General features: G+C 35.6%; 1 non-coding gene across 1 annotated transcript; it reads left to right on the top strand.

Annotated features, from left to right (window-relative positions):
* Nucleotides 1-26,786: 26,786 nt before the first annotated feature.
* Nucleotides 26,787-26,893, top strand: LOC122894900. The gene has a single exon (XR_006381900.1). It is a non-coding gene; the product is annotated as a U6 spliceosomal RNA (small nuclear RNA).
* The last annotated feature ends 45,196 nt before the right edge of the window (nt 26,894-72,089 follow it).

Here is a 72,089-nt window from a genome sequence, read left to right as displayed (position 1 = left end):
TCTTTCCCTTTAAAGAAAATAGTCCTCATAATGAGAAAGGTAAACTGAATACTTAAGGGGAAGTAAATCCCAGGATTAGAAAGATGTTTGTAAGAGAGCAACAGGTACATTTAATGAGTTCAAATTTCAAGGGCCAAGTACACACTAACATAATTTGTGGCTAGGATTACTGATACACTGTCAATATTTCAAGGCGTTATCAAATACCAGAGATAAGCAAATATGCCGAATTTTAATAAAGTAGTAAGAGATTAATTTTGAACCTCATAACCAGTAATCTTGTTGTCAGTATTTCAAGGATTCTTGAAAGACTCATTAAGTAGATGTTTGGGGAGTAGTTGGCAAAGAAAATAGAGATGTGGATGGGGTAACAGACATTTGCAATTCAGTTCAAACAACAGTTATAAAACATTCATTTAAAGGCATCGTTTTAGGAGCAGTGTAAGTGAAAAAGATATATAAATGAAAATAGTAATAACAAATTATGCTCCTTAAACCTCAATGCATTTTTTATAATATTTCATTTTAACCCACTGAGCCTAGGTACCCCATGATTTATTATAAAAATAAAATCATCAGTTATTTAACTAGTAAAAATGAGTTTATTTGGATAAAGCAAAGAGTTGAAATTTAGGAAAAGCAAGCTATGGCAAAACCATAGACACATCTGGAGAACAAAGAACAGGAATATTCTCTTATAGAGGCATTGGGAATGCTGTTATAATCAAAAACTCCATTGGAGTCAACCCAGAGAGCTTGAATTGGAGTGCCTTTTCATTGGTTGAGTTGTTATAGTCTCTCATTGGCTGGGCTGTTGCTGAGGGAGGAGAAAAACATTTCTTTCCTCATGTTGGTGTAGTAAAGTAGCTAAAATTGTATCATTTACAATGTATGTCTCTTCCAAGGTATGAGGTCTACAATTCCAGAATGGTAGAGCACAAGAGAACTACTGGCTTCCTCTTTTATTTTTTTTTTTGTCTTTAATTTTTTTTTAATTTTTTTATAAACATATAACGTATTATTAGCCCCAGGGGTACAGGTCTGTGAATTGCCAGGTTTACACACTTCACAGGACTCACCATAGCACATACCCTCCCCAGTGTCCATAACCACATCACCCTCTTCCTACACCCCTCCCCCCAGTCACCTTTAGTTTGTTTTGTGGCATTAAGACTCTCTTTTGGTTTGAGTTTTATGAAATAAAACATAAAAGGGCAGAAGGGTTTTGTTTTGGGTTTTTTTGCCCATCAGCCCATGAATGATAATGCTGTTGGCTAAAAATGCCAGGGGAGAGGCACTCCATGAGCTCCCCAGAGACATTTATTGTTATGTTCATTTAGCCAACATATAGTACATCTTTAGTTTTTGATGTAGTGTTCAAGGACGCTTTTTCCATAACAGTGACCAGATGGATCCTCACTAGTGGTTCTTACTATAAGATGCCCTTCAGTAACAATCATCAGGAAGCTTTGAAAAAATAAATATTTATTACTTATAAGACTTGGAAATTACATAGCACACCATAGACCACACAAGGAGTTTGTGAAGATTGAGGCAGGTTGGGGAGAGGCACAAAGGGGTCTGGGGTTCTGCTTTTATTGAGGTTGAGGATGGGGGCCTAGGGTTTCATGGACTCAGTCTGTATTGTTGAATTTAAAACAAAAGAGGTAATTTAAAGCCCAGGGAAGAGAAAAAACAAGTGGCCCAGATGGTCAGTTATCTAAATCAACCTTGATCTCTTAAACAAAGGGGCTTCAGTGGGGAGAGATGGCTGGCTGGCAAGGTGTTTATTGGGATGCCTTTTTAAAATGGGCCTGGCATCAAAACCTAAGTCAGGCACTTGCAGTACAAAAAGGAAAACAAAAACAAAAACCTGTTCAGGGTTTACACTATGGGAGTGGATTGGGAGGCCTTTCATTGTTGACTGAGTAAGGGAAGATGTTTTGAGGACATGTGGTTTGAAACAGGGAAATAGTAGACTGAAGTAATAACCAACTTTGGAGCTAATGACCATCTGCCTTGGATGATGGCAGAGGTAAGGGAAACAGGGGGCATCACTGAGATAGTTTGCAGAAAGGACAGAACATGCTAAATCATTAGAAATGTTCAAGTAAAAATACATTTGAGTAGATCTTTTTTGGACACCGTCATTTTTGATGATCATTGGCATAGAAACCTCTAGCATATTGATGAAACAAAGGTAATAAACTGTAAGCTGCTTTACTTAAAATAGGCTCATTTATGCTATAAGCTAACAGGAAAGAAAGAAAATTAAAAAAAGAGAGAGAGGAAAAAAGAAAAATAGTCACCAAATTTCAGTGATTTAATATAATAAATGTTTAGTTCTCACTCACATTGCATGCCCAGCATAGATCAGTGAGAGACCCTTCTCTGTCTGTGGCTCAAGGTCTTGTGCTGATAAAACTCCAATATCATACAACTTCACCGTTTAGAACACAGGACCTCCAACAGTCCTGTGACAAGGGAAGAGACAACTTAAGCATCTTAATTTCTTGCTTATGCTTTGCTGCAGAGATGAAATGTGTCATTTAAACTTCCAAGCCAATATTCAGAAGTAGTTGTATGGCTCTGCCTAATGGAAAGGAAGCCTGGAAATGTCAAGAAAGCACATGGATTCTCAGGGAACAAAACATAGCTCTACCACAAGAAATCAGGGTTAAAGAAATGAATTTATGAATGACTAACCCAACGTTGTTTCCGGGGCTGTGGAAATAAATGAGCTAACTTGTGATGAGACTGATGGTTAAGGAAAGAAGAATCACATTTACTACAGGAAAGAAAGCCAAGGAAGGGAATAGAAACAGACAAGTATGAAGTTGTGACCCTAGGAGGACGTTAAAATAAGAAAGTTTCTCACAGTGGGATGGTTTTGACTGTGTCAAATGCAGTTAAGGAATCAAATTGTAAAAAGACAGGAGGCCTTCAGATCTCACCTGGAAGATGAGGGGAAATATTTTTAAAATAAAAAAATTGAGAAGAGTCTTGAAGAGGACATATGTATTTCTGACCACGGAGAAATACATGGTGGCAAGGAAATGAAGATAATGAACATAATTTTCATTTTCTCTTGGAAACACCAACAACAGATCCCAACAATCTTAGTCCTTAATTAGATAAATGTCTTCACCTTTCTTGAATTCAATTGTGTGTTCTGTAAAATGAACAAGAGCTTAATTCTGTGCTTGCTCTCAACTCCCGAAGTAATAACTCTAATAATAGCAGTAGCAATGATAACAGCTACTACTAAATATTTATGGCCAACCACGTACGGGGAATTGTGCTGGATACTTTCCATGTACTACCTGATACATAATTACATTCATGATTTTTTTTTTTTTTTTTAGATTTTACTTATTTATCTGAGAGAAAGAGAGAGAGTGCTCAAGTAGAGGAGGGTCAGAGGAAGAGGGACAAAGGGACACCCTGCTGAGGACAGAGCCTGACATGGGACATGGGCCTATGTGGTCTGATCTCAGGATCCCAAGATCATGATCTGACCTGACACCCAACTGACTGAGCACTCAGGCACCCCACATTCTTAAAGAAGAGACTCATGAGATTTAGATTAAATGACTTGTCCAAAGTCACGTAATTATTATGTAAACAAGTTTGGATTAGAGCCCAAGTTTGCCTACTTCTAAGTCACACATGTCTTTACCCATGGTTGATGGCAGATTAGGTGCATGGCATAGATAAATTCTACCTCTATCTTGCTCATATATTTGAATTATTATAATATCCTTGTTTATAAGTTGTCAACATCTGGATGATCATATTAATAGAAGATTGAACAACTACTTATAAAACATGTTGGTTAGCAGATCAATGATAAACTTTACCATTTGACTCTGTCCCTTCCACAGTTTTAATTCATGACCTTGATCAGCACAGGTTAGCATTGATAAGCGGCTATTAAATCTAGTCACTCTGACTGTGAAGGGTATAATTTTGTTAAGTCTGGAACATATTGAGGCTGCATAAGTAAAAAGCAGAGTTGATTGACTTTACATTTCTACTGAAAAGACCCAGGGACTTAGTTGACTGCAAGCTCAGAGCAGCCAACACAATCAGACATTGCTCTTTATAATGATGTAACCTAATGATGCATGGGTAAAACTTAAAGTGTATCGACAATCCCATTAAATATAGTCTGAACTGAATAGAAAATACTTGGACTTAAAACACTAGCACCACATTTTAAGGGTGACACTCAAAACCTATGGATTTTTCCAAAGAGAATTGTCAAGATTATCTAGACATTGAAAGCCACATCACATGGAAAAAGATTAAAGACACTGAGGATATTTTGTTTGGAAAAGATAATCTTGAAGTGTTGAAAATATTAGAAAAGCAACTATAAGAAGATATTGCAAAAATTAGAAAATGTCTTCCTTTACTGAGCTTAAGAGGGCATTTTGTAACTTTCAATATCAGTCTTCCATCTGTCTTCTGGAGTTAGATAAAATAAATCAAATAGGTAAATTATAGCTACCCAGTAGAGATGAACTGCCATTAAAATAGCCAGTTTTTAGAGTGTTATATAAATAAGATGACTATTTTATTTCTCTTTCCAAACTAGGTTACTTTGGAGAGCAAAAAGGGTGTTATTAATAATTCTTCTGAAAACATATACCAGGACTTTCTCAGGAAAACAAGAATTCCCTGTCTCAATGAAATTTCCTAGCCATTATATATGGTGCATATGATTATAATTACTAGCTTCTCCCTTTAAAGATGAGAAATCTGAGGTATGAATTTACCCAAAATCACACTGTTATGTGTGTCCATTAGAATTCAAATCTGACTCCAATGTCTAGGTTGCTCCATGAGGCAGCTCAAATTTATAGCCTTTTTGGTTAATACATTCTTATTCTAGGGAATTATTCTCCTGAAGTCTGGAAATCACCCCGTTTAGAAAAAAAAAAAAAAAAAAAAGTGGAAGAAATGTTCACATTCTACAGAGGATTAGGTTTGAAAAATACCACATTTTATGAGTTATGTTTAAGATGGGATTGTGTTAACTTTAAGTACTTGGCTGGGCTATATTCCCCAGATAGTCAATCATATAGTAATCTAGGTTTTTCTGTAAAGGTATTCTATAGATGTGATTAAAGCCCATAATCGGTTGCCTTTAAGTAAGAGAGATTACTGTAGATAAACTGGGGGTTGGGGGGCTGATTCAAACAGTTGGAAGACCTTAGTACAGAACTGAGACTTTCCAGAAGAAATTGTACTTGTAGGCTGAAATTTCAGCTCATTCCAAGGCTTCCACACTGTAAGTCTTATCTTACAGATGTCAGACTTACCTAGTCAGCTCCCACTGTGACATAGTCACTTCATGGCAATAAATCTCTTTATATTTTCTATGGGTTCTCTTTCCCTGGTTGATACAGAGGCCATATACTCAAACTAGTGAAAGTGGTGAGGGGTGGAAACAAAAATTAACATTAGTGACGTGATCAAAGGCAAGACCGTCTGTGGTCAAAATTCAGTCACCAGTTAGGTGAAGGGACAGTCTCTAGTCTCCAAGGACAGAACTAATAGGAATAAGATTTAGATGGCAGCCCTCATGCTAGGGACTGAGAAAGATGCTCTCTTTCCCCACTAAAGTTCCTTGCCCTCATCAATAACATAGTCTAGACTTCATGCGCTCACCCTTCCTTCCTTCCTTCTTTCCTCCCTTCTTTCAATCCTTCCTTTCTTCCTTCCTTCCTCCCTCCCTCCCTCCCTCCCTCCCTTTCTTCTTCGGACTCTTTAAAGCTTCTAGATCCTATTTTGCTGCTTTGAGAGCAGGCCAGAAGTACAAGGGATTCAACATCCTTAAGGAGCTGCACCTAACCAAAATGTGCTGTCTCATTTGTCCCTCACTGCTTGAGAACGATAGCTCAGAAACTTGTGTTTTACACGGACTCATCCAAATTAGTTAATGTTAAGCATAATATACATAGGTGATACCTTGATGAATCTTTCATTTCATTTTTTGGAAGCTTTCAGTGAGGTTTCAGGGTCATGTCCTCTAAGATATAAAATCCTAGAGCTGCAAAGCATCTCAAAGGCCATTTCTGTTTTAGCCTCTAGTTTCTCCACTTGCCCACAGTAATGACTTGGTTACTCATGAATGCATTATTGGTCAATCACTTTCCCAGATATCTTCCCCATGCCTCTGCCAGTGCTTCCTTATTTTTCACTACAAAACAAACAAAATTATCTGTACTTGCATTCATAGCTCCCAATCTGTTTCTCATAAAACTCCAAACTAAGAAAAGATGGATTAGTAGAACAGAAACTTAGAATGAAAAGAGAATAGAAGTATTCTGGTACAAGGAAGTCACAGAGAAGAATTCAAGTCCATTAAGATGACACTGCTCTGAGGATTGGACGCTGGAAATTTTCCATCATATATTTCCTTACATAAGGTAGCAGGTACATATTCCATTTACCGATAGTGCTTAGTACTAATTCCATTTTCAGTTCTGAAGTGGGAAATCTGAAAGTCCTGTAACCCGATTCCATGAGTCAGCTCTGAGAGTGTTACTCTCTACTGAGAGTGCGTTACTCTCTACTGAGAGTGTAAACCGTAGGCTTGTCCCTTCTGTCAGGGTTTGGAAAAGAAGCCATCATTGACCAAGCATGACTTATGGTAGGAACAACACGAGGGATGCACTCTAAGGGTATGAAGCCTGGTCCTCGAGTAGTTTGTTTCTTTTCGAGAGAAAATATTGAAATACATCTATCAACATTGAGTACTTAAATAAATGCTACACTATTCAGAAATAAAATAGATTCACCAGCAGGTATAATTAAGGAAATCTCAATGGGGGAATCAGAAACTGAGGAAGACCTTAAAGGTGGACAGAATTTGGATTGACAGAGGAGAAGCTGGAGCATTTCAGTTTTCTGTAAATACAGAAACTTAAAGGCTGGCAGTCAAAGAAGTCAGTGATTTCCCTCATCTCCTCAACACTCAATATCTAGCCAGATCTATTCTTAATCCCACCATCAACCTCCAAAATGGAGCTGTTCTTACCCCAGAAGAGCATCTAATGAGACATATTTTAAGTGTTTGCTCTGTTTTAAACATAAGCATTGGTATAGAAACCAAACTCCAAAATTGTTATCTCAAAAAGGAATAAAATGAAATGTCAGTGGGGTAGCTTCCCACTGAAGGGTAGGTTTTCAATTTAATTTGACTAAAAGCCCATAGTTGCTCTTGACTTAGGGACCGGTTTGGAAATGAGAGATTTCTCTTCCAGCACTAGCTAACTGCTAATCCAGGAGAAATTTGTCTGATTTTTAACCTCTTACATAATCGTTAACAAATATGACTTGACCATTTATTTTATGGAATTAATTGTTGATACTTTTCATTTCTGTCTTTTACCTCCAGAATCTGCACTTTGGTGATCATATATTGTTTTATCTTGATCAACTATTGGCAAACTCTTTCTAGCTTAAATAATCAGATAAAGGGGAGGTTTGCTTTCCTGGGTAGCCCAAATTATGTTTCCATCTATACCCATAAAACCCAATTAATTGTTTTATTTTTATTAAACTACATTGAGCCAGAAGAGAATAAAAATGAATATAAAAGTATTTTATATTTTTTATAAATAAAAGTATTTATAATACTTTTCGATAGGAAAGCAAGGCATTTCTACATTACATATTTTTTACGAATATGAGCTGCTCTTATGAGGTTGTATCTATTCATTAATGTTTTCACTTTATTTTCCTTTAAGAGGCATCTTGGTGGAAATTAATCCCTGATGACAGGTCCCTGAAATTCAGCTAATGATTAATAATGATGAGAAACACTCCAGAGACCTTATATTGCTCATTCCATGAGGGGCTAAAATGAACTCAGGTCTCAGATGTCTGGCTAATAAGTTCATTCATAGATGGTTCTACGAACTACAGCTTATAGGTCAAATCCCACTTGCTGCCTATTTTGTTAGGATAAATAAACTATGAATTTTTTTTACAAAGTTAAGGGATAAAAAATTAAAGGAAGATGGTGCTTCATGACATAAGAGAATTATAAGACACTCTGACATCAGTGACTATAAATACATTTTTTTAAGAACACAGCAAAATTCATTGATTCATGTATGATCTATGACTGTTTTGGTTCTACACCAGCAAAGCTGAGTATTTGTGACACAGAACATAGGACTTGAAAAGCCTAAAATATTTACTCTGTGGCCCTTTACTGAAAAAGCCTGAAGACCTTGTTGGAGCATAAGACACACTGAATTTCAACTAAATGCATGAGATCTTAGGCCTAGTCCTTGATCTGTTACATGCTAGACATGTAACTTTTGGGAAAGTCTTTAATCCTAGTGAGACTTAGAATTCTTACTCATAAAGTGAGGAGAATAGGAATGTGGAATGTACAGAGAGTACAGTGAAATTGCATGTTAAACTGTACAACAATGTAAAATGGAGGATAAGATTCCATTAGGCACAGACATCCATTTGTGCCAAGTAATTCAAACAATGATCATTTGGCCCAGACTTTCCAAAAAATGTCTTTAACTTTAGGAAACAATTTGGGTACAAGGAAAAAAAAAATAGTAGAAGAGAAAATTTTACAGACTACAAATTCAATTCATTAATTCACCTAGCAGAAGCAAACTGGCTACTTTCTTGATCTTTTCAAAGAATTAGCCATCAAGTTGTGGAGTGAAATGTGTATAAAGCAGTGTTTCACCTTTTCACTTTGGAGAGGTCAGATATATGTGTGCATATAGACTGTGAGACTATGCATGTTTTACTATATGCAGATAAATGTACAAGAGAAAGAGTACCGGAGGGATCCACTTGTCCTTGATGCCTCAACTGGCCTTGTGAAATAGTGAATTTTTTCCAATTAATAAGACTGTCACTTCAAAAGCAACCAGGTTGGAAATAAATCACAGGAAGATTTCTTTTTCAGCAGAAGGCTGAGCACAGGTCTGGATGTCTTTAAGTGGGTACTAAATTCTTTGTGTAAAGACAATTGAAGGAAGCTCCAGGAAGCCTGGCTGCTGGACCCTCAGGCAGCCTGCTGGCAAGAGGCAGACAGACAGTCCAGGCGTTCCTCATACAATCACCGCCTTTCCGGTGACATTCCACTTTGCAGAATGATGCCACTTTTGTCAATGAGCCAAGTTCCCCACTCAAGAGCACCAATCTATTCTGAACAAAGGGAATCATCTGGGGCAGGTCTGTTTTGATAGCCTGCCTGGCTCCTGGGGTGGCTAGGGTCCAAGGGAGGATGTGGACCACAATGCCTTTGAGTTGGATCCTTGGAGGGTCATAAAGGTAAAAAAAAAAAAAAAAAAAAAAAAAAAAAAGATAAGAGACAGGAGGCTAAGTGTCTCTGAGGTTAGCTATAAACCTAAGGCAAAATTGCAGGATCAAGGACTCATCAGTGGGTCAGAGGTGACCCCTAGTGGGGTCTGCAGCTTTCTTCTGCTCAGTTAAAATAATCTTTATGGTAATATATCTCGGGTGCTGTTTGATGAAGGCAAAAACAAATTGGGAGGAGGAGGGAAGATACATAAATTTAGAAACCAATAAAGTAAGAGGGGGAAAAGGAAAAAAGAAAAAAAAAAAAAAGAAAAGAAAAACAATACAAAAGAGAAAGAAAGAACCCAAAGCAACAAAAAGAAAAGGAGTCTATAACTGTCTCTTTGAGTATTTTTTTTTTTTTCTATTTTCTACCTTGGTGAAGGAGCATTGGTTACTACCACTGAAATAAATAAAATGATTTCACTCTTTAAATTAAAATTCCCCAAGAGTCTGCCACTGAACTTCAAAGCAGAACTCACACCTTTGTGCAAAGCCTGCATAGCCTTTATGGCCCAGCCATTTCCCTCTCCAACCCTGTCTTTATCTGTGTCCTCCTTGGTTATCAACCACACCAACTACTTTCAGGCTCCTCTAACAAGTAAGCACTTTCCTTCCTGAGGGTCTTGGTATTCACCGTTCTCTGTCTGGAATCTTCCCACATTGGCTCCATGTTATCATTCTGTCTTGGGTTCAATGTCACCCACTCAGCAAGTGCTTCACCGTCCAATGAAGACAAAGCAGTGCTCCTTCCCCACCGCCGCCATCCCTACTCATTATATTATGTTACATTATATTATATATTAAATTAATTGCAACATGTTATTTTAATTGTAATGTATTATATCAAGTGTGACTTATTGTACCAATTATATTGTATCAATTATAACACATGATGAGTATATTATAAATATGAATATACGATTTATATTTTTCTAATCCTTTCACGTAAATGGATTAAATTTTAAGTTTATTATTTATCTTTTCCACTGGAAAGAAAACCTCATGAAGGCAGGGCCCCACAGCGTCCCCATCATATAGTGGGTGCTCAGCATTCATTTGTGGTCTGGAGGATTGAATGAATTGTTCATGTAGACATTTTTGAAAGCTGGAGGTAGAATAGAGGTATTTTGTTTCAAACTTTTCTATATATATTTTCCTCCTGGAGAAATTAAAACCTTAGGACTTAAATGGCTTATACAAGGTCATACAGTTTATTTGTAGCAAACATAGGCTTCTGAGTTTTCAGCTTCTGAAGTGACACTAGATGAGTCATTCTTTACAAAAAGAAATATGTTCAGTGTAAGGATAAAGTTCAAGAGAGCTATGATGCTGCTTTGTATCTTCTTTCTAGATAGGATATATAAGAAAAGAAGGGATGTTTAGCAAAAAAGGAATTAAGAATTCTATTTCTTTGTTATTTTAGACAGGATTTGCTAAATGAAGATGCCAGAAAATGATTGACAGCATGACTCTCAAATAAGTGTGTTTCCAGGGGACTGGGTTCTTCATTGTAGAGTCAGGAATGATTACCTTTACATCAACACATATAAGCGGATGGAAAGATAGTATTTTGTTCTGAAAATTCTGTCATCTCAGTAAGCTAAACTGTGGATAATGAATAAACCCTTCATTTATCAAGTTGGCAAAATACTGACTCATGTTTAGGAATTTAGAGCATCGAATGGCTGGGCTTCCCATTGACATTGAAGCTACCCATGGACAAGTAACTTACTTGTTCTCAAGATGTATTGAGAAGTGCTAATTAAATAACTATTTTAGATACAGAACTACATCAGCAAGTAGTTTAATTTTCTAAGATTGTGGTAACAAAGTGCCACAGATGAGGTGATTTAGAACAGAAATATATTGTGTCATGGTCCTGGAAACCAGAATTCCAAGATCAAGACATAGGTGGAGTTGGTTCCTTGTGAGAGCTGTGGAAAATCAACAACAACAAAACACCTGTTCCACGTCTCTCCTCTAGTTTCTGGTGGTCTGCTGGAAATTGTTGGCATTCCTTGGCTTATAGAAGCATAAACTTGATCTCTGCCTTCAGCGTCACATGGCATTCTTCCTGTGTGCCTGCCTGTCTCCAAATGTAGCCTTTATGTGAGATCACCAGTCATATTAGTTTCAGACACATCTTAATGGTCTCAAATTAACTAGTTATATCTTGAATAATGCTATTTCCAAAGAAGGTCACATTCTGAGGTATTAAGCGCTAGGATTTCAATATATAAATTTTTGGGAGACACAATTCTACTCATAAAACAAGGTTGTTTTCAACCACTCAGACTGACTAACACAGATAGACATCTCACTAGGAAGTTGCACTTAACCATGAAGGCGGAGGTAAGCTCAAAAACTCCCCTTAATAAACCATTGATTTTTTTTTAAAGATTTTATTTATTTATTTGACAGAGAAATCACAAGTAGGCAGAGAGGCAGGCAGAGAGAGAGAGGGGGAAGCAGGCTCCCCGCTGAGCAGAGAGCCCGATGCGGGACTCGATCCCAGGACTCTGAGATCATGACCTGAGCCGAAGGCAGCGGCTTAACCCACTGAGCCACCCAGGCACACCAACAAACCATTGATTTTAATCCCAACAAATTTTCTATTATACAAAATTGCCTTTATATTATAGACAACAATCCCAATAAATTTACTGAACCCCTGCTTTGGCCAGATACTGTATGTAGGCATGAGAAATCTAGCCAATGACCAAAAATAGTTTCTAATTTAGTAGGGTGTAGGGTGTCATCTGATTCCTTGCCTCTGACTAAATATATAAATATAATCCATATTTGGGGGAATTATGGGGATGCCTGGATGGCTCAGTTGATTAAGGATCTGATTCTTGATTTTGGCCCAGGTTAATGATTGCAGGGCTGTGGAACTAAGCCCCCTCTCAGACTCTGCACTCAGCATGGATTCTGCCTGTTCTTCACCCTCTCTTCCCCCGACTCCCTCCCTTTTTCTCTCTTCTCTCTCTCTGTCTCTAAAATAAATAAATAAAAATTTTAAAAAATATTTGGGGTCTATGATTACAACGAGGTTTCAAAGTGAAGTGTGTGTGAGAAAGCATCCAGACAAGAGGTAAAGCATGAGCTGAATATCTGAGCAATAGAATAAACTGTGTCATTTCTTCTGGAATTTTTAAATCTGTTGAGAAATACAATACAAATACAATACAGATACATTAAATGATAATTTTTAGTTTCCACCAAAAATACGAAGTCAAGTGATCTTTATGGTTTCAGCTCATTGTAGAGTACCTGTCAGAGTGACCTTGTATTTAAAAATCATGCATTACATTTGTACAGTCTCCAGTCTGAAATATCCAGTGTGTATGTCTCTGAAGCTGCTGCTGGCTAGGTTTTGTTATAGTATTAAACCTGTACTGCCCCTGTTCACTAAAAGTCTTTTCAACTCTTAATGTGCATTTATATCTAACATCTCCTCTTTCCCTTTAGTGGGAACAGTGGAGTACAATCCTGCAGGGAGACTGTGAAGGTTCAGCCTGTATCACAAACATGTTTTATCTGGTCTAGCACACACTGTAGAGCCTGAAATGCTCTGAGGCATTTGTTTCTGTAGGCTTTTTGGAGTATTGAAGTAATAAGCCACCACTGGGTCACAAAGCAACAAAGAACACACCTCATGGGGATTTGTAGATGTGTTTCAAAACCCTCAAGGTGCAAGCAAGTATAGCCTAGTTATATGAGATAACTCTGGAAGACCTATGGAATGTTTTATAAGTATTTCAGGGTTGAGTATGTATAACAAATAGCTCACACTGTGTTTCTTGAATCCTACAAAGGTAGCTGTGTGAACAAGGAAGAGTGCTGTTCTGGAGAAGGAAGACCTCAAGTTGCTCTTTGTTGCTTTGGCACACAAGGCCAGTCATGAAATAATTCCAGAGTCCACTGTTCTCATCAATGAATTGAAGAGTGTGAACTAGATCTGTTTTCCAAAAGTTTCCTCCAACAACTACATATGTTATTCTTACCTCCCGCCCAATAGGTACCAAAATTGGGGGAAAAAAAAATTAAGTTCTAAATATTCATTTATTTACTTATTGGGTTGTAAGTGATATATTCAAGTGTTATTTTATTTTTTAAAGATTTATTTATTTATTTATTTATTTAAGACGGTGAGGGGAAGAGCAGAGGGATAGGCACAAGCAAATGCTGCACTGAGCAGGGAGCCCAATGTGGGGCTGGATCCTTTAACCCTGAGATCATGACCTGAGAAGAAATCAAAACTCTGATGCTTAACCAACTGAGCCGTTCAAGTTTTATTTATGAATTTTAAAAAATGCATGGCTATCAAATCAGAACTTTTTACTGACCTCAAAACTGTTAGTACAAGGAGAATTACCAGGGAGTTCTATGATTTCAGGAAAAAGTAAAAACAACTTGTTAGCTTATATCATTGTCAGGGTTTTTGAAATACTGCAAAGTTCTATGGGCCCCATGGATTTTAAGAAACAGGTAGGGATTCCCTAGAATCAAATAATCTCTATAGTCCTTTCCTTTGTACCCAAAAGATTCTGAAGTTACTTACATGTTCCTGGTAAAGAAAATGAGAGGAAAAATAAAGGTGAACTATTGTCTTGAGAAGTGGATCATGTATAGCCCTACATATGTTGGCTAATATTATTTCTGGCCTTCTTGCTACTGGTAAAAGCTTTATATTTGGACATTAGGATGCCACCTTAATGGTATGATTGGAGAAATTATAGTCACATTATTCCATAATCAAGAAATCTTTATCCTTCAAAATGGTACAGGGAATTCACGATCCCTGTTTTTTTCTTCCCCAAAGACCAATGCTTTAGAGTGAAGCCACTAACATAGCCCTCCTAGATCATTTTTAAACACCAAAATATCTTAATTTTCATGAGACATTAACTATTCATCAATCTAAAGAGTAGTTATAAAACATCTCTTGGGCGCCATACTCTGCATTGGCACCAGAAACAGAATTGTCTTCATCTGTGCCTTCAGGGAGTTTACAATCTACCACTATCTGTGGATCAGCCAAGTGATGAGACGTTAAAGAACAGAAAGAAGGAGGATGTTGGGGGAGGAGGGGTTTGAGTTCCTAATAAAGAAGAGCTGTGATGGGAAGTCAACTAGGAATGGGCTAGAGGGAGAGGGGCAGGGAAGTCATTACCAAGGAAATAAAAGAGTCGAAAGTGAAGACAACAGAGGCCAAGGGCTGGAATTCAAACCAGGTGGACCCAGTAAGTCCAGAAGTGCTCACAATCAGTGCCTCTATGTGATTTCTGAAGGCATCTGAATATTACTTATTCTCTTGTTGAGACTGTCCTCTGGGATGCAGTGAGATTCTCACAGATCTGCTACCTGTTTGGAGCATACACTGCCAAGAGAGTGGTTCAATTAAGGAAATAACTTCAGGTGTTTAATGAAAAAAGCATCCCTTCTCTGTAAGTCATTCAATGCACGTTCATGGAATTGTGTCCCCTGGAAGTTTGATCCACCTTACAAATTCAACCATGGCATCTAGATGTTTATGTTATAAATCTAGAGAAGGCAAGCGACAAATTGCCTCATTTTCTCCTCCACTGGATATGTTCAGAATTAACTAGGACTTTAGAAAATGAAGAGGCAGCATGGTTAAGTGAGGGAAAAGGGTTTTGAATGAAAGTGAGGCTGTCTCTGTGTTCATCTTTCCCCTGCCAGCAGGTTATTGCCAAAGTTTTGAAAGAGTAAGTGAACATCTATGGTCCTTAGTTTCTCTTCTGAAAACTGAAAGCACTGACGTCAGATTTCTAAGGACACATTGAGCTCTATAACACTAGTTATCTGAACTCAGAATATTCCCAAGCATTTATGAAGGACCTCTCTGTGCATGCAAGTATGCTAAGAATTATATCAAAACAGTCATATAAAAAAATAAAAAATTTCTGCCTCTCTCAGTGCATTCTAGGAATTTATTCCACATTGTCACTGTCTATCAAAGTATATATATTGCAAGGTGTGACAGTTGCAGAGTCTACACTGATTAAATTCAGCTGACTATGAATCGTTACAATGCACATAATACAGCTTCAAAAATGTGTGTTAGGAAAGTGGAAATGTTCCCTGGAATGATGTGCTGGGACAAGGTGGCAGTTGAGAAAGTCATTCTCTTTAACCCCGTCACTCGGAGAGTAATGGTACTGAGGGATGAACATCCAAGAGCTGCTTTCACGAAGGTAAGACTTGGCAGTAAGAGAGGAGCTTTTATTAGGAGAGTATATGGTCCTTGGAAATGAACACAGAACATTCAGTCAAATGACATCAAGAAAGTTTTCCCAACAGGAATCGATGAGGCTGATATAAAGTAAAATAGAAACCATAATGGTTGCTTCCAATGTTACCATTGCCTTAGGAACTGGAATTGAGGAGCTAATTCTTGTTTTCAGATGACCCCCACATGGTCTTTAACGTCTGATTTAAAAGTGACTTGGATAAATTACAAGAGAAACCACTTACCAAAGAAATTTTTCAACATAACACCTGATCTATAATATAACAAATTAATAAAAAATATAATTAAACTAAAATAATACAGAATAGTAGAAAGATGAAAGCAACAATTTCTAAGCAAGTCTCTTTCTGAAATCACAAAAACTTCTCTATCTGAAATCAGCAAATGGAAAATAGAAAATCTAAAAATGTAACTCTGTGGTGCACAGCCTATAGTAACAGTGAAGTCTAACTCCTCTGCTTACGTGTTACAGAGAAGATGTGACTCTCTCTATATTTGTGTTTGTGTATAAATAGGTATGCATATGCATCTAAGTATATGCATATGTTGCATACACACACCTACTATCAGTATGCATAATCTATGTCATGGTCTTACAGATTTAATAGGAAACTGAATATTCTATGAAAAAGGTGTTCCATAAAGAAAGTAGAGAGAATCATAGTATAAGGACAATTTCATGGATTAAAAAAGTCCTAAAGAAAAAGAAAATACAGTTAGTCCTTGAATAACACCATTTGAACAGTGTCAGTTTACTTATATGCAGATTTTTTCCTGACAAATGCAATATAGTACTATGTATTTTCCTTATGTTTTTCTCAATATTTTCTCTTTTCTAACTGACTTCACTGAAAGAATATAGTATATAATACATACAACATACAGAATATGTGTTAACTGTTTACATTACAGGTAAGTCTTCTGGTCAACAGCAGGCCATTGGTAATTAAGTTTCTGGGAAACCAGAAGTTATACATGGACTTTTGACTACACAGGGGTAGTGCATCTAACCCCAACCTTGTTCAAGGGTCAACTGTATATGGTTTCCTAGAGATATCTTTTTTCTTCTAATTTAATAATTCAACTTGTTTTGGGGCACCTGGGTGGCTCAGTCATTAAGCATCTGCCTTCAGCTCAGGTCATGATCCCAGCATCCTGAGATTGAACCCCACATCAGGCTCCCTGCTGGGAGGGAAGCCTTCTTCTCCCCCTCCTACTCCTCTTGCTTCTGTTCTCTCTCTATCAAATAAATAAATCTAAAAAAATAATATAAAAATTAAAAAAGAAAACAACTTGTTTCAATAAATAATACCTCATGAATACAAACAAAATGACAAAGAAAGGATTTGAAGAAAGACCAGAGGAAAGTGTTCATTGAACTAAAATAAAGGATTTTGAACAGAGGAGTATTCTATAGTGAGCTCACTTCTTTCAAAAGCTGTAGTCTTCTCTTTCAGGCCATGGGGCAAGGGCACTTAGGGTTTCATCTGCTCAGAACTCTTCATTCCTTAGGGATTAGCAATCTCTTCACTTTGAGGAGGATCTTCCAGTTCTAAATATGTGACAGTTCTCACCCATACATGATGCCCCAGGCACTGAAGTGGACTTCTGAAAGAAAGTGGGCCAATCAGAATTGGTTTCAAGGATTTTCTTAGTTTGGGTTAAAGGAAGAAGCCAGTATCCTCTCTGCTGGTGACCATCGGAGGCTAACCATCAAAGGTTTAGGGTTAGGGGAGCCCTTCATGAGTTTACAAAGCCAATGTTTTGGACCAACAGTTCTGGCCTTGGTCACCATGACGAACGTACACCACAGGGGGCCTTATTTATTGTTTTATCATTGCCTTCAATGATTCTCTGCCTAATATTCATTGTCCTCCCCTTGAAAACACTATAGTCAGAACATAAATCCATGACTTTCTGCCAATTTTAATGAGTCTGCCTGAATCCTATTTGGAAGTTATTCTGTGTTCGTATTCTCTCTAGATTTTCTCTTTGCTCTTATGTCACATTTGACCCACAGCCTTTTCTTTTCCATCCCCTCAAGTTTTAGGACAGATGATAAAGGATTGTAGAAAGACACTAACGCCTTTTTCTTTAATTGGTGTCATTGTTATCTGCTCTTGGCTGGTAACAGTCTCTGGGGCACAAGCAAGGGTTGTGCTCGGGCCTCAACACAGGACAGGTCAAGCACTCCTCTAAGGTGAGATACCAGAAGCTTTGCTCTTTTGGCTTCAAAGACAGGCAGATCATGTATCTCTCTCCTGCTATACTGTAAGAGTGAAGGATACACTATCTTCACTTCTTTTCTAGCACAAGCTATTCTTCTCAGGTTCATATACAAAAGCTGCTACTTTGGGTCATATACCAAACTCCTGAAGACATATGTCATATTTTCCTAAAAATGCCACCTCTGAGCTCATGGTGGTGGCACTAATTAACTCTCCAGGCTTCTGAATTCAGCAAGCACACAGTTTGAGATGCACCAACACACAACTACTATAATTCTCCTGCTACTTGATACTACCAGTTTTATGGGCATGTGTGTGGTGACTTCAGTTTTCTGGCTTCAGCATAGAATCTATGCAAATGAAAGAAGCCAAACTACAGAGAAAATCAGGGGTGAGAGAAAGAGTGAAATCTGGCTTGAATTTTTATATCTCTTGTTCTGATTGCTTAGGACTAGCTTCACCTCCAATTTCCCAGGTGAGGTTGTATGAGGCAGAAAGTTTCCTTTCTGCTTCAGTAAATTTTCATCTTTTAAGATAATTTTGTATTCCTGGAATACCTGGGTGGCTCAGTCATTAAGCATCTGCCTTCTACTCAAGTCATGATCCCAGGTTCCTGGGATGGAGCCCCACATCAGGCTCCTTGCTCAGCAGGAAGCCTGCGTCTCCCCCTTCCACTTCCCTGGCTTATGTTCCTTCTCTCGCTGTCTAATAACTAAATAAAATCTTAGGGAAAAAAGATAATTTGGTGTTTCTTTCTGGAATATTGTTTAAGTATGATTCTATCCAGCATAGAACTAACATCAGATTCAAGAGAATGAGAGAGAGGACACCAATATTCCAAGGAAGTACAAATGGATTTTTGACATAATGATTTCAAGTTGGGACTAGGGCTTTGTATCTCTTCTTTTTAAAGCTTACCGGTTTTTCTGAAGTAGAGAAATACTCAAGTATACCCTATTTAAATAACTTACATTTCACATGAGTATGTTCAGAATATTAAATTATAACTCTCTTGGGGAGCCTGGCTGGCTTAGAGGGTGGAGCGTGCAACTCTTAGTCTTGAGTCATGAGTTTGAGTGGGACCCAGGTTGGGTGTGAGATTACCAAAAAACATTTTTAAATTAAAAATTTAAAAAATTGGGCGCCTTGGTGGTTCAGTTGTTTAAGTGACTGCCTTTGGCTCAGGTCATGATCCTGGAGTTCTGGAATGGAGTCCCACATTGGGCTCTCTGCTTGCCAGGGAGTCTGTTTCTCCTGCTGACCTCTATCCACTCATGCTCACTCTCTCTCATCCTCTCTCTCTCAAATAAATAAACAAAATCTCCTTTAAATGTTTTTTAAAAATTTAAATTTAAATTTAATTTTATTTTAAATTAAAATTTAAAAAATTAAATATTAAAAAAAATAGATAAGAGTGCTTGGGTGGCTCAGTTCGTTAGGTGTCTGCCTTCCACTCAGGTCATGATCCCAAGGTCCTGGGTTTGAGCCCCACGTTGGGGTCCCTGCTCAACAGGGAACCTGCTTCTCCCTCTCCCTCTGCTGTTCCCCCTGTTTGTGCTCTCTCTCAAATAAATAAATAAAATCTTTAAAAAAATATATAAATATATTTCATATTAATAGCTGAAGCTAATAAGTTATAAGGTTTCCATTTGTTTAACACACACATACACACACACACACAAATCAAATACATCCACTTAGAGGTCAGTAAGGATATTCTGGGTCATCAAAACCATCATTGGATAAAATATACTTGAACATTCTCAAAGCATTCGGGACAGTTAATTATGTAGCCTGGCGTAGGGGGTCTCCAGAGATCAGGCTCCTGTTGCCTTTTGTTCCATTAAATATATCAAAGAGTTTGCATTCATTCACATTGGTTATAGAAGGGTTAGTGCAGGAAAGAAGGAGGAAAAACATTTTTTACCCTTATAATGTGAAACATCACTTTGTTCTAATAAATACAGATAGTATTTTGAAAGCCTGACCCCATTACATTGTGTTTAGTTTCACACATTTCCCAGATTCCAGGCTGAGGTACAGAAGACTCCACTGTTAACCGATTGTTAGTTGTGAAAGCTCAAGTCCTAGAAGATTCTGTAGCACTCACATGGTAAAAGTGCCCACAGATATTTATCCCTGAGGTATGTATTCAAGTTTAAATCCAGTGAACTAATGGACTGAAAACAAATACTTTGAAAACAAAACAAAATATAGTTCTAAGTTAGAAGGACTACAAATCTGATGCCTGAAGCTGTAAGACCATGAGGAAATCCAGCAATAGCTTCGAAACTCCGCTGATGTTGTGGACCATGGGACTATCTCCTCATTGCATTGTTTTTGACTCTCTAAGGGACCCTGCTCAGCTATGAATAACAACTTCTCGTTTCTTCCTTCCTATCCCTTCAACCTTGTCCACACACACACACAGACAGCTATTGATGACTTTGAAAACCCCAGTTTAAAGCAAAGTAGATACTTCCTACCCTGAAGAGGACTGTATTTTCTGCTACCAAAATCTATGCCACAGATATGTTTCCTCTCAAAGACAATTTGATTTCCTTTTGCTTCTGAGTTCCATTATGCTGGGGGAAAAAAAAAAAAATCAAACCTCTTTGAGGCTAAATCTTAAAAGTAATTGGTGATCTCCTCACTATGAATAATGTGACTAGATTTTCAATTTGGAGAAATCTGCTTTTTAGGACACTAAGAAACCCAAATCGTAAAACAACCCCAATATATTTTTTTAAAGCAAAAAACTTTTTCCTTACATTAAAAAGTTAAATCTAACCACATAAAAGTGTTTTCATGGGTGATGGAGAAGTTAGGATACAGAGGGCATGTCTGGTTCCATGAGAGATGGGAAGTTAAAGTAAATAATACATGTAGAAATTTAGTGCTTAAAAGCTTTCTCATGGAAATATAAGGTGGGTTGTGCTCTGGGTCACAATGCTTTCTTTAATGGATCTATTAGTAAGACAAGGAATGCATTGTTGCTGGGCAATGTACCTATTTGCAAAAAAAAAAAAAAATCAAGGGGAGGAAAATAAATTGCTTTTTTATTTGATCTTCAAATCAAAGTAATGTTAATAATGGAAAAGGTCTTTGAGATCACCAAGTCTAACACCCCTCCCTCCACAAATATTAAGTCAGCTCCAGAGAAGGGAGCTGTCTTTCTGTAAAGCCATAGTACTATGTAGGTCCATCTAACTAGTAATATCACTGTTCCTTAAGACTCCTACCAAGTATGGATATATACCTCTAACTTCCCAGGTGAGGAGTGAGGAGATTTTATATATATATATATATATATATATATATATATATATGGAATTTCTTCTTTATCTATTCTTCTGTTGATGATCAGAGGTTGCTTCTATATCTTGGTAATTGTAAATAATTCTGTAATAAATAGTGAGGGGGGCTTATATCTTCTTGAATTAGTGTTTTTGTTTTCTTTGAGTAAATACCCAGAAGTGGAATTATAGATCATAGAAATCATACAGTAATCCCATTTTTAATTTTCTGAGACCCCTCCATACTGTTTTCCACAATGGCTATACCAAATTTGCATTCCCACCAACAGTGCACAAGGGTTTCTTTTTCTCCACATCCTCCCCAACGCTCATTATTTCTTGTGGTTTTGATTTTAGCCACTCTGACTGGTGGCTTTAATTTGCATTTCCTTAATTATCACTCAATTGAGCATGTTTTCATGTGAGCAGCTCTGGGGGGGCTGGGGGGGTGGGAGTACTTGAAGGAGGCTCTAGAGTGACTCACTTGCTCATATACCCCCTTCCTTTCTCTATTTCTGTTTCATTTTGTCTCTTTCTCAGTCTTCTACCCTGACCTGTGTCTGTCTCTCTTTCTTTCTCACTGTCTCTGAATCTCTCTCTGCCTTCTTTTTCTTTCACAAGAAACTTTCATCATGACCCATAATTGAAGCAAATATCATATACTCTGCAGAAAAGAGCTGTGGTCAGCCTGTCACATGATTGCTCAGCTGCGACTCAGGCATCAGTTCAGTGGGTCCCCAAATTCCAGAGGAACAAACTAACCTCTGCAAGTAGTGCCTTAGAATTGAGGGGAAGAAAGTGAGCATGTTTTTCTTCTCTCCATGGAAGACAGTAAGACAACGCCAGGAACTCCAACAACTTCTCCTAAAGATATTATCTCACCAGTTTCAATGTCCATGAACATTATACTTGGATACTTTTAGGTCATTGAGTAGGTGAGGGGCTAAGTATTTTAAAAGAAGGTTTAAGCTACCTTGGTAGTAGAGATAAGAACTGCTATTTGCACAACATTCTTGTTCTCCAACTCTTTCACATGGTTCCTTCTCCCCATACCTTTCCACATGCAAGGTAAGATTGTCCTCCTAATTCCTCTGTTGGTTGGAAGGACTGTGTAACTAACTCTGGCCAATAAGTTGTAAGTAGAAGTAACAACCATTACATATAGGCATATAAAACACTGATGCAAAATGTTCCAGGGCCGCTTCTCTCTCACAGGACAAATGACAGTGTTCTGGATGAAGGGCTTCATCCTTAGCCTGGGTCTCAGAGTGGAGATGGGGAGAAGCCCCAGTCAACATGTGATACTATAGCTTGAACAAGAAACATTTTTCTGTGATTGAGCCCCTGAGAGGAGGGTCACTCTTTATGGCAGCATAACCTAATCAACTTTGATTGATTTTGAGTTTTTGCAAAAGACCCCTCTTTCGAATGTGTACTAATTCCTTTTTTTATTCTCTTACAGTTGAGGTCTTGGCTGAAACTGAGGCAAAGAACCCCACTGAACTTTCTGCAAATACTCATCACTGTAGTTGACAACACAGCACCAGCTTAGAGGTACAGTGCCTGGCCCCCAATCCTGAGCACACCATTTACGGTCTCTGTGTCCTTAGGCAAGCTGCTCGACCACTCTGGGCTTCAGCGTTCTCATCCACAAAACATAGGTGAATGCTCCTATCTCATTGATCATTATGAAGATAATTATAATTAATATTTTTAATGAGCTTGGATTATTGCCTGCCACATAGAAAATTCTACAGTATGCATGCTTCTTAATAAATGGGATGCTCCATCAAACTCCACATCTCATCAGTGCTAACCAGGTACAGATGAACTATCTCCACCTTGATGCTCTTCTTTGCTCTGTTCGCCAGTGTTACAGTTTGTCCCTGTCAGTCTCTCTGTGCTGAGAGGCCATATTCTTGAGTCAGGACGTTCACCACTACTTGCAGAAAGTTCTTAATTTCTTTATGAAACAATTGCTCACATTTCCAATGCCAAATACTTCTCAGTTCTCATCAAATCAATTTCTATAACTCTGGCCATTCTGATTTCTATTTAAACAGAGCTACATGATGTGGGATTATAGGGAGATTTCTGGCAGTATGCTCTGAAAAATACTAGAGGCAGCTACTTTATTATGAGAATCAAACACACTTTTAAATTTGCGTTACTGTATCTATGATCCATTCTAGCTTTGACCACTGGAGAGGATAAATTGCTCTAGAATTTGGGAGGTGGAGGTGGTGTTAGAGAAGCTTTCTCAATTGTTATGACAGTCTGAGTAAAGTTTTTTTATTTTTCTTTATTGAAATTATTGAAGTTATTGAAAATCAACCCTCTGTGCATTGCTATCAAACACAAGCTTTAGCTGCATCTAATTGGTGCTTTTCCCATCTAACCATTTCATAGCTAATAACGTGAAGGTGAGGTAGGAGTGGCTCTAGGATTCTGGGATTTATTAAATGTCATGGGAGCTGGCAGGAAATGAACTAGTAGAAAAATGGCCAGCCTCTTCTTGGGTATGGTGCTTCTGCTTTGGATACAGAATGTTACTTGCTGTTTTTTGTACATTTCACAATTTCAATTTTATTACAATGACTCTCAGAGTCTCATAATGGAAATATAATTGACAAAAGCTATAGGTAGTTTTACAGTAATTTAAGAGAACTATTTTTTTCCATGAATTGTTAAAATATTCTCTTTCTCCACTTTTTATGTAGGAACTTACAGAAATGTATCTCTGAAATCCAACATAACCTTGGAATGAATCTACTCTTTTAGAGTATATATTCTCCTTGAACATTTATTAGGACTCTAACATTTTATTCTGCTGTAAATTTTAGTTGCTATCCTATTCTTTACAACCAACTTTTCAAGGTTTAATGTCAATTCCTAATTTGACTTCAAACTTGGCAAGTTTTTGAGTGCATATGAGCTTCAACTGCCTTCATTAATCCCTCTTGTTTTTGTTGAATTCCTTTGGAAGCAACAAAGATAGCAAGAGGTGTGTCAACATAAATTGTGACTGTTGTTTGGGGGAAGGAGATGTGCTCAGATTCTTGCCGAAAGTGAGCCTTTAGGTAAGAAGCAGTACAGAAAAAATCCATGTGTAGGAGGTAAATATCGAACAGGAGTTAAAGTCATTGCTTTCTATGTTTTCTGAATACAACAGTCCATTTTATCTAGTATTATCATGCACAATACAATCAAAGAAAAGTTAAGTGATAGAGCAGTGTTTTATGAAAATGTTTCAGCAAAGTTTGGATTTTCAAAACTAAAACTCAGGCCTCAAGAAGAAGTAAGATCCCTTGTCTGCTTTTGGTTATGTGCCTGAAGTTCACAATAGGTCGGAATCACATAAATTGTACCCGGGATTTCCTTTAGAAATAATTTTACATTTTAACCCTGACTAGAGTAAAGACCTGGTATTGGTATAGAAATTATCACAAATGTCATATTTATCTTACATGAAATCAAATTCGTATACTCAATAGCAATTATTAACCTATTATAAATAAGGACCACCAATAACCTTATTCTAACCTGAGACTGCATCATAGTTTCTGATACAAAATTCTTACCTTATTCTTTCATAAATCTTGCCTTAATTGTAACACTGCAAATCAAATGAATTTTTTAAATCAGAGTTAAAGAATTCAGAACTCAATTTTTGGGGGGTAAATTTTGATAAATATCTTTGGGGAGAAATTTGGTAGAATTAAGAGCATTTCAACCTTTATGTAAAATGGTCTGATGTGATTTCCTTTCTGAGTTATTATAAATTTATCTTTAGAAACCAAGTCTATCTTTCCAGGAGACCTTCAATTCATTTGTCACCCTCTCCCATGTTCCTTGGCTTCATTTCTTACTTGTCTCAATATTATACCTAAAATTTATTGAGATTTAATTTCAGGCAGATAATCTTCTAAGTGACTGGCCGCTGACCCTAAGACAACTATCATTATCGTTCTTTTACCAATAAAGACAGTGATTTCTGAGAGGCAAAGCAATTTCTTTAAGTCTCAAAGTTAAACAGTGAACCTGATATTCAAGATCAGATATACCTGTTTCCAAAGTCTAGGCTTTCACTGCTCTATAATCCTATCTGCTAAAGTTTTCAGTCTTATTTTAACATGTTATTTGCATAAAATCTGAGAACTGAGAACTCTCAACTGTATACCTTCGCATGCTTTAAACTACATGTTCAGTTTTCTAAATTAATGAAATCCCTTATCTTTCACTAGTTTATTTTATACAATCTTCCTTTCTAGCATCATTTGGCTCTTCTTAAGTCTTACAAGACTGTATCACGTAAACCTCATAAATTAATTTCCTTTGTTACCCACAGGTTTTGGTGAAACCATTTGTCAGTTCCAGCCCAGCTGCCCAGCTCTGCTGCAGATAGTTGAGGTCCAGGCTCTTTGGGTCCAGAGCAAATCAATCACAGATAGAGAAGGTAACAACCCCCCAGACCAGTGTAAGGGCAGTTTACTGTTACCTTGTAGCTCAGTCTCAGAGAAGCTGTCTGCTCATGAGACCCATTACCCAACTGTCTGAGTGAAGATTCTCTACACTCACCTATGAGATGATTACTATTTCTAGCCCCCATTTTCCAAGTGAAGATATTCAGGCTTTGGAAAGTCATGCAGCTAATTTAGTAGGCTCACTTAGGTGGTACATGGCAGAGCTCAGAGTCCAGATCAATTGTTTATGACTTCGAATAAATTGCAAAGAGATCCATAGGCTGCAGAAGGCATGTTAAAACAGGAAGCAATTCAAGATCCAGAGAACATATGAGGGAGCCTGAGGCAGTAATCGTGCTCTCCCAGGACAGAGCACCAAGCCTATAAAGAGGGACGGATAATCAAAAAATAAACTTCCGCCCACATCTGAGAAATTGCACACTTACATTGACTATCTGCATGGCTCATATATTTCTTATATTTACCTTAATGCAGTGACTCATTACAGCCCTCTTATGGTTAAATTGCAATAGAGGATTGTAAGGATAATAATGATATTATTAATTATTCATGTGGAAAATGAAAAGGCTGAGTTGAATCCAATTATATATGGAAACAAATGATTTCGAAAAAGTGTGGAACTCTTTTTAAAACTTAAAATCCAAGAGGCATTTGCCTGTGCCATTACATATATGAGTTTCTATTTGTTTATTTATAAAATAGCTATTCATGCGAAATCTACATCCTGTGGAGTGACGGCAGGTGCCTAATTGCTTGCCCGTAAGCAAACCATTACTGCAACTATAACTCTATTACACTATGCAGAGAAAATGCCATGAGTAGAAATAGCTTTTAAATAAAGTTTTACACCTATTTTGTAACCGATTCCCCCTCCATTTTAAATTAATTTATTTCTTTGAATGCTGCTTTTTTTCTCAAAGGGCCAGGAGATATTGGAAAGTCCAGTTACTGTACTTTACTTATCATGCCTGGTGAAAAGTCAAAAGAAAGGAAACCCTCTTTGCATCTCCCATTTTTCACATACGGGAAAACAGAACAAGCTTATTAATACACAAGCAGATTGAGAGCATGAATCAAGCATATGTTAATTAATTATTAGGTGATGCTTGGGGTGGTAATATACTGTTTTTTGAAATATCTACATCCTATGCTCACTTCAGCAGCATGTATACTAAAATCGGAAGGATACAGAGTAGATTAACATGGCCTGTGGGCAAGGATGGCATGCAAGTTCGTGAAATATCTATATCCTTTCGGTGCTTAACTCATCATATCCTTTTTCTGCTCAAAATAGTAAACTGCTATCACTTCCTTGGGTTCACTTGTCAAGTATTCAGGTTTGAGTCTCTTTCTCTGTGTTGGTATCAGAGGTCAACAACCACTTTCCGATATCATCTGAAGTAGATTATATATATTTAATCTTTCTTAAATATATATAAATATATATATAAATTTCTAAATTTCTATTTAGAAATTTTCTAAGTTTCTATTTATTTCTAAAAATATATGATATTTCTTATCATAATGTGTTTTACAAATATATTTCATAAATATATTTCTGTTTCTTTTCTTGAGTCTCTAAATTGATGGCAATAAAAAATAAAGAGGGAAAAAAGAGGAAGAGGCACTAGGAAGAAGTGAGTATCTCAAATCGTCTATGTTTTTATTTCCTAAGGAATCCACAGTCACAACCTCCGACCCAAGGATTCATAAAGTGCTTCTTTACTCGTCTATTTAACTATTTTTCTATTTATTTGTTTGTCAACTTTCCTTTTTGAAGCAAAGAGGATTGTGAACATTCTCACAAGCTAAAAATAGTGTCCAACTGCATCAAATTTAGGTTTTTCACTTTCTTGTCTTTCTACCAAAGATTTTTTAACCAGACATAGTTGGGAACATCTTGGTCAAAGAGAAGTTTGATGGTGTGATTAAGCTTTCCTAAAGGATCCAATTAAAAAAAAAAATACGGGCAATAAGAAATGAATTTCCAATGTACCTAAGGAGACAAGTATTGAGAGTGGGAATTGTTACTTTACCGTCATTCTCTCTCCACTGTTGTGCTTTATCTGCCTTCTCTGGCAAAGTCTCTGGCACCCACAGACGTCACTGGAGACGCCATCAAATCCCATGGTGTCCTCTGAGGTCCCTGAGTTCCTGCCTTGGAACTCTCAGCCTTCCAGTTTTTTCTTGGATCCACTGAACTGTATTATTTCTCCACCCCCATCAAAAAACCTTGTAGTCTATAACTTAAACCTATTTTAAAAAAGTATTTAAAAAAAGATGGAAACAGGGTGCCTGGGTGGCTCAGTGGTTTAGCCACTGCCTTCGGCTCAGGTCATGATCTCAGGGTCCTGGGATTGAGTCCCGCATCGGGCTCTCTGCTCAGCGGGGAGCCTGCGTCCCTCTCACTCTCTCTGCCTGCCTCTCTGCCTGCTTATGATCTCTCTCTGTCAAATAAAATAAATAAAATCTTAAAAAAAAAGATGGAAACAGATAACAGACATAGGTAATAAGTAATGAAAACTAAATAGCACATAGAATTTTGGAAAAGGTCTGGCCTTCATGGTAATGCAAGAAACAAAAGAAAGACACTTAATACAAATAAACAATATTTTATAGGTTTATTTTATTATCAGTTTTTAGGTTAGTAAGAAACTATCCTGATAATTGGATGATGCTGTAACTATCTTGATGGCAATGGGAACTGACAAAATCTTTTGATAGCCCAGTGTTCAGATCTTCTGACACAGGAATCCCAGTCCCAAAAATTCACAGAAAGAAAAAAAAGAACATTCATTCTCATTATCTGTAATAAAAAAAAAAAAAAAAAAAGAAAAGAAAAGGAAAAAATGTGCAACCACAATGTCTTACCTGAGTTTTGAGGCACCATCGTGGTTAGGTATTATATACTTTACAATATTAAAAAAAAAGAAGTTAACTTAGAGTCACAGCTTCAAAGATCAATTTAAGTACCTATCTGATAGGCGGTATTCCGAATACTTTCACATTTATATTGCCATGTAATTCTTAAAATAACCATATAAAGTAAAAATTTTCCAAAACTAAAACATGTCCCAAATTTTATTGTAATTGTAACAAATATGTACATATTGTTTGAAAAAAAAAGGGAATGAAAAGCAACCTAAGCAAATAAAAATAGTTTTGCTAGGTAATGTTAGCAATGCGATTTTTTCTCTCAAAATTCCCTTTAATATTCTTAAAATCTTATTTTTACAGTATGAGAAAAAACAAGCTTAGAGAAATATGAACCTGGTAAAAGTACTGTTCTTAAAAGAAACCTACAATGGTTATCAGACAAGTGTGGGTAATGACAGCAGACACAGACTTTCAGACAGTAAATAGTTAAAAAAAAAAGGAAAACTTTGTTTTAAAGAAAACAACATAGCTCAGCTAGAGAATCATCTTATGCAATGTAGACAAATATAAATGGTTCATTTAATTTTTCTTTCTGCAATCTGGCTGGATGTGAGAACTTGATACTTTCTTTGCATTAGTTGAAACCATCAGTTTTTTGTTTTTTTGTTTTTTAAACCATCAGTTTTAAAAACAAATAGATCTGAAAGTATGACTGGGGGTAGTCAATTAATTACCTGAAAAAAATCTGACATAATTCACCAATCACAAACATAGCTCCCACTCAAGCTATTTACTAAGATTTTTTTAGTAAGATGTTTCCCAAAGTCAAGTTCTAGTTTAAGCTTCTGGGTTGAATGGAAACAGGAACACCTACCTTTCAAAATTCAGGAGAACATCCTTGTTAGCCTTAGATGTAACTTCAGTTTTTGAAGGCACATCTTGTTTCTCATTTGGACCCTAAACAAGGCCAAATACCATGTTATATGTGGGAACCTGGCATGGCAGTTGCCAAAGTAGAAATCAGCTATGAAAGTCATTTGAGAAGAACGCCAGATATGAGAAAATCAGAACCACTCTCTACTCAATGAAGGATAACTAAAAACGAAAGACCATCTTTACAGATTGTTAGATGCCGCTGATGTAGGTAGAAAAGGCAAATATTAACTGGTAAGTTGATATTAAAACATTTCTCTATTTTATTTTTGAAACCTTTCTTTAAAACAGAATCCTTCTTTGACAACAAAATCTGGAAACCATCTTGTTCTGTGCAGCAAGTAGAATCAGAGAAGTTTAGAAAGATTATTGAATGGGCAATATTGTTCAGAGGGAAATCTGTATTTTTGGAAGAGGAGAACATATCGGTTAGGAGAAATAGCAAGAACCCAGAACATCACCAGTGGGAACAGAGGTCCCTGAGACCTGGAGAGGTAGACAAAATAAAAGGGAGCCCAAAGATGTTTACATTCTTAAGATGACACACTTAAGGACAAGTAAGAGGAGAGGTGAATGTTGACATAATTGAACAAGGCTTCGTTAGAGATTAAACGGCATGTTCTCTCCTCCCAGTCGCTCTGGCAATGAGGTTGTTACCAATGTGCCAATGACTTTAAAATGAGAAATACCACAGTGAGATGAAGTAAGCAGTAATTGGAAGCAGAGCCATGTCAGCTCCACGGAGATGCTTTCTGAAAGAAATTTGGGGAAAGTTTAGAGGGGTTTGCTTTATAAGAGTGTGAGATCATGGATAAAGGCTTAACTGTTATTATAAGAGTGCTTCTGGGTTCAGCCATTTCCCACCTGACCCTAAATCTAAGCAATTAATAAATCTTGTGGGTAAGACTTTCCCATATTGTCTCACTTAGTCTATTTACGGATAGTACCACCTGGAAGTAATGGTGGAAAAATGATAGGCCTGACAGATTTAGCAAAGCAAAGGGCACAAACAGAAAATAGGACAAATATGTTCCACACAATATTTGGATTATATATATAACCCAAATATTGAATATTTATCTAATAATTGGAGATATGTATATATGTGTGTCAATCTTCTAAATACAGCATATTTATACTAAAAGAATTCATTGTTTATCTGAATTTCAAATTTAACTGAGTATACTCTATTTTTGTCTGCCAACCTTGTAAAGGAGAAATGTATAGATGGTCTTGGGGCCAGGATAACCTAGGCATCTAGCCTGCCCTTGCAGGAGATAGGGGTTCAGAGATTCTGGTGTTTATTCACCTGGAACAAAATCAACAGAGGTCATCTGATAGGTAACACTCAAATTTTAAAGGAACCTGAAAAATCTCCAAGGTCCCTCTTTTGAAAGGTCTCTCTTTCATAGATTCTGACTTGGTGAGTCTGGGGCAAGTCTCAGTATCTATAATTTAACCATCACTTCAAGTAGATCTATTATAGATCATTTCAAACTACATTTTGAGAAGAAAAAAATCTAGTCCAACCTTCCTTTCTTTAAAAATATAAGAAAACTGCCCAAAGATATAAAATAATATTCTAATCTATCAATACTTATTTACTATAAATCAAAACAGAATAATAACCTTTTGAAATATCAATAACACCATTGATGTAAGAATAAAAACATAAAAATAATCACATTTTCCAAAATTAAAAAAAATAATTTAGTGAGATGAATTCCTATATAGTTTTTCTTTATATTAATGTAGATTTCTTCAATATATGTTTTAATAAGACAACTGGATTGTCATATCTTTTGCATTTGCTGTTTTAATATTTTGTTTTGGTTGAGATATATGAAGAAAATTTGGCATCCCACAGATATGTAGTTTAAAAAAAGGGAACACATTTTAAAAATCCTTTTTAACTTAGTGAATATTCTTTTTAAGAAAATTAAAGGGGCAGCAACGTTCATATTAACTCTACAATGACTTTTTTACAATTTTTTCCAAGCAATCAGGCTTTTTGTGTAAAATGTGGGAAAAGTTAAACAACAAAATATTATTTTATAAGCCTTTGCTTTAGAATTTAAAAAGAACTTAAAAGAATCAAATGTGTAAATGTTTAAGGGGAACATTTTAACAAAATAGCATCATTAGTTTTATGAGACAAATATAACTTACCTGTAAATGGAATATCAATCTATATGTGTGTATACATGTGTACATGCATATATATATATATGTGTGTGTGTGTGTGTTTGTGTGTGTGTGTATATATGTATGTATATATATACATATATAAGAAGAATTTGGCTTGAGACTACTTTTTGGTTGCTGGAACAAAACAGGAGAACAACCTGTTTTATTTTCTGTCTACAGACATACAGACACAATGAATATATATGTATATGTGTATATATATATACACACATGTATGTGTGTGTATATATACACACACATATATACATACATACACATATACAATATATATGTATATACACATATATACATATATATACATACATACATATACAATATATATGTATATACATATATATTATATATATACGTGTGTGTATATATATATGGGAAATTACACCCTCGGCCCTTGTCTCTGTCTCCTAATTCATGTGGCCCTTTTCAGGAGGTGAAAAAGCACAGGTAAAGGCAGATTTGTCACAAATGGCTAAAAGCACTTTGCAGAGCATAGGGCCCCTTCCTGTGTTTCTTCCGTTTCTCTCTTCATCTTTCTATGCTTTTTCCTTACTTCAGTCCTCTTTTATCTTCTTCCTCTAATCTCCTGTCTTATTCTATCTATTTCTCTGTCTTTCTATCTATGTAGGTAACTCGATACCTTGATATCTATTCATTTTCTCTCAGCTCTCCTCTGTCTTTGGTCTGATTATGCTTGAGGAACTCGATTTAATGGGGTTTTTGGTCCCTCCCACCTGGAAGAGCCATAGCTCCTCAGTAAGGAACCATACACAGAAGGTGAGAGGCATGAGACTCGTAGTCATAAACACACTGATCAGCCTTTTGTGCAAATTTGTGTGCTATCTCAGCAAATAAGTGAGTCCTCCAAATAATAAGCACACAAATGGTTTTGATGTTCCAGTTTTCAATTATATGTATTTTTAAACAATCACCACTAGTACATAATCAGATAGAGACCAGAAAATTTTGTAACTATAGAAACACATTTTGAGGATCATACACAATATAAATGGATAAGGTTTACACATGAATATACATATTTTGTGTAATATAATCATATTCCTTCTGTCCGCCCTGAGCAAAGAATAGCAACTTATCTTACATGCTTAATTGAGGTTTGCATAGAAAGAAGATGCCAGAAAAAAGTGTGTTCAAGGAGTTCAAGGTGATAACACGGGAATCTTGATTCATAACCTTGAAAATTGCTGTTCAGGGTAACATCTACCCTAGGACAGTGTTAATTTGTGAGAACATTCTGGAAAGCATTTGGGAAATGTATTCTAAATGTCATAAAGAGGAGTGCCTGGGTGGTTCAGTTGGTTAAGCGTCTGCCTTTGGCTCAGGACATGATCTTGGAGTCATGGGATCAAACCCCTCATCTGAACCCCTGCTCAGTGGAGAGTTTGTGCGGCTTCTCCCTATCTCACTCCCTCAGCTCATGTTCTCTCTCTCAAATAAATAAATAAAATTAAATTAAAAAAGAGTCTGAAAGTTTTAGATTTTTTGGACCCAATGAAAAACATTTTTAAAAACTTACCCTAAAGCAATATCAAAGCAAGACAGTTCCTATATGAGGATATACACTGTGACATTTTTTGTAATAACAAAAAAAGGAAAAATAGTAAACAAACAATCAAGCAAAAAATAATTTTTTCAACAATCATGAAATATGATTGAATATTATGCTTTTAGTAAACACCAGGTTTTCAAAGATAATGAAGAATATGAAATAGATATATAAATGAGTGTATCTATGTATATATATATATATATGTGTGTGTGCGAGTGTATGTGTATGTACGTATGTAGTTTAGTTAAAAAACACATTAGTTAACAATGTAATTTTTCATAGATGATTTCTGAGTGTGGGCATTATTTTGCATAGAACAGAAGACTAATAAGAAGTACACTCCAATGTTAATAATTGATATCTTTGGATGGTTAAGATTCTGGGTAACTAAAAGCTTCCTATTATTTCCACATTCTCAAATTATTTACATGAATCCCACATTGCCTTGCAAGGAACAAGGAAAAATTATACCCTCACAGTTCTCATGTGTGCAGCATTTATATTTCCAAAGTCCATTGCCAGCTTTCATCAGTGATTTCTGGTCTCAGTGTGGTTCGGTAAATGTGCAAGGATGTTAAAACCACTTTCAAAGTCACCCTCTTCAGCTGCATCCCTTGGGGCTTATTAAGGTGATAAACACCTTTGGCCAAAGCTTATGGTCAGCAACATTCTCGGCAAAATCAAACGCTCCGCTCGTTACCTTTGCTTGTTCATGTCTATGAAACAGGGGCTGGGTGAGAGTTGACTGTGGCCCCCCAGGCTGTCCCCACATTGTTCATCCTCATACTTGGTTTGGGCTTTTAAATGAGCCCAGGTATGTTTTAATAACCTTGGAAGTGGGAACTCTTTTGCACCATCCCTATACCCAGCCAGTTGCTGTGTATTTTGGCAGAGGCAAGCTTCTTTCTGAGGAAAGAGAAATATTTCCATTCTTTTATAAGTCATTCCAAGTTTCCTGTGATGTTATAAATAATCGGGCAAACAGCCGGCTTTATTCTGCTTAATTTGATATGGCAGATTTGAAATGTCAAAAAGTTCACTCTCAACATAAGCCATACAACTGGATTCTGCCCAATATTCTCCTTCCTGATGGGATCAACTTTATCAACGAGCTCACTCAGGAAGGCCGCTGAGACCCTGCCGCCTGGTCTTCGCAGGCGCTGACTGATAGAGAAGTCTGAGCTGGCCGTCCCTGCTGTGAACATGAGGTCAGCCCTTCCTGGGTTTTCTCTGGGGGCCAGGCAACTGGCCTGACAAACTTAGCTAATATTCCTGTCAGTCAAGGGAGGCGAGCAGGAGACTAGAAAAACAAAGTTGAAATTAATGTGTGAGTAATTGGAAGAAGAAGAATTCGGTATCAACTCAGGGTAAACATTTCCACAAAAGAGACATATTTTAGTCTCTCTGTGTCAAATGTCCTTTCATGACCAAGTTCAAGGGCTGATTTACACGTTGGAAGTCTGCAGAGAACTAAATTCTGAGCGAACAGATCAAGGTCGCCTGACAACAGTGATGAAAGATAAAACCACCATAAATTCAGATGCTTGGCTGAGATTTTTAAATCTGTTGAAAGAGCTAAAAGGGCATTTTGCCAATTAGTCTGATTTTTAATAGGATGTTTCTATTGTTTTTATTCTTTTACCCTGTATTTACAAATCAAACACGGTCTGATGAAACAGCTCCGTGTGGTTTGCCTTGATTCCGAAAAGAGTTAAAGAGAAAAAATAATTATTGAACTTGACTTAACGAGTGTGAATATTAAGCAATTTCCTTTAATAATATACTTGTTTAAAGTAAACTGTTCATAGCTCATCTGGTCTTATGTTTTAGGCTTGTACTTTATCCAAATCTTTTTCTTCTCAGTTTCATGTTATTCTTAAGGCTGTTCATATTCCAATTAAGAACACTTTAGGAAATGTTTTCTGGAAATTAATGTATTGAGCTGATTAGAAATGGCTGAATCTGAATGTGAGAGTAGAGATCAGGTTTTCTAATTTAGACTATGTTTAGAATGTATGTGTTTGCAATGTTCCTAAAAGCCAGGAAACAAAAACAAAAATGAAACAAAAACAAAAACAAAAACAAAAACAAAAGCAAAAAAGGAATTAGCTGTTTGTAAAAATACAGAAGAACCTGTACTTCTGTGTCCTGACTTGCATATTTACATTGCCTAAAACACATACGGAAAATGTGAGTTACTACCGAGAGGCAGGCTTATACCTCAAGATTAAGGGCTTCCTTCTTGTCACATGACCTTTTTAGCCATGCTTTCCTTTTTTTACAGAGTGACTCTGAATCTGAACTTTTCGAATACTTCACCAGGCAGAAACATCCCTACTGCCATTCTGGACTAACACATTTCCTTTTTTTTTTTTTTTTTTTTTTTTACCTGTACTCTGAAAGCTTTAACTATTTTTTAATTTTTTATTTCTTAAATTTTTTGGCAAGGAATGGGAGTTTTATTTTTTAATTAAAATTTAATTAATTAACATACGCATCATTTGTTTCAGGGGTACAGGTCTGGGATTCATCAGTCTTCTACAATACCCAGTGCTCATTACAACATATACCCCGCCAAAGTCCATCACCCAATTACCCCATCCCCTTCCCTCCTCCCCTCCCACAACCCTCAGTGTGTTTCATAAGATCACGAGTCTCTTATGGTTTATCTCCCTTTTTGGTTTCATCTTCTTTCGTTTTTATCTCTCTTTCCCTGTGATCCTCTGCCTTATTTCTTAAATTTCACATATGATTGAGATCATATGATAATTATCTTTCTCTGATTGACTTATTTCACTTAGCACAATACTCTTTAGTTCCATCCATGTCATTGTAAGTGGCAAGATTTAGTATTTTGATGGCTGTGTAATATACCATTGTGTATATATACACCACATTTTCTTTATCCGTTCATACATCAGTGGGCTTCTGGGTTTTTTCTACACTTTGGCTGTTATGGACATTGCTGCTGCAAACATTGGGGTGTAGGTGCCTCTTTGGAACACTACATCTGTATCTTTGTAGTAAATATCCAGTAGTGTGATTGCTGGGTCATATGGTAGCTCTATTTTTTTTTTTTTTTTTTTTAAGGAACCTCCATACTATTTTCCAGAATGGCTGCACCAGCTTGCATTCCCACCAACAGCATAGGAGGGTTCCCCTTTCTCTGCATCCTTACCAACACCTGCTGTTTCCTGACCTGCTAATTTTAGCCATTCTGACTGGTGTGAGGTGGTATCTCATTGTGGTTTTGATTTGTACTTCCTTGATGCTGAGTGATGTGGAGCACTATTTCATGTGTCTCTTGGTCATTTGGATGTCTTCCTTGCAGAAATGTCTGTGCATGTCTTCTGTCCATTTCTTGATTGGATAATTTCTTCTTTGGGTGTTGAATTGGTAAGTTCTTTATAGATTTTGGGTACAAGCCCTTTACCTGATATGTCATTTGCAAATAGCTTCTCCCATTCTGTCAGTTGCCTTTTGGTTTTGTTGACTGTTTCCTTTGCTGTGCAAAAGCTTCTTATCTTGATGAAGTCCTGATAGTTCATTTCTGCCTTTGAAGACACGTCTAGCAAGAAGTTCCTGTGGCCAAAGAGGTTGTTACGTGTCTTCTCCTCAAGGATTTTGAAGGATTCCCATCTCACATTTAGGTCGTTCCTCTATTTTGAATCTATTTTTGTATAAGATGTAAGTTTCAGTTTTCTGCATGTGGCTGTTTGATTTTCCCATTTGTGGAATGGGAACACACCATTTGGTGAAGAGACTGTCTTTTTTCCATTGGACATTCTTTCCATTGGACATTTTATCAAAGATTAGTTGACCATAGATTTGAGGGTCAGACTAATGCATTCCATACTGCCACGTGCTGGTAGCTGTCATATCTTTATCTTGCTTTCCTCTACTGCCTGGTTCTCATTCCTGCCATCCCACTGTGGGTACTTTGGATGGTTAGGGAGCATATCACATCCCTAGGGCTGCTTTACCAAGGTACCATAAACTGGGTAGCTTAAAACAGAGATTAATCATATCATATTTCTGGAGGGTCTCAGTCTGAAATCATAGTGTTGCAAGGCCATGTTCCATTGGAAACCTGTGGGGAATTACTCCTTGCCTCTTCCCAGTTTCTGGAGGTTTACTGACAGTGTTTGGTATTTCTTGGTTTACAGCTACATAACTTCAATCTTTGCCTTTGTTATCATGTGTCATTCTCCCTCATGCCCCTGTCTTTACATGGCAGTCTACTTATAAGGATATAAACCATATCGGAAAGGGGCCACATTATTCCAGTATGACTTCATTAACTAATTTCATCTGCAATGACCCCATTTCCTAATAAGGTCACATCCTGACATACTGGGGGTTAGAGCTTCCACATATCTTTTTTTGGGAGGAACACAATTCAGCCCATGACAGGTAATGTATAAGCACTAGACATAACTGCATATAATGTTACTTAAAAACAGTTGGTCAATAATGACATATTGATAGATTTTTTTTAATAAATTTTAAGCAAAAACTACTTCTATTGTACCTTCAATGGGGCAGTCATGGTAATAGTGAACACATATAAAAAATTTATCCTTGACATTTCTTCCTGTGCAAGCATTCTCTACTTTTTAAACTTTCCCAAACCATAGGCAAATAGGAAAAAAAAGTCATCTCGTATAATCCTCTCAGGTTTGGAATTAGTTGAGATGCCTTGTTTAAGAAGGTCAGTATAAAGTTTAATTGGATATGCTTAACTGAAGTATTAAATAGAGACATTGTTGGTCTGAACAGATCAAATGCCAGATAAAGGCAAATATAATAAAGATGTCAGGGTGCTTCTCTGGAACAAGAGAGATCATTATGCATTTATGTTACTTAGGAAGGCAAAGGGCAGAATACAATTTACACTATGAAATGTTACATTTCTGATTTTCTGGAATTCATTTTTTCTTTTCATTTTGTTATAGATAATCCACTAGGTACCAGTAGGTTATGATTAAATATTGTCATAATTTTCTATTAGTCTAATGGAAAATTTACTTAAAATGTCCAACCATTCAGTCAAGTCTGTGATGCTGTAGACATCACAGTAGATGATGACAGTAGATTTTTGACAGTAGAAAAATTCATATGAGTAAATTTTTAATTTCATATAGGGTGAGATAGAAATCCCAATGAAGTACTAGAAATTTTGGACTTTCCAGTTAATTAATTTTAACCATAATTTACTATTATATTCAAGGCATTGTTTGATACTGGGGTTACAATTAAAAATGGAGTAAAACGCTTCTTTATTTTCCATAAACTATAATTTCATAGGTACACGTATAGAACTTTTTAAAATAGCCTATAATAAATATTTTACTCATAACACAAATGCAGTGATACTGAACAAAGGCAAAGGGAGCTTAATTTGCGCTGGCTGGATCAGAGAATCAGAAGGTACAAAAGTAAAGATGGGTTAGGCTAAGCTACCAAACCATTCCAAAATCTCAGTAGCTTAACACACACACACACACACACACACACACACACACACACTCATTCCTAATTCATGATACATGTTCAGTGTGGATTAGGCTGTACTCATTGTAGCACTTAAGCTGCATTCGTTCTCTCATTAGCAGTAAGACACAAGAAAAGAAAGAGAAACATGGGAATCACTCAATGGAATCACTCTTAAGCTTCTATCCAGAAGGACACACAGCAATTCTGCTCAAATTTCTCTGGCCAAGTCAATTCATGAGACCATGACAAAATACAAAATGTGTCAGGGATGAGGGTGGAAGTATTGTACAGTGTGGCCAGAAGCTGGAGAGTGTGGAAATAATTTGCATGCATCCAAGTGACTATCACTGTTGTCATTTGCAAGATGAGAGCTAGAATTTTAAAAAGTGGAATTTGTGCTAAGGACAAAACGCTCAAAAAATTGGGAAAAACCCTGGAAAACAGTGATAGAAATTTTTTTGGTAAGTGGGAAATATTTGTGCATGATCGAAAAGTATTAGGATAAATGTAGTAGAGAAAAATATGACAAGAGCACATTTTCATTAAGTCTTCAAGGGCCTTATGTTAAGTTGGGTTCTTCCAGTGCTGATCTTAGGACTGAAAATGGGTTAAAAGTTTTTTATTTGGGAAATTGTGATGGCTTTCTTGATGTGTCAGTAGGTTAGGATACATTCCAACAGTTATTCAATCAAAGACTGATCGAGGTGTTACTATAAGTCGAATTTGCTGATATAATGAAAGTTTCTTAATCAGTTGACTTTATGTGGGAAAGAATGTCCTGAATTCATTCTTTTATCCCAGCCTCACATGCTGCAGGTGGTCAAATCGGTTTGATTCCAATAAGCACTTACCTAGAACCAGCAGGAGGGATGAACCAGAGCCCCAAAATCACCATAAAATCCAGCTTCCCTGTGAGTCCAAAGGTGCAACATTCCTGTGCAAAAACCAGGCACGTGGTAGCCATATGCTGGATGGAGGCACATGCTTAGTGCCCACTTGCATAAAAAATTAAGAAATATAAATTTTAAAATACACAGTGTTTCCTTTTCTCAGCAGCCTGGCCTAATTATTGCCAGCAGGTACAGTTGGTCAGTAGCATTGATTCCACCCACCCCCATTCCTTGGTTTTTAAGTAAAAGACATCAGTCTCTCATTTGTTTTCCTTATTTTTATTTGAATACTGCTGAAATACTCCACACCAGCTCCTCCTCATCCCTTCTTTCTCATTTTATAAGCTTTGATTCACCTGTAAAACATATTTTTATAAAAGCCAGAGAAATAACAGCGGCCATAAAAAGCCCACACGCCTAACTAAGCATGGTCTGTGTTGTTAGTGATCCAGAAAAAGGCTCTTGCTCACAGCAAGCATTGCTTGGCAGTCTCATCCTCTGCTTCTTTTCTTCTCCAACCATTGAGCTCACAAGCCTGGCAAGGTCAGAATAACTGGATGCATTTTTTTTTTTTTTTTTTTAATAATCCTTTGACAGTGTTTTCTTAAAACCTCTAGGTTTTTATGAACAAGGTGATGGCCACAAAGGATTCATCTTGACAGCTCAAAAATTGGTGCACGTTGTGTCTCAGGGGTCAGAGAAAGCAGGAAACATAAAGTAAATTCATCATGCAAATGAACACACATCCTTACACACACCCATGTGCCTTTTGTATCTGCATAGGCCACATTGATTTCTATTTTAGTTTTCCTATGGCCATTGATATGATGCATAGGGAAATATCCAGAGAATTAAGAGTTTTAAAATTCAATGCCAACATGTTTTGCCCTTTTAGTTTTTGCTAGAAAAGTCTTAAAGAATATGTAGGTGACTTTAGCATTTCCTGTAGATAAAATGCCAAACCCTTCAACAAAGAGAGAAAACTTTTATAAAATCTAGTGATCACACTTTTATTATGGTCATATTTGCCTTATATCCCACGCTTTAATAGTAAAAGATATGACCATTCATGAGAATGTTGGTATTACTGACATTTCAGGGAAGTTGTTTGAATAATGACATGTGCTATAATTCAGTCTTCTAATCCTCTCTTCTGTAAAACCAGTTCTGTGAGATATTGTCAGGTTTTCAGTGAGATGAGGACTCACAGTAAATAATTAGCAAATGTTGTGTTAAAATGGTCAACTAGTTGCTATTCTGCAACATTTCTCAGTGACTTAAGATCGAATGCATAGAAAGGTCTCAAAGAGCTCAAGTTTCCAGAACACAGTTTGAAAATGTTCTGAAAAGTAAGAAGCATTTGTCAGCCTCAAAGACTCTCACATTTTTAATTTTAGCTCTGACCTCTGAGCCAAACTCCAGATGAATATAATCTACTGTTCATTAGACATTTGTTAACAGAGGACCTTTGGATCTTGTTCATCACCTACCTCAAGTGCATAATACACTGCCTGATATACAATAGATGGATATACTTTTGAATGTTCTTAAATTTCTGGTGGTATAAAAATAAGTGTTTGTCTTGGGCGCCTGGGTGGCTCAGTGGGTTAAGGCCTCTGCTTTCGGCTCAGGTCATGATCCCAGGATCCTGGGATCGAGTCCCACATCAGGCTCTCTGCTCAGCGGGGAGCCTGCTTCCTCCTCTCTCTGCCTGCCTCTCTGCCTACTTGTGATCTCTGTCTGTCAAATAAATAAATAAAATCTTTAAAAAAAATGTGTTTGTCTCTTTCATCTTCTTCTTTAGAAGTTGAGTCTGAAAAATCAGAATTTGTTAGACACAAGGTTAGAAAAATTTAATGAACATATAAATTGACTATTTTATCAATAAAGAAAGCTGAACATTCTAATGAACTTGTCCTAACTATATGGACTATATGGAGCCAACTGTTGTGGTCTATTGGACCACTGATATGCTTTAAAGTCATATTCATAACAATAGTCTCTAAACATGCTTTAAGTGATCAGTGAAGGTCTCCTTTGTTCTAAGATACCATGAACTTGTTCTTTCTATTGAGGATTAAGTTAAGTAACATGGTTGGAAAAGCTTTCCTACATATAATTTTGACTCTTTCGTTTGGCAGATGACAATACATCTAAAGGTATTAAGATATAATTCATGGAATATTAAGATTCAGAGTCATGGCTTCCTTCAGAAAAGCAGGTTTGGGTGGATGGGGAAATGTGCTGGATCTATTTCAACTTCTATATACATTCTTGTCACCAGTCTCCATGGGGACTTTAAAATAAGTTAAAAACAAGATGATATATAAGTGGTAGTGTGTTTCATAATTCATACTGAAGGAAAAAGGTAAGGGAATATATGAAGGACTGCTTGATTTGGAATCAGGTCTTTTTTCCCCCAACCCAGGGAACATGAATACCACCAGTAGATAAAATTTTCAGAAATATAGATTAAGTCAAAACAAAAAGTTTAGAGCAACCAAAGCCATTCTCAAATGCAATAGTATTTCAATAAGCAATGACAATAACATTTCAATAAAGCAATAGGATTTCTGTTGTTAAATTTCACATAGAAATTGACTATCCATCTATTTGAGATTTTTGCAGATGAAAAGATGAAGAAGGTGATACCTAAGCTAACTCTACATTTTGTCCTGGCTGTAAGATGCTCCTGATACTTAAATTAGTCTAGTTGATTTCAACAGTATGACCCAAAGTCGCTTGTAACTCTTAAAGCAGCCAGTATGGTGGCCCATTCAGGAAGTCTTTGTTATTCATACCCTGGGTTTTAGTGTCAGGTATTAAAAAACATTTCAAAAAAAAAAAAAAAAAAGGGAACAGAAAGAAAGATGGGGGTAGGAAGAAGGAGGGAAGGAAGGAAGGAGAGAAAATTCTAAACACATGAGGGATAAAAGGAGCGTTAAAAAGTATTATTAAAAAATCATTGAAATGTCATCCATAATATTTAAAATTTGAAAAAAATACTCATAATATTTTAGACTGTTTATAATTTGAGGGCCAGTCACCTTTCTAACTATGTTTCCACTCCTCTTCCTCCTTCCCCCTTAGTTCTCACCATACTGGCTTCTTTGCTGCCATTTGAATATTCCATCGCTCTTCATTCCTGGGGCCTTTGTCTTAAGGACAGAGATGAAAGAGGATCTTTACATTTAGCTAAATTCTAAGCAAAGAACTTAGTTGTATGCATTTTAGAGAAAGATAGAAGTAGCCTAAGGGCATGCATGTACACAGAATCCTAAGCAATAGAATAAAGCTTGACTTGGCCTAGGGCTCTGGAAGGAACAGGATTGAAAGATCAGAGGTAAAGAAGCTTTGAGGAAGAGGAATGTGGATGAATATATGGAAGTGAGTTAAGTATTCACTGATCTTAGAGTTTCATAGTAATAACCTTCAAAGCACAGTGAAGTGTGTAAACCTGACAATTCACAGACCTGTACCCCTGGGGCTAATAATACATTTTATGTTTAGAAAAAAAAAAAAAAAAAAAAAAAGCCAGTTAGGCAGAATCACTCCAGGGGAAATAAACCAGCCTCTCTCCTTGGGATCACAAAATCTAGCTACTGGGGCCAGAAATGAAATGGCTAAGATGGAAAGGATGGGTACGCATCAGCTGAATCAATGGGTTCCCCCTCATTAATTCTTGTCAAGCTACCACCACTGCTGAATTCCCAACCAAGCCTGCCAGCAGCAGAAACCAAAGCTGTGTCTTGATAAGGCAGCACTGCAGAAGTTGTTGAACTAGCCACGTAAGAGCAGGTTGATTGCACCGCATACTTTCTATCCAAAAGGAGACAGGGATTTGTCCTTACCAGAACTGATACTTCTCTGGGTATGTATCAGTATCACATATAAATTTCCTGATTTTCTAACATTGGATTCTGCACATCATTTACCCAGACCATGTGACCTTTTTCATAGCTAAGGAGACATGGAAAAATGTACTTTGCCATTGACTCTACTGCTCCAGAATATACTCTCTCATCCAGAAGCTGCTACCCCTGGTAGGTTGATGAAATGAGTATCAGATAAATTGCCAGCTCCACAATTCCATATGTAATTGAAGCCATACTAGTGGTATGCTGGTAAAAGTTTAACAATTGAGAAAACAACAAAACAAAAGGTTTAAGAACTGGCTTTCCAATAAATAGATAGATAGATAGACAGATAGATAGATAGACAGACAGATAGATAGATGATAGATAGATAAAACCTTAATTTGTACACTTGCCAAATTTTTGTAGTGTTAATGCTTCCAGCATGGCAGATTTTAAGCTACCAATCCTGTATCACTGAAAGTTATCAGTTGGGCAAAGCTTGGTGCAGTTGAGAGATGTATGAGATGACCTATCCTAATGCAGTATGTTCTGGTTCCAGCAAAACCCTGGGCATTGTTTATATTGAACCAGTGTCGATGTTGAACCAATATCTAATGGATGATGCTGTGTTCCTCAACTGCTAGAACACACAAGTCCCCAAACCAAAAGTTTGAAGTAGAATTGGGCATTCTAACCAGCACTTTCAGAGCTTCATTTTCAGGAATATTTATTGTTGAACCTTGCGACCATCAGCTCATTTTGAGATCACAGCTCCTGAAGAGGAAGTATTCCCAAGAAATAACACGGGAAGGGTTCAACTAACCTTGCACCTAAAAATCCCTCTGTGTTCATTTTGGTCTCCTCGGGTCAGCAGAGTGGCGGGAAAACAGAAGTGGGTAATGATCCCTGGATTAATCTGGAACTCATGAGATCCACTGTGTATCTATTATTGCTTCAATGCCCAGTGATAACTGTCAATTGTAATAATCACAGCCTGACAAGAGCAAAGCACCTGAGGACTTGTAATACTCAACAATGCAATATGGGATGACCTCAATGGGTATGTGGTCAATGACAGAGGATTGAGAGGATGAATATCAACTATGACTTCAAGCCAATTTATAGCTGGGGTAAGGACTTCTTCCATTAACCCTTCCATATATTAATTCCTTTGTGGTGAATATGGCCAGTCCTCACCTTCAAGACTCTGTGAAAGACTAGACTTAATGGAAGGCAAAAATAGATTCAAGTGGGATAGAGGATAGACACTTGGCCACGTCTCCCTTGCATCTTCTCAGCCCACTGTGTACTCCTCTAACTGCTGCTGCAACCAGCCAAAGGCACGATTTCTATATGACATTCTTTTGGTTGAAGTAATCTCATTTACTTACTAAATATCTATGCATTTTTATTAGTGAAAAACAACACAAGGAGTTGGGGAAAAGCTAAATAAATCCTCTTCTGGGTTATCTCACTTATATCATCATCCTTAGTAACTCTTTCCATCTTGCCCTCTGTACAAAGTACCCCTGATGAGCAAATTTTAAAATATCAAAACTGATTTTTTGAAAAGCTGTTTCCAGAAAGATTTTTTTGTTACTGATGATTGCTTTATAATAAACATTAATTTTATTTGTCAATTCTTACCATCATCATCAATTATCATGTACCCTCTTCTCTATTTTCCTAAATGAAAGATGTCAATGTGTTTTAGAAGTGAGAAATTACAGTATGTAATTCACACCTTCAGAGCACTTAATTCATTTGGAGAAGCACACCCAATTCCCATAACAATAACAAATCATGTCACTACCAAATTGTAAAGCGATTAGTGATTAGTGTTTGATGGTAAAGGTTTTATTTATTTATTTGACAGAGAGAGAGAGATCACAAGTAGGCAGAAAGAGAGGGGAAAGCAGGCCCCCTGCTGAGCAGAAAGCCCAATGAGGCGCTCCATCCCAGGACCCTGAGATCATGACCCGAGCCGAAGGCAGAGGCACAACCCACTGAGCCACCCAGGTGCCCCAGTGTTTGATGGTAAAAAGGGGCAGAGAAAGTCAGTGGCCCACCAACTAAAGATGGAAAATCAGATTACCAGAGATCAGGACAAATAAACGAGTACAGGGAATGGATGGAATAGGAGGAGACTAAGAGAGAGGACATAGTTTTGAAGTTGTGGAAAATTAGAACAGTCAGGTAAGGGGGTCGGTATCGTGATGCAATTTATGCCCTAAATAATTGGCAGCTGTTGTAGATTTTTTTGTGTGTAGTGGAACAACATGAAGGATGTGGTATTCAGTAATAGTAGTCCGATAGTCTGAAGGAGTAAAAGTTTAAATCAATGTAAATCAGCAAGAAAGCTGTTGGAGATAAGCCCGGGCTGAAAAAATGCAGAAACGGACCAAAACTCAAATACATTTCTCTCCCAGTTATAGTAAGCCAGCCTGAGAGTCTTCAAAGACAGCAGATAGTTTCTTACTGACATTCTAGTACTTATCTTCTTTTGATACCTTATTTTAATCATATAGTGACCTTTTTCTCTGAGAAATACTAAAATTATATTCTGTATATCCAGAGTCTTTATTCTCTACTTAGGATTTGTTGTCTTAGGGAGTTTAAAAATTTGAGATAAAGCACATTTTCCCCCTTTTTTATGAAGAGAAAAGATAAAGAACATTAAAAGGAGAATTCCTGCATTAGAGTGACAAGCTTAAAACGCATTGAAGTAAGAATGTTTTAATGTGTGGAAGATTTCTAGTTAGACAGTGATAATATTGTGCATTGCAGGAGAACTTACATGTCCTGCAAAGTATATACAATGTTGCTCATGCTGTTCTCCAAAGACTGGTTTCTTAGCACACAGAGGTGTTTATAGTAATTGCCAAGTGCAAGTTGACGTAGACATTCAAAAGGAGACTACAGTGTTCCTTTGGCTTTTGATCTTATGCAGCATGTCTTAAAGACTTCTCTCAAGTACTTTTTCATCTTGCCTTTGGTGTTCCAAAGGAGGAACTCATTGGAGAGGGAGAAATAAGGATTAAGTGGATTAACTTGTTTGTTTCTAACAATAAACTCAGAATTTTGATAGGTTGATCCATGCACTAGGCAGATGAGTGGCAATGATTCTTGTCCATGCTCTGTAACCAGATTCAAAGAATGTGGTCAATGTCAATTCCTGTCTTACCTGCCAGGGACACTTTAATGTCTGAGGCAGCACACCAGTGTCACATTCCCAGGACCACCCAGGCAAAAAGCTTTCCCTTAATGGCTGAAGACTTAGTCTCATCATTAAAATGCAAAGAAGGCCTCAGAATTTTCCATACAGCTAAATAAATACAATGTTCCAAGCAAAATAAAAACAATCAAAATATGTCCATGCAAACAATAAACTAAAGCTAAAATATTTTACCTGGTTGTTTTAAAGTTAAGTTAGCTACCAACTGAACTCTTCTGGAGAGAGCTTGGTAGCCATCTTTTACCAATCATAGTGTCTTTATTTAATTAACAGAGACATATCTTCAAAAGGAGTAATATATGTGACAGGACCCATGGGTATTAGTTCCATTTGCCTTTGGCAAATGAAACAAAGGAAACATTTTAATTACAGAGCAGGTTTCTTCAATGACAGTGTAATGCACCTTACATGAAAAAATAAAATCCAGATGTATTAAAGAGTTGACTGTAATAAATCATTCAACTATAAAAAGTATGGGCATATATGTATTAGTTCATGAGACAGAGAGAAATTTCCTATATGTAAAGCAAATTTTTAAAAAATCAGAAAGTTTTCCTAGTCATCAAAGAATAACCTATAAAAAAATTAAAAAAAAAACAAGAAAATCAAGACACAACTGTTAAAAATGATGGAATACACAGTAACTACTATACACACACATATATGCACACCTCATATGTATGTATACGAATATATACTGAACCACTGTTTGTAGAATTAGCTTTTTTCAAGCCTCTGGTAACAATTCATAACTATTTATGTGTGTTTCTTTTTAAAGATGCCTTATTTAATACATATTGTTGATTCGTTAATATTGGATTAATGACCAAAAACCCAAGTCATGACCAAACGAAGTTTATGTAACAAAGGTACTTTCTCCAAGGTATCATAACCTTCTTGAGTTGGCCAACACTAGATAGCACTTTACACGGTGCTTGGGAACCATTTTAAACAGCAAAAAGCACAAAATGCCAAAAGCTTTGCACTAAATAAACTCGAAAAAGACACTAGCTTACAGTGGGAGAACTGAAATAAGAAAGTAGAGTGTGTAGCTTCAGCTGGAATGTACAAGTGGGACAACTCAAATTTTTCAGTCATGAATGACTACAAGTGTTCTGTGAGTGCTGATTTTGAAATTATAAAGACATTTCAGCAAACAGGCAAATTTTCAAACAGAATCTGTGATTGGGGATTACATATATATACATATATGTTTTTATGTATATACATATATACATACATATATATTTTTTTTCCAATTTATTTTCAGAAAAACAGTATTCATTATTTTTTCACCACACCCAGTGCTCCATGCAAGCTGTGCCCTCTATAATACCCACCACCTGGTACCCCAACCTCCCATCCCCCCGCCATTTCAAACCCCTCAGATTGTTTTTCAGAGTCCATAGTCTCTCATGGTTCACCTCCTCTTCGAATTTACCCAAAGGCACATACCCTTCCCAATGTCCATAACCCTACCCCCCTTCTCCCAACCCCCCTCCCCCCAGCAACCCACAGTTTGTTTCGTGAGATTAAGAGTCACTTATGGTTTGTCTCCCTCCCTATCCCATCTTGTTTCATACATATATATTTATATATGCACATATATGCACATATATATACGGAAGAATGAGTAGGGAGAGAGGAGGATAAGAAGAGGAGAGAAAAAAAAGGAAATCGAATTTTGTGGAAAAGGTAATTCACAGAAGTTTAATACTTAATAAAAAATTAATATTCAGTAATAATAAATATAAATTAAAGCTAGCTTTCAAAATTAACCTAATCATTTATGCTAGAAACATTAAAATAGCCATATATTTTGAAAGTAAACTAATTACTTATTTGAAAAAGAATAATGTAGTATATTATTATTACAGCATCTCATAATATTCTTATGTGTCATTACAATTGTTACTCATTGTGGTTATTTAGAAACTGTTATTAGGTAAAAGAAGTGCATTAATTGCTACTGTAGTCATAATAACAAAAATATTATAATAAATCTTACTATGCAAGAATGGTCAAATTATACCATTGTATAAAGTGGAAAACTATGCTACCAATAAAGATCACAATATGAGAGAATATTTAATAATCTGAGTAAATTTTTTTTTTTAAATTTGAGAGAAAGAGAGAGTAAGACCTGGCAAGAGAGAGTATGGGGGTGGGCCAGGAGCAGCCCAGGAAGAAGGAGAAGCAGACTTTCCACTGGGCAGGGAGTCAATGGGGCTAGATGCCAAGACCCTGGGATGATAATCTGAGACCGAGGCAGATGCTTAACTGAGTGAGCCACCCATAACCCCCTTTATATCTTATTTTATAACTAAAGAACTACTACCCATATTTTACTTTATTCTGGTGCTTTAGTTCATTATTTTTTAAAGTCATTTTTTGTAGTTTATAAATGGTTATGTATTAATACTTTTCCCATGTTTACAACTATTTTATAGTTAAGATTATATAAAAGCATTATTCTAAGGCTAATAAACTATTAAAAATAATACATAAATTTCAAAAATTAGCAATGTCTACTACTGGTAGCTATCGTGCAAGAAAATAAGAATTCTCATACATTACCAAAGAATTTCAGAATATGTAAACACTTTCCTTTTCTTATTTTTTTAAACAACATCATTTTATTTACTTTTTAAAGATTGATTTATTTATTTTAGAGAGAAGGAGAGAGAGAGAGAGAGAGAGGAGGGAGGGGCAAAGGGAGAGGGAGATAAAATCTTAAGCAGACTCACACTGAGTGAGGGTCCCATGTGGGTCTTGATCTCTGAACCCTGAGATCACAACCTGAGCCAAAACCAAGAGCCAAAATCCTAACCCACTGTGCAGCCCAAGTGCCCCAGCAGCATCATTTTAATGTTAATGATATTTGGATTATTCACTTATCCTGCGGTTTTGTCTTTTCAGCAATGGCCTTAAATAGTTGTAGTGAGGAAAACAGTATGTCTGCAATAATAAAATGGGTCTTTGGTAAGCTTGATGTTTGCTTATGGATTCTGTATCTATCACATAATCCAAACCATCCCCTTATGATTGTAACCTTTTCCCACTTGATATACCCCAAAAGTCCCTCCACAGGGGAACTGGTTCTTAACACTTCTAATTACCATTTACATCTCTTATATGTGATTTGTTTTATGGGTTAATTACAGTCAATTTTTATTAAGATTACATTAGTGTGTTAATTAGCACTTCATTCATTACAAGAGAGATTGGTTCTTTTTTATATAATTAATGGTAAATTCACACTTATTTATTTATTTTTTCTTTATTATAATATTTATTTATTATTTAAATATATATAATATTTATATTTAATATTAAATATATATAATATTTATTATAATATAAATCTTTCAATAATCACTCTCAACGTGAATGGCCTAAATGCTCCCAATAAAACAGCATAGGGTTGCAGATTGGATAAAAAGACAGGACCCATCCATATATGCACGTGTTTATTAAATTAGATACTTTGGGATTTAATTTACTGTTATGCTATACATCTTTTGCTGCAATTGCAATTACTTTAAAAAAAAAAGAATTATTTATTTATTTATTACCAGAAGTAAATTATTTCACCTTTCTCTTGATTTAAAAAAAATTCTTATTGACTTCACTTCTCTTAATCTCTGTGTACACAAACATGAAAACACACATGCACACATACATACATAGAAGCAGATATAAATATCTATTATCTCTCTCTTTCTCTCTCTGAGATATATATATACACATATATATGTTTATGTATGTATGTGTGTATATAATATATGTGTTTATAAATATATATGTGTGTATACATAGTCTTCTATCAATATATCCACATTTTAAAATATTTTTCTATGTTTATCTTCACATTTTATCACAGGTGTTATGTAGACATTTTTTACTAATTTTTAAAACTATGAATAATATTAAACTTTCAGGAAAGTTGCAAAGATGGTAAAGAGACATCCTATAAGCCTTTATTCAGGTTTCCCCATTTTTAACATCTTAAATTATCAACTAAGGAACGGACACAGGTATATTGCTACACCTAGCACACCTGGGGGGAGGCTTAAGTTGAATCTCCTATTGGACATGAATATTTAGATATATTAATTGGATTTTTTCAATAAAATTGTCTCTTCTCCCCCATCTATCTATTTATTTAATAATTTATTTATATCAGTGCGGACTAATATATGTTTATTAAATTAGATACTTTGGGATTTAATTTACTGTTATGCTATACATCTTTTGCTGCAATTGCTCCACTGTTGGTCCTTGGGGGTTCTGTTAGTTTGGTTCCTGTGTCCCTTTGACATACCCTCATATTTCTTTACTTTCTAGTACTTCAAGATATTCCAGACTTGTCTTACTTTTTAAGTGTCCCTTACAATCTGGCATATCTTTAAGGAGTTTTATTTCCCTATATATGCAGATGGATAGATAGATATGCTATGGATGAGATTATATTATTTTCAGTTTTCCCTAAGTTCTTAGGAGCTTAAGATTGGTAATATGATTAACAGTGCATCAGTATGGTTTTACTCTTTTTTAAGTTTTATGTCAGTAAGATATACAGATCCTTAGGCTACTAAAAGGGAGATAATTGCAGAAGGCATATTCTTAATAAATGAATCTATGTAATATGCTACCTTTCAAAGTTTATATATTATTCAACTTTAATCATTCAGTACATTTGTTGTAAGGGCTTATTCTGTATTTACTAATTTAGATGCAAAAATCAATAAGGTGTAGTTTCATAACTTCAGGTACCCAATAAAAAGAGTCATTGCTTATCCCCGTTTGACATATATATATATATGTATATATATATATATAATCTACTAACAAAAATAATAATATGACATATTGTATTATATTCATTATTTGCTGATATTAATTATCTAATAGGTTGTATATAGGGAACTCTGGCTGGCTCAGTTGGCTCAAATCATATGACTCTTCATCTTGGGTTGTGAGTTCAATCCCCATATTTGGTGTAGAGATTACTTTAAAAAGTCTTTAAAAATATGTAAAAAATGTATTTATTATTAATATTAATATTAAGAAGCATCAGAAATGTGCATCATGTATTTCTCAAAGGAGTAGTCCCTTTAATTCTAGTTTAAGAAATAGTGTTGGGAGAAACCTATAGCTGATAGCAACAAGATTACAAATCCATGCTTGTGTAGGAAAATGAGGATTTGCTCATGGAAGTTAGGTAATTACATATCTGATAACATGGGTTTGATGCCAGTTTTTGTGTATAAATATAAATGCATATTTTGCAATAGTTGTGTGGACATACACTGTAAGTGCAATTTGAGTATACTAGGAAATATAACAGTTTTAAAGAAATATTTTCACTACAAATGCTAGAGGATGAATGAAGAATAATTAAAAAGGGAAAAAGTATAGTGATTTATATCTTCTTCCTAACTTCATCAAAATATTATTTATATACAATAATATAAGCATATTTTGATTATAATTTATGCATGCATATAAATATAACCATAATGAAGATAAAAAGTTTTTCCATTACCCCACAAAAGATCCCTCCAGCTTCATTCTGAGGCAATGCACTACCTACCTCCCCATCCAGCAGTCACTGATGCTCTCTGTCACTAAAAAACAGATTTGCCTTTTCTAGAATTTTATATAAATGGAATCATACAGTGTATGTATTATGTTTTGACATTTGCACTGAAATGTTTGACTCTTACACTCATTTGATCATTCACTTTTTTCGCTCAAGTACTTTTGGCTTTATCTTCAATGGTAACCTTCTTCTGAAAAGACCCAGGTCATATCTTATCAATATAACCTGAAATATTATAATATACAATGATAAATTTCCTAGGTAAATTTATATTATAGATTGATGAAAATTCAAGAAAAAATTCAAAGGTTCAAACTACAATTTCCAAAGAAAGTATGATATTAATTTTCTCCTTAGGAAATGGTTAATTTTGACTGAGTAAGGAACTAACATATTTTGGTCTTGTCTACCATCATCAGTAACAATGACAAATCTTCACTCTCAAGGGAAGTTGCATTAGTGAGTATAGAAATGAGTCAGTAATTCTGAAAGCCAAAACATGCACAAACATGGTTTTCCTCAAAAATCAAACGTAAATTCTCCCAAGCACCCAGCTACTACTTTGGCAAAAAGGACAATCTACAATCTCAGGCTCTGTTGGGACTGTTTCACACACTACTTATATTCACTGACATGTACCCCATCGCATCACACAGCAGAAAGAGGCTGTTCCCTAGTACCTGCTGATCACTCCCTTCTACCTCCATGGCCCCTTTTGTCACCCAGTGCTATTTATTGGTAGTGTTGGTCCTTTGCATTAACCCTTTCTCAAATCTTAGGGCAAACTGTACCACTAAGGTAAGGGTTTACGCCATGCCATTTTCAAGGGAATGAATGTTAAGGCCAAAACAATATTTTGAATCTTTCTGTACTCACAACTTCGTGCCTTATCAATCCTGGCTCTGTTTCTATTCCCATTTGGGGTTAGTATTGGTTTTCACTGAATTTGTAACTAATCACTCTGTTATCCAACCTTGTTTAAGGCATAGTTTATATTGCAACAATTGATCAATCACCTGGAAGGATATAAGTAAAACTAAAGTACCCTATATTTACTGAGTAATGTTATAACCAATTGATTTTAGGTCATAATATAGAACACCATTGCTCGTATTCATGATACATTCTTTTGGAAGAAAATGATCAATTTATATGTTAAGCTCTGCAACGAACAGTTTCTCCATTTTCATTATGTTTTTTTTTTCCTCAAAGTGTGGCATTTTGGGTCATCATCAAGGTCAGCAAAAATCCAGTGTTTCAGGTGCTCCGAACAAATCACAATACAGACAGGCCAACATGAACACTTTAATCTAACACTGACATTAAGATATTTACTTGAACTATTCTGTTTTCAAAAATGTAGAAATAGTCCTAAAGAAATGAGGAATAGTTTTAGAAATTCCAGTTTGTCACCAAATTTCCTTAAAATAAACCTCAGTTTTTTAAACTAAAAACTAAAAGAAATGTGTTTATACTAGGCACTTCAGGGTAAAAATCAACAATATAATATTTAATATTAATATAAATATTAATATTTACTTTGAGTGAACCTCAAAGTTAATAAATAAAACTACTTAAATTATATTGTTTAAGGAAACTGAGAAGAAACATTGTATTGAATATCAAAACAAGATTAAGTAGATCACAAATAATTATGTTTTAAATGCCAACAAAAATAAGATTACTTTAAAGAATATAAATTATAAAATATTTGATTAAAGATAAGTCACAGGTTATTTAACAAAGAAAAGTTATTTTGTTCATTAAACTGGGAAAATTATGTTTTTTATGTCACAGGATTGTGGTGAGTATAGCACATTATTTAGAAACAGTAGCAACACTTTTGTTTGTTTGAACAGAAATACATAAATATCTATGTATTTATCTATAACATGCAACAAATACAAAATCAAATTGGTAATCTGTTCCTTTACATTTACATAGTTCAGGGGCACCTGGGTGGCTCAGTCTTCCAACTCTTGGTTTCAGCTCAGGTCATGATCTTAGAATTATGAAATAGAGCCTTTCATGTGAGGAGTCTGCTTGTTCCTGAGCAGGAAGTCTGCTCGATTCTCTTTTTCCTCTGCCCTTAGCCCCTACTCTGTCTCTCACTCTAAAATAAAATAAATAAATCTAAAATAAATAAATAAATTTAAATATTTCACTGAATTTTTAAAATCATAACCAGTCAAAAACACAATGTTACAATTCTACAAGTCATAAGCTATTTTATTTTTAAAGCCTATAGCCCCACAATGTTATAGCTTCTCAGTGAGAATGTGCATAATGTCTAGCACTTATAACATTCACCTTTCAAATTCACATTAAAAATGAAACACGCTATCATACAAATTTTTCCCATTTTGTTTTTCACTTCCTATGTAACAATATGTCCCGATTAAAACATCTGAAGGTGGCTTTTATTAAAGCCTTGGTTTGTATTTGGAAACAGTCTCTCCCTCTCTCTCTATATATATATATATTAAAGCAACCAAAAATACCAGCATGCAATTTTTAGAATGACCATAATCCAAAACACTGATGACAGCAAATGTTGGTAAGAATGTGGAGCAACAGGAGCCCTCATTTATTGCTGGTGAGAATAGAAGGAGGTAGAGCCACTTTGGAAGACAATTCACCAGTTTCTTACGATCCTAAACATAGTCTTATCATACAACACAGAAATCTTACTCCTTGGTATTTATTAAAGGAGATGAAAGCTTATGCCCTCACAAAAACCTACACATATATGTTTATAGCAACTTTATCCTTAATTATCCAAACTGGGAAAAAATCAAGATACCTTAATAGGCAAATAGATGACAAAATGGTTGCACATCCACACAAGGGAATAATCCCACTGCTAACACAAACTAATAGACCAAAAAGTCTGTGAAAAGACTTAGAAGAATTTTGTATTCAAAGGGGAAAACAAAAGAAGCCAATCTGAAAAGGCAACATGCTGTGTGATTCCAAGTCTATGGCATCATTCTGGGATAGGTCTAAGGATGCTAACAGGAAAGGGATCAATAGATCTTATGTGGTAGAGGGGAAAGGAGGGATAAATAGATAGAACACTGAGTATTTTTAAAGCCATGAAACTGTTCTGTGGAATACTATATTTGTGGGTAAAACTGTTAAAACTAATAGAATGGACAATACCAAGAGTGAATCTCAATGTAAACCATGGACTTAAGGTGATAATGATGTGTCAGTGTAGGTTTATTGATTTTAACAAATTACACTTTCATAAGGGATATTGATGGGGAATGGTTGTATGCATGTGGGGAAATGAAGTATATTGGAAATCTTTGTATCTTTCACTCAATTTTGCTGAACCTAAGACTCCTCTAAAAAAAATCTATTTTGATTGAAGCAGTCTATGTAACTTGGAACTTTGGTTTATTCAAAAACAGACATATGTTAGGGCCTCTAATTGTGCTCCTCTTCCATAATTATAGCTAAGATTTTGTTTTTGTGGGTTAATATTTTACTCAAATCACAGAGCAGTGTTTCCTACTTTAGACCGGCCATTTCAGGAATCTTTATTTCATTTCTTTATAACTTTATATCCAAAGATTTTCCAGCTATATAATCTCCATCTGAATAATTATGAATGTGACCTCATGTTTACATTCAAATCAAAGAGAATTTGGCTTTCATTCTTAGTTCATATACCTAGCTAGGTTAATCGGGATCTGTTCCCCAAACACATTTTTTGCATTTAGGGCCAAAAGGGGTACTATGGAGTTTATATTAGATTTCTCTGTCTCCAGAATTAGGAGTCATTGTGTACACAAAACCCAAATATGCTTCCTGGTTGTGTTAATTTCACATTAAGAGATGATCTTGTGCTTAGGAGGCATCCTCCTTAGGTCCAAGCAATGTCAGAGAAAAAACAATGAGAACTACTATTGGAACAAAACTGGAAATGCCTACTTAGGAAAAAAAAAAAAAAAAAAAAAAAGACAGTGATATTATGTCACTAGAGAGAACACACATTTTGATTAAAATAGGGAACCAGAAATACAGATTCAAAAGGAACATACAAATGAAGATTTTTTGCATAGATGAGTCTTATTCTCAGACAAATTAAAAGCAGTAGGCTAAATTAAACACTTATGGTAAGGTTTTTCCCTGTTAAATTTAAATGTAATAATTGGATTCCTGATAATCAGCACAGACTGATATATATCTCATAAGACTAAAACCAAGATCTTCATTTATATTTCTTTTGCAACTGAGCATGCTCACAGAGAGCTGACATTCCCCTCTACTTCTCTATGTTCTCAAGTTTTTCTTTGGCAAGTCTTCAAGTGAGGCTCTTCTGTCCAATGTGATTTTGATTAGGATGTAATACAGTCTAATTTGGGATTAAGTTAGGATACTCATTTGTCTCTTGCATTAAGCTATGTCTTCCTATTTAGCCTTTATTGGTAATAATAGGCATATTTCTCAATTCATTTCTCAATTCATTCAGAAACTGGCCAGGATCTTTAGACATTTCAATATCTCTAAGGCCAAAGAACGTGTCTCTATGGGATAATTCTCAAAGAAGAGAGAAGAGACTTCTCGTGAGAATAAAAATGATTTCTCCAAATTGAAGGGAAAATATAGAAGATATTTTATGAAAGATATCACCATGGTTAAGACTCTCAGGCGAGATGCTCCCTGGAATATTCAAAGCATCCCAGAGCAGAAAAGTAGAAGGGGATTAATGTTTTACCTACTTCTAGGATTGGAGAACAGGGAGGTAACAAGATTACAGAAATGGAATAAATGTCTGGTGTGACTAGAGAGATAGGATCATTCCTAGCCTTGCAGAAACCTTTGTTTCTGCCCCAGCCCAGCACAGATGCATTAGAGAGAACAAACTGATCTTTTAAAAATGTTAAGGATGCAGTACAAATAGTTATCAAAGCTGAGGGGGCCAAGCAGCTAGAAAGAACCCATACCTCACTTGTGGGTCATTACACATTCAGATCAAAGACCACATGGGTACAAGAGTTCTGGGGGCTACCTGGTTGGACAGTTTACCAAGAATCACACAGCAGAACATTCTACCTCCTGCAGTACCCTAAATCCATAAAATCTCCTGGAATTTAAACAGAATTCTTGACAAATGTAGGATATATTGTAGTTTTCTGAAATGAATGAAAATTTAATGTATGGTTTATGATTAAGGGGTTAATTTGTAAATTAAATGAAAGAAAATAAAGATTTTTTCCTATACACCTGAATTTTATGGATATAAATTCAAACAATTCTAGAACTATAAAATGAGTTTATTTCTATTCTTTAAAACCTTACAAAACAATTTACGTTTCCATATAACTTCACGAAAATGACTACTATGAACTTCCTTTTTTTCTGCCCCAAGTCTTCTCTTTCAGAAACAAACAATCTTATTTCTCTCAATTGTTCCTTATGAGGCATGGTTTTGCAATCTCTCCATTACCTTTTTAAAATGTATGTACTTATATTCTCTAAAGAGAAGTTCCCTAAATGATTCAATATGGTTTAATAAATAAGGGTAGCATGTGGCCAGAATTTATCTTGTTTTAAGCATTATACTTAAAGCATATGTAAAATCTAAGATTAATTATCTTGGTTGCCACATTCCATTATAGATTCTCATTGATTTTATCATCAGCTAATACCCTTAGGTCTTCTCCTCCATAGGCTGTTAATAAATAAGCCTGCGCTCATGAAGATCTTTGTTTAAAAAAATAGCTGTCAGGAGTTTATATTTATCACTATTAACATCTATTCTGTTAGACATTAATCTGTGTATATATAGTTCCTTTGAACTGGCTAAATTAATAAATTGTAATAATATGCTTCATCAGTGGCTCAATAAGTGTGGAACCATTTATTCCAAAAGGCAGTTAGTTGGAAAGAACTTGAGAGGATGATGGGATTGAATATGGAATTAAACGAAGGATTGACTTTTTGTTGCTCTTGTTGCCTTAGCCATTGTTTTTAGTTTTGTTGTTAGTAGAGGTAGGAGTGAGTGGAACAGATGACTTACAAAACATTTTGTTTAACTAAAGTACTGCACCAATCAAGTAAGTGCATAATGGTATCCTTTTTTATTATTGTCTAATGAAAACCCTTATAGGAATTGAGCATTTAAAGCTGCACGTGCCTTTTGGTATAGCAGTGGGTGGTATGGACAGAAGTTTGGTTTTATTAAAACTTCTGCCCAGAATGAAGAGCTATTTAGTAAAAGATACACATCTAAAAATGTTTTAACTTAAAGTATGTTTTCAATAACTTTGTTGAACTTTCTGGTTCTATAAAGACTAAATCAATTTTTTTTTTCTACCCCATAGCATCTAAGGACAATTTCAATGCTCACCACTAGCTTTCTCTTCTCCAGGATAAATATTTGCTATTTCTTAAAATTTATGCTTAAAAATATCATTTCTACATCATTCAGTCTTCTGATTGACTTTTTCTGGATGATCTTCAGTTGGTGATTGCCCAACTCCAAAATATGGAGAAGTGGAATACTTAATATATTTGAAAGCAGCATATAAAGTGCTCAACATGCAAATTTTTGAAAATAAAAGCAGCTAGTATAGCACTTATCAGTAGTAGATTTAACTCCTGTTGTGTAAAAGGCAGCATTTTATGCATATTTCTATTCAAATTGCCTAAATTAGAGTTTAAAATCATAATGTCACACAGTCACATCCTACTACTAAAGATGGAAGAGAAGGCTTGAATGAAACACATTAAAGTAAAATTAAAAACCTCAAATAAATAGCTATGCTGGGAAATAGATGCCCAATCTACTTTGCCCATCTAAGTTTGCCATTATTTGCAATCTCTGTGTTCATAAAATGGCATTTTCATTAATGACATCAATGGCATCTATTGAGAGATTTTCTAATGAAAGCCAAACAAATATGACAACAGTGTTTAATATCTCTAAGACAGCTTTCAGATCTCTAAGAACATTGTAGAACTTTTTCTAAATCTCAATCTGCCATATGGCCAAGACCCATAGTTTGCTTTCTTTATTTCTTTTTTTTTTTTTTAAAGATGTTATTTATTTATTTTATAGACAGAGATCACAAGTAGGCAGAGGGCAGAGAGAGAGAGGAGGAAGCAGGCTCCCCACCAAGCAGAGAGCCCAATGCAGGGCTCGATCCCAGGACCCCGGGATCATGACCTGAGCCGAAGGCAGAGGCTTTAACCCATTGAGCCACCCAGGTGCCCCTGCTTTCTTTATTTCTAAGAAAACAAAACAAAACAAAACCTTATGGCCATATATGGTTATATATCGCTAGAGAGATGTCAGTGTGCTCTGTTTACAAAACCACTAAGTTCCATATTTATTAGTGACAGGGATGACGCACTGTTCACAGGAGCATAGGATCAAAATGGGAGCCATGCAAGTTCTAAACCGTGAAAACGTTTAGAACTTCAATACAACACGTATTTATTGGCCACAACCTTTTCTCCATTCCTTCAGCCTTCTAATCCAAAATCAATTACCTATTTAATGCTTGTATTCATCCTCAAAATGCTCCCCCAGATGGTTTATCCATGATCTTTTCTAATATAGCTTCAAGTAGTAACTCTCTGCAGTTTCTTCCCCATATCTCAGAGGTGGATCCATTTTGAACACAAACAAACAATCCCTCCTCCCTCAAAAGATTTCCCCACTCTTAATATAAATATACATTCCTTCAACATTTGAAGGTTGATCTAGCTATATTCATTAAAATTTAAACTCATCACTACTTTTTGTGCAGGAATTCTATTTCTATGTTATATTTACATAACTTATATGTACTCCCAGAATGACAGTGTGAGGAGATCCACGGACCCATTCCATAGTGAAACAACCACAACAGGTGAAAATTACTTAAAAAACAATGATTAAATGTCTCTGAAAAGTGTCCTACGGGCATACAACAAATGAAGACATATTTGTTTAAGACTGTCTAAATCTCGGTAGGAAGAACAAATCTATGGCACTTGAACCACGTCCCACCATTTCCCCACCACCCAACTCAGACTGACAGAAGCTCTAATCTGGCCAGGTGCAGCAAGAAGACTGGCCTGGTTCTCCTCTCAGCTCCAATCAGAGGCTATGCTCACTGAGAGACGTGTGTCAGGATTTAAGTATGATTCGAAAAGTATATTGAGTATCATTTATTTAATCTCTGAGTTGAAGAAGATATATCCCGACAAACTGACAAAAGCAGCTGAGAAGTGAGGAGCTCCCTTCCACCACCAAGCCCTACTCAAAGGTTAGAGACCCTATCTCAGACATAAGAGTTTAAGATTACTGTGACCCAGCTTCCTTCACTCTAGTTTGATCACAAGGCAGATGTTCTATGCAGGGAAAAATAAGATGAGAAAACCAGAAGAAACCAATCCTCATCAAATTCCCTGGACAGTAGTTCAGAAACTGCCCAGAGAGAAGCAGTTCTTAAGAACAGAGAACTCCAAAACTTTCCCCCCCAAAATTTCTTAGAAGTCAATAATAATAAAATGACAACAAAATAAAAAAATGGTTAAAGATCTCAATAGTCATTTATTCAAATAAGACATACAAATGGCCAATAAGAACATGAAAAAAGTTTAACATCATTAGTCATCAGGGAGATGTAAACTAAAACCACAGTATGTACATAAACATATTTGCCTACACAAAACATGATTGTGTATAACAACATTTTTCAGAATAGCCATAAAACAGACAAAATTCAAGTTTATCAACAGCTGAATACATCCATAAAAGTGGTATACCCATTCAATGGACTACTACCCAGCCATAAAAATAGATTAAGTACTGATATATGTACCTCATAGATGAATCTTTAAAATGTTATTCAAAATAGAAGAGGGTAATCATAAAAGACCACATAATGGATATTCCATTTACATGAAATGTCCAGTTTAGACATTACTATAATAATAAAAAATGGCTTAGTATTATCCTAGGACTAGGGAATTTGGACAGGAAATGGGGAGTGGCTGCTAATAGATGTAGAATATATTTTTTTTAAAGATTTTATTTATTTATTTGACAGAGAGAGATCATAAGTAGGCAGAGAGAGAGAGAAGAGGAAGGAAGCAGGCTCCCTGCAGAGCAGAGAGCCCAATGCGGGGCTGGATCCCAGGACCCTGAGATCATGACCTGAGCCGAAGGCAGAGGATTTAACCCACTGAGCCACCCAGGCACCCCTAGATGTAGAATATTTTTTTAAAGATGATATAAATGTTCTAAAATTGATTGGTTGAGCAAATCTGTTAATATCCTAAACACAATGAATTGTAACATTAAAAAGGTAAATTTTATGATATCTGAATTATATATCAACAAAGCTGTCACAAAATTATATACACAAAGATGTATACATTTGGTTTCCATAATGAATAAGTACCTGGGTCAGTCAAAATGTTGTAAAATTTTTAATATAAACATTGTGTTTCTGGAACAAAGAATGCATCTGAATGTAGTGACATGAATAGAAATGCAAAATACCTTGCTTAGGATTTTCTTTAACTAGGAATGTTTCAAATGATTATAGGGTAATTGTATTTCAGTTAAAAAATAGTGTGTCCACGGTATCCATTTTTTAATGCTATATGAATGGAAAAATATACTCTAAAATATTAACAGTGTTAAGTTCAAGGAAGTAAGTTTTAAGGAAATATCTACATATTCATAGTCACTAGGACAATAACTGACAGTAAGTATTCTTGAGCAAATCAATAACCAAAGTCTGAGAGAATAATATCCTGGTATTATTAGATCAGACTCATGGGAATAGATAGAATTTGTGTGCTGGAAGTAGAGGAAAAAACCATGGCACCTAATTCCCTCATACTGTGTGTCTGATACCATGCTAGGTACTTTTCCTTAATAATTAGTTGAATTATTTCCATTTAAACTCTATAGGACTACTCATATTTTACACATGAGAAAACTAAGGCTCACCATCAGGGATGTTGTATAATTTCTCAACATAATGAGTTACTTAGTTTTTAGCTTACACCTGACTCCAAGGTTTATAAAATGAGATTATAATGAGTATTAAAATTAGATATCAACTAACATGCTTGAGAGTCTTGTATATGGAAGTCATATAAAGGAGCAGCATTTTATTTTTTATTTTTAAATAAAATAAAATAAAATAATAATAAATAATTAGATAAAATAATTTTATTTTTGAAGGTTATTTAATAATATTATGAGGAATGATTGGAAAGCAGGTAATGGAAACAGGAGAACCACTTAAGAGTACAGACTTTGCTATAAGTCAGTGTCAAGGCTAAGGAATATGATTGAGATGCAGATGAATAAGGAAACACATTAAGAATTTAGACTTTGCAACTGCATATACCCAATTATGAATCCTATCTCTGACTGGTGTCATTGAGCAAAATGCTTTTTCAATACTATTTCATCATTTGTGAAATAAGAACAGCATCCATCTCATCAAATTGTTTTGTTTGGCTGTATTAAATAAATTTGATATTCTTAGCCAAACTTTTGGCCAAACAAACAAAATAAATAGAAATATTGAACTCTGTCCTGAACATCTCAGGACTTGATGTGAATTAAGCTCTAATTTTCAAAACACCCTGAAGAGGGGGTTGCAGTATCTTTATTTTGCAGATGAAAAAATAGAAGAAATTTAAATGAAATCAGAAAATTTGAGCAATTTACCAGAGGTTGCACAGTTTCCACCCAACTTTCCTGATTCAACTTCATTATTTCTAAAGTACTAGAAAGTTCTTATCATAACTGCTGTTATGATAATGACAGTGATTATAAAGTTTATGACGATGACAAGTCAGCTGGAGAAAAGAGGCAAAGTACAAGATATTTTAAAAAAAGAGAAGCAAGCTTTGTTTTAAAACTGCATAGATGTGGGGCGCCTGGGTGGCTCAGTGGGTTAAGCCTCTGCCTTCAGCTCAGTTCACCATCTCCGTGTCCCAGGATTGAGTCCATCATCAGGCTCTGTGCTCAGCAAGGAGCCTGCTTCCCTCCCTCTCTCTCTCTTTGTCTCTCTACCTGCCTCTCTGCCTACTTGTGATATCTCTCCATCAAATAAATAAAATCTTAAAAAAAAAAAAAAACAACCTGTATAGAGGTAACCCTAAGAAAGGAGTCAATTCCAAGTTTCCATTGTAAACTGGAAAAATATTAGTTGTCCAGGCAGAAATAAGAATTAAAATGAGCAGTTACATAAGTTCTTGTAGGGCCAGCTGGGTGGCTCAGTCCATTAAGCATCTGACCCTTGTTACTGGCTCAGGTCACGATCTTAGGGTTATCAGATGGAGTCCTGTATTGAGATCTGTGCTGAGCATGGAGCTTGCTTGACATTCTCTCTCTTCCTCCCTCCGCCCCTTCCTGCTCACCCACTCAGTCCTTCTCTTAAAAAAAAAAAAAAAAAAAAAGATAATCAATTAATTAAAAAAATACTCTAGGTTTTTTTAATTTTATTTATATATATATTTTATTTATATTTTTATTTTTCTAGTATGAAAAAAATTGATAATGGTAATGTGCTATGGAATGAAAAAAAGCTTCTACACAAGAAAATGATATATATAAAACTGCTAAACATCACCTATGAAAGATTAGTTTAGTTAATGGTTAAGATCATGATTAACAGTAGGTTAGGGAGTTGAGAAAATTAAGGAACTAATCTATTCTTAGAACATCAAAGGATGAGTGAATTCAATAGGGATAAAAGATTCAGCCGTTATTTCCAAAAATTTCTCATGACTGTTGAATTGTCAGTGCTTAGATTTCCTTGTAAATTTTTGCCTTTTCATAATGGCACATGTAGGAGTCCATCTATTCTTTAAAAAGTTGGTTTAGCAAGTGTGCATTATGTTGAATTTCTTACAAGTTAGCCATTTTTAATCTCATTATTTTTTTTCCTTTTTATGGCATTCCATGAACTCAGAAATTACTCCATTGTTCAAACTGACAATTTCTAGATTACATAATGTGAATTTGTACCTTTGGGGTATGATAGAGAAACAATAATCAACTAAGTTATTTACTTAAATTCGGCTTCCAATATATGTGTACATTTCATGCTTTTTTAATTGAAATAACCCGAGGGTTTTAACATGAACAGTTATTTCTTTCATGGATCATAATAATTATTTCAGATTAACTTTAGAATTCCTTTCAAGTCTACTTAAAAAATAGATTCAAGAACTCCAAATAGCATTATAGTCAAATATATAATATATTTTTAAAGGATTATTGAAATATGTTTAAAAACATGGTTAATTCTTCATATTTAATTGCAAAACACCCTAGAATTTTTATTTTCATTTTATTTTATTTTATTTTATTTTATTTATTTTTTGTCTATAATGTGATAAGATTTTACCTGGTTTGGTCCAGTAATTCCAATAATTATTACATGATTAGAAACCTAAGGTTATCTAAATGATATATTATTATGGTCCATGGTTTAATCATTTTGGGGGAGAAGAAAGGGGAAATCTCTAATGGAAAAGGCAAGAAATCATTTAGTGCAATTATTTTAGTTGGGATTTTTCTAGATCATATCTCATTTCTGAAGAAATGTATCTTGAGCTCATAAGTTAACTGCAAATGGCTCAGAGAGACTTGAAGCTGAATAGCATCTGAAAGAAAGATTAATATAATGAACTATAACTGTTTGAAAGCATGGTTATGGTCTTCTGGTTAGATAATGTACATATATAATCATTAAGCTTCTTAAGTCCCAGGTATGGTTATGCTATTATGACAATATTGAAGGATGTTAAACAAAATTTTGGAAAAGAGAGTTTTTAGTGATATTCCCGAGATAGCACAACTGTAATAATGGCAAACATGAGAGAAAATAAACTTCAATTCCAGACTTCTGATCATGGAAATAACATTTCTTCTGTGAGTCTTATACCAGAATTCCATTTTGGCACACACAGGCATTCTAATCTTAGATCTCTCTTGGTGGTTGCTTTATTTCCAGACAGCAAGTAATGCCAATGTCATGCTGTGGTCTGTTTATAGGGTAATACCAGATCTGGCATTAAAATATAACATGTGACAAGTTCATAAGGAAATGTTTTTATTCATGTGGTTTTTTATTCCAACGTACAAATGTGGTTCTATACAAATTAGTCCTTTCTAAAATCATTGCCTTTATACTGTGCTATATGCATGTGTGTATGTGTATTTGTGTGTGTTATATAAAGTTCATATTGACTATCAGTTGAAAATTGAGATTAATTGAAAAGATGAATCAGATCAATTTTAATCATAGCTGGTAAGGAATAATTATAATTGTCATAGTCATGAGAGTTACATAGTGTCAACTGCATATTCTCACTTTATGTTGGCTATCTGAGGAATTTTGAGAGATATGTGTGCTGTGCTGTGAACTGTTGACCTGATTTAGCAATCACAATTATCTTTTTACATTAGAATTTCAAACTTTTCTTCCACAAAATATTTTCTCAGAACTAATTTCCACAGGCATAACTTTTTTTTTTTTTTTTTTTACAAGTTTGAAGACTTTCTTGTTAGGCATCAACAATACTGAAGTGCCTTCAAGAAGACATCTTTATACAGTAGCTAAAGACCTTTAAGCTGTCCAAGAACAGTGCCTCTAGTTACTCAACTAATCAATATTTCATATTAAAAGGACTGAGCTAAAACAACATTCACAATGCTGCTGATGTGAAGGTGAATATGTTGTTTTGCCTCACTGGTGCATGCATTTTTAAACAGAAAATTTTAAAAAATGAAAGTTTTGGTTTTGGAGGTTTTATTATTTTTCATGTTTTATATTTTTCATTTTTCATTATCAATATAAATGATTGTTGTGCTGTATGTGCTTAATATATGTATTGAAGCTAGTCTTGCAAGATGGTCCCCAATAAACTATGCTTCCTTTTTTTCAGACTTCTGGATCAATTTTCTGATGGATTTGTGCCTCCATTGTCCTGTAGAATCAGTGGAAATGATGCAATGACAGCCCCAGATCCCCTCTGCTGAGGGATTACACTGGCAAACTGAATGAAGACAAGGAATGCCTAAGCTTACATAGTGAAATTGTGGGGACCAGCTATTTCAGCTACCCTCTGAGTTCAGCCTACCAACTGTCTCACTGTGGTCGCAGAGAGGCAAGTGTGACATCTTGGCATGACAGTCAAATCACTAGACAACTGCAACACTATCCCCCAGCCTATGAAAAAGGAGAACCACCTAGTTGTTCCCCCCTAGAACTGAATGAGAAAAGAAGAAGCTTGTTGTGATCTGATCAAGACAGCCTTAACATTGTCCTCAGCCTGACTAAACTGTAGATAGGTTTATTCCACATCATAGCCCTTGATTCTCTTTTCTTAGAATATTTATATAAGAAACCCTGTAATAGCAACCCACCTGAAATGTGTATCTCTCTCCTTAAAAGCCTCATATTTTAAGACCCAGGGAATGTCTTTCTCAAGGATCTGCATTCCTTAATTAATGTAATCATCAAGTCTGCAGCAGGATAGGCTCCTAAATTCAGTCATGCCTTGTTGCAAGTTGTAAAACTACCTCTTCTCATGAAGATAAGAGAAAGATTAGTTTTCCTTTGGTTAAGGCCAATTAGAAAGCACCGACAGCCTAAAATACCACCCCCACTATCCCCTGTCCCATTCTTAAAAACTTTCTTGGGCAACCTGGGTCCCTCAGTTGGTTAAGCCTCTAACTCTTGATCTTAGCTCAGGTCATGATCTCAGGGTCCTGGAATCCTGCTTGCATCAGTCTTTACACTCAGCAGAGAGTATATTTAGGGATTCTCTGTCTCCCTCTCCTTCTGCCCTTCCCCACACTCATAGGCTCTCTACTTCTCTCTCTCAAATAAACACACAAATCTTAAAAAAAAAAAAAAAATCAAAACACTTTACTGACCTTTGTTTCAAGGCAGTCGAGTTTAGTCTGTGTCCCATATTGCAACATTCTTGAATAAAATCCTCCTTCTCTACTTAATTTTGTCCCATGCATTTTTTTATTTTTACAAATCTATTGAAGTTTTGTTGTTTTTACCCCCACAAAAGAAGATAGCTAAAATAGAAAATAAATACCAAGAAGTAATGTCATAATAAAAATCAAACTAAAATAATGGCTTTGGGACTGGGCATTGGAAGGATATGGAAGATCTTGAGAAGTCTTAAGGATGGTTTGGAAAAGAAAGAATATTTTTATTGGAGGCCAGAAAAAAAGGCTACTTGTCTTGTGAGATGGTAGATGTTGTCAATAATAGGTGAAAGGGGGCAAACATGGTAAAATTGGTGATGTGGCTGAAGACATTTCCAGGAAAAATGTTTAAAGTGACAACTGGTTTATATTAGTGACATATGATAAAGTATGGATATTGAGAGATGGATTAAAGAAGGGTTATTCAGTTTTCAAGCAGAATCTAAAGAAAACATCACGAAACAATGGTTTACTGAATTGAAAGACTAAAACTAATTTTCATTCTCAGCTTTTCAGGCAGAAGAAATGGCTTCAGGCAAAGATTAAATCCAGAGTATGACTAGGAAAAACTTGGTTTCAAGGTAAAGATTTCAAGGGTTACAAGGGAGTTACAAAATCATTTGTTAAAATCCCATAAAGGTTTAAATTGGGACCACGTAGGCTCTCTCAGCTGAGTAGAAAATCTTCCCCAAATAATCCTTAGATCTTATTTTTTTTCTGCCTCTTGGCTAGCTAATAAAATTCTAAGATTCTCTAAGGAATTTTTCCAAAAGACCCAGACTTTCAGCCAAAGGCAGGGAGAAGTCTGGTTTGTTTTATTTTGTTTCATTTTAGATATTATTATTTGACAGAGAGTGACACAGCTAGAGAGGGATCACAAGTAGGGAGAGTGGGAGAGAGAGAAGGTAGGCTACCCACCCAGCAAGGAGCCCAACACAAGGCTGGATCCCAGGACCCTGGGATCATGACCTGAGCCTAAGGTAGATGCTTAATGACTGAACCACCCAAGCACCCAAGAAGTCTGTTTTGAAAATATTTGAAGGTATACATTTTGCTTGCATGGCAAAATAATTATACCCACATCTTAATAGGATAAAATATGAGACATAGGTAAATACTATCTTTAAAAAGCATATTTTAAGTGTAAATAATGTGATTGAGTGAAAGTACAAAGAAAGAAAAAAAGATATGTAATGCCAACAAGTTAAGAAAGTTGGAGGGCTATATTGATTAATTGCATAGTAGCTTTCAAGATAAGGAATATTGCCAAAGATGAAGAACATTTTAAGAGAAATGAAAAGGCCAATTCATCAAATATGAGGAAAGGTCAAAGGGGAGAAAAGGTCAAACCATCAGGAATATATAACAGTCTTAAATGCATATGTACCAAAAAACAGAGTCTCAAAATATAAGAATCAATGAAAGAGAAGAATTAAATGCAGTAATAGATTTATAGAGAATTATTTTTGAAATATAAATATACTTTTTCAGTATTTCATAGAAAAAATTAAATCAGTAAAGCTATTAAAAAGTATGAATACTATTCCCTACACTTTAATCTTACTGACACTCATAGGGCAATACATCCCACATTCTTAGAATACAAATTTATTTCAAATGTACTTTGACTGTGTACAAGGTATGCCATATGCTGGGTCATATAATGTCTTGATGAATTTCAATATATATATATTATATACCATTCCACAACTGAAACTTGCAGACCTAGGTAGATTCAGTGCACAATCCTACCAAATATCTTAAGAAAGAAATAACATTAATATCTAATTTTTCCCAGTGTAAGTAGGTAATATCTAAATTTTCTTGTAATGATTGCTTTATAATTACTCTAAAATGTTTGATGTGTTTAATTATAATTTAACTCAAAATGTTCTAAGTTTTCTTGTAATTTCTTCTTTGACTTGTAGATTGTTTTGAAAAGTATTTTTTAAATACTTTGGGAGATGTTCCAGACACTTGTTTTCTAATTTTCTTTTCCAAATTTAATTCTGTTGTAAAAAAAAATAAATAGTTTTTACTATTTCTTATTTATTTTTGTGACACTTCAGATGGAAGTATAGAGAGAAGATGAAGTTTTGACTGAGATATACATATTCAAGTAAAGATGTGCAGTAGGTAGATGGATATGAGGATCTTGAGTAAATATAAGGTGTTTGGCAAAAGATGGTTGAAGGGAAGAAGGACATTCATTGCCAGTGAATAAACAAAAGAACCTTGGTCAGATCCCCAAAAACCAATCTCACTGGTTTTTGAATAGAGAGAGAAAACTTCACAAATGTATTAAAAAGAAATAGTCATTAAGATAGAAGTAAATAAAAACAAACAAACAAACAAACAAACAAAAAACCAAAAAAACAAATTGCTATTGAAGATCAACAAGAATTTTGAGGAAAAATGAAATATCAGTTGTGCCTAAGGTTATGAAAATGACATGTGAATATATGTCAGTTCAGGAAATTGTAAAATATTTAGTATCATTTTCCTTGGACTAAGAATAATAAAAATCAGAGTCCAGAAAGCCTTGGGAGCGGATAAAATCACAGAAATGCTGAAACCATGATTGACTGAAACTATTCAAAACTTTGATTTTAAAGTATCAGTCCAGGTAGGGACACATATTATATATTAATATACCAAATGTTAGCATGGGTATTTTGAAGATTGTGATAAAAATCTGTCTTCTGAGAAAAATGGGAATATCGATGAGGGATATGCAAGAATCTCGCCAGATGGGCAATGAAGATCCACCCAAGATTAGAAAAGAAACATTTTCTGTGATGCCAATCTATGCAAAAATTTTGCATTCTCTATTTCTCAGAGAGAAGAATTAAATGTTACGATTAAAGATCAGAGGTTATAATATAATGATAATAAAATGATAAGTAAAAATTAGTCAAAGAATGAGGTTTAGGATTTTAGAGATGGAGCAGCTAATAGTCACTATGGGGAGGAATGTTGCAAAACATTAGAGGTGAAGGTTTGGGGCCTGTGGGGGGAGGGTGGGTGTGATTCCTATGGAACAGATGAAGCTAGAAAACTATGTGCTATTGTCACGAATGGGGACATCTGTCAGAATAATGGTAGGAATGGCTTGGAAAGAAACGCTGTCATCCTAAAACAAAGCCAGCTGATGACTAAGGAGGAAGGACCTGCATCTCAGAGGGTAGCCAGTAAGTAGATGCCAAAAGTTGGTTGGCTGAAGTTGAATCCAAAGGAATAAGAACTTTTTCTGTAAGAAAGGTGACAGAGTCCACCAAACAATGGTGTTTCGGCTATTATCATATTGTTTATTTTGTGGGGAGGAAAGTTAGAGTATTGTCCAAGCTGTCAGAGCTAGATGTAATTGACAAACTTCCTGTTCTGAGTTTTGTCTGGCTGTGTCTGTACTAAGCAGGGCACATCAATCATATTAGAAGTAGATAAGAGATGATAGTTGATCAGCAATTTAAAAAGTGTTCAATAAAAAAGTCCCTTGAATAGATAGTCAAAGTTATTTTCAACTCAAAGATGGAGCAATCGCATTATAAACACTTATAGAACAAATGAACTTGCATTCTGCTCATTCCAAAGTCACTGAGCTATAAAAAGCACAATTAACAAAACACACAGTTTAGTCATCATTGCAATTGCAAAAGATGCGTTTATCAAGTGTCATTAATTTACATGATTAAGTGTCAAGTGGGTGATTCACAAATTTAGGTTCATTTTAAAAGGCAAACATATCTCCCAGTAGGGGACAAGGAGCTGAGTTGGAAAAACTAAATTAAATTCCATCTAATCTTTCTAAGGAGTTTTAGCTTAGTATCAATAATTTAACCCACAATTATGGTCAATGATACTTCCAGATGCTCCTTGAAACCCAAGTAAAAACAGAATAACCCACTTGGATTTTCAGGGAAATGTTGTATCCTTAGCCACTTAATACATGCCATTTAGAAAATTATCATGTTGGGATGCCTGGGTGGCTCAGTCTGTTAAGTGTCAGCCTTTGGCTCAGGTCATGATCCCAGAATCCTGGGATCAGTCTGGCATCAGGCTCCTTGCTCAGCAAGGAGACTGCTTCTCCCTCTATCTGCTGCTCTCATAGTTTATGCTTGCTCTCTCTCTCTCTCTGACAAATAAATAAATCTTTTTAAAAAAAAGAAAGAAAGAAAATTTGCATGTCATTAAAAGATTGTTTTTTTAACAAACTTTTGATGCACGATCTCATGGATAGAGTGAGAGTGGAAACACGGAAAGGAACATATATAGTAAGAGGAGATCTTCAAATGAAACGGGAAGTTTTCCAAATCTCTTTTATATCTATAATTATTCACCTATATCCAGATTTATCAATTCTCCCCAAAATTCCTACCTAACCATCTCCAACACTCTCAAGGATCTCATTAATTCCTCCCATAAGTAGAAAATGGAAGTTGTTAGGTGGGATCTTGCTTGATTTTATGCCAAGCAACCTGCAAATATTTTGATTCCCTGTGCATGCCCCTTTTCCTTTATCCTTCCTTCTTCCTCATACATATAGTAAACTGGATCGCTTCCTGTTTTTATTTTCTCCAAAACTGAATTTACTACATTGTCCATTTATCCAGGCTCTTGCTTTCACCAAATGAACAAACAAAAAGAAACTTACTCTTCCTTAAGTGTACCTTTGATCAATAATAGGAAAAATAATCGCCTAGTACTTGAATCTCACTTATATCTAATTTAGATGATCTTTATTTTTTTAAAGATTTATTTATTTATTGGAGAGACAGAGAGAAGTAGGTGAGGGGAAGAGG

Source organism: Neovison vison, chromosome 13 (genome assembly GCF_020171115.1).
Source record: "Neovison vison isolate M4711 chromosome 13, ASM_NN_V1, whole genome shotgun sequence".
Classification (NCBI taxonomy): domain Eukaryota; kingdom Metazoa; phylum Chordata; class Mammalia; order Carnivora; family Mustelidae; genus Neogale; species Neogale vison.
The sequence above is the reverse complement of the archived record's forward strand: the minus strand, read 5'-3'. Positions and strand labels throughout refer to the sequence as shown.